The sequence below is a fragment of the Salmo salar genome, chromosome 11, assembly GCF_965601325.2.
Source record: "Salmo salar chromosome 11, fSalSal1, whole genome shotgun sequence".
In the NCBI taxonomy this organism is placed as follows: domain Eukaryota; kingdom Metazoa; phylum Chordata; class Actinopteri; order Salmoniformes; family Salmonidae; genus Salmo; species Salmo salar.
The window spans coordinates 105553850-105625462 of NC_138301.1; the positions used below are offsets into that span (position 1 = coordinate 105553850).

Here is a 71613-nt window from a genome sequence, read left to right on the forward strand (position 1 = left end):
ACACATGAAAAAGTAGCTTTTTGTCTAATCACATTAAACTCTATGATGGTGAATCAAATGTCATTTTCATTCTTCTGATTGGTGAGTCTTTAATTTTGTTCATTAAAAACTACACCCTTGGTATGACTACAGTACATATTTCTAATTTAGAGGACCCTTCACTACACACATTATAGCCGATGACGTGGATGTGGATTAAGGCAGCCTTCCGCACCTCTCTGATTCAGAGGGGTTGGGTTAAATGCGGAAGACACATTTCAATTGAATGCATTCAAAAGTAAAACTGACTAGGTATCCCCCTTTCCATGCCCAGAGCCTTCTATTTATTTGTAAATAGGCTTGTGTTCATTACAATGAAAAGATTCAAGACAAAAATGTTTATTTTGGTCCAATATTTAGAATCTTGGTTCTTGACGTTTCTGTGATGTCATAGCTGGAGAATATGAACATTCTATTACCTTCGGACAGATCCACACTTCATCACAGTAGGTGTGCTGCCAAATTACAAGTTGGGACAATTTTATCCAGTCCAAGAATCTGTATCATTGTGCAAGTGTCGGTCTAGGTCTCTCAAGAGTGGGCCACCAGTAGTCTGTGACATGGCAGAAAGTGGTGACCTCTTCGAGAATGTAAACTATGTTCTGTTTCTCCTTTTACACACAAATCAATGCACACATACATAAATAGTAAATGTCTTACAATCTGCTGGACAAAGACGATGCTTTACAAATCTAATCATATAATGATATTTATCCTAGATCCAGTTACTCATGATCCTTATTTTATATTCAAATACAGAAAATGCTTGTTCTAATCTCATCCATTTTGTGAGCAGGGCAACACCTCTGCTTTGATGGCATGGCTGTTTTCCCTGTCTGTGTCAAAGAGAGGGCTGTACACAACCATGTCGCTGCTCCTCTGCATCTTTCAGCTAGGCCTACTAGTCGCTGATGTCATCCTGCACTTTGTTATCAAGGACAACAGTTTTCCAAGCCAGCACCACACAGAGGCCATACTGGTGGCTACTTCTCACTTGATAATTATCATTGATATATGAAAATAGAGATATTTTGTCTGGGTATTGATATCAGGTTGATATTAAGACAATCCCTGATATTTATTTGTTACTCAGTTCTTTCAGGTGGTGAGTTTCTACTGGTCACTGATGGGCTCAGTGTATTCACTCCAAGCAGGAAATCGCAAGATGGGCTTCATTGCCCTACTGTCAGTCTGTGAGTCAATCAATGTCTGCATGTTCATCACTCCTAATTTTAGAGATACAGAGCTTATTTGTTTTGCATGCCCCAGTTACTGTTTGACATGAGCGCCTTCATTTCTCTCTTTTTTCTAGTTTTTAACTTGGTCGTTTTCATCACTCGCTTCTGTTATGAGTTACTTATGATCCAGTACAGAAGAGAGCAGTTCTGAGATACCAATAAATGAATCACCTCAACCTCAGGACACAGAGACCACTTGCAAGGGTCATCATTATTTATCAGAGGACATGTTGCCATGTGAAAATGATCAGTATGACATGATATAAGGCCTACAAGTGTGTGTTCATAGATAAATGAACTACACTGCTCAAAAAAATAAAGGGAACACTTAAACAACACAATGTAACTCCAAGTCAATCACACTTCTGTGAAATCAAACTGTCCACTTAGGAAGCAACACTGATTGACAATAAATTTCACATGCTGTTGTGCAAATGGAATAGACAACAGGTGGAAATTATAGGCAATTAGCAAGACACCCCCAATAAAGAAGTGGTTCTGCAGGTGGGGACCACAGACCACTTCTCAGTTCCTATGCTTCCTGGCTGATGTTTTGGTCACTTTTGAATGCTGGCGGTGCTTTCACTCTAGTGGTAGCATGAGACGGAGTCTACAACCCACACAAGTGGCTCATGTAGTGCAGCTCATCCAGGATGGCACATCAATGCGAGCTGTGGCAAGAAGGTTTGCTGTGTCTGTCAGCGTAGTGTCCAGAGCATGGAGGCACTACCAGGAGACAGGCCAGTACATCAGGAGACGTGGAGGAGGCCGTAGGAGGGCAACAACCCAGCAGCAGGACCGCTACCTCCGCCTTTGTGCAAGGAGGAGCAGGAGGAGTACTGCCAGAGCCCTGCAAAATGACCTCCAGCAGGCCACAAATGTGCATGTGTCTGCTCAAACGGTCAGAAACAGACTCCATGAGGGTGGTATGAGGGCCCGTCGTCCACAGGTGGGGGTTGTGCTTACAGCCCAACACCGTGCAGGACGTTTGGCATTTGCCAGAGAACACCAAGATTGGCAAATTCGCCACTGGCGCCCTGTGCTCTTCACAGATGAAAGCAGGTTCACACTGAGCACGTGACAGACGTGACAGAGTCTGGAGACGCCGTGGAGAACATTCTGCTGCCTGCAACATCCTCCAGCATGACCGGTTTGGCGGTGGGTCTGTCATGGTGTGGGGTGGCATTTCTTTGGAGGGCCGCACAGCCCTCCAAGTGCTCGCCAGAGGTAGCCTGACTGCCATTAGGTACCGAGATGAGATGCTCAGACCCCTTGTGAGACCATATGCTGGTGCGGTTGGCCCTGGGTTCCTCCTAATGCAAGACAATGCTAGACCTCATGTGGCTGGAGTGTGTCAGCAGTTCCTGCAAGAGGAAGGCAGTGATGCTATGGACTGGCCCGCCCATTCCCCAGACCTGAATCCAATTGAGCACATCTGGGACATCATGTCTCGCTCCATCCACCAACGCCACGTTGCACCACAGACTGTCCAGGAGTTGGCGGATGCTTTAGTCCAGGTCTGGGAGGAGATCCCTTAGGAGACCATCCGCCACCTCATCAGGAGCATGCCCAGGCGTTGTAGGGAGGTCATACAGGCACGTGGAGGCCACACGCACTACTGAGCCTCATTTTGACTTGTTTTAATGACATTACATCAAAATTGGATCAGCCTGTAGTGTGGTTTTCCACTTTAATTTTGAGTGTGCCTCCAAATCCAGACCTCCATGTGTTGATACATTGGATTTCCATTGATTATTTTTGTGTGATTTTGTCAGCACATTCAACTATGTAAAGAAAAAAGTATTTAATAAGATTATTTCTTTCATTCAGATCTAGGATGTGTTGTTTAAGTGTTCCCTTTATTTTTTTGAGCAGTATATTTACATATATTTGAATTGAGAAATATGTGAACAGTATAGAAAAACGTAATGGTTGGGATTCTTTTGTGTATGCTTGCTTTAGCAAAAGCACATATTCCTCAAAAACGACATATTGTTACACTGACAGAATTGTCTTCTGCAGAGAAAGCATCAGCAAGAGAGATGTTTGTTCCTCAACATTTTTTACGTGTTTAATGTCACTTGGAGAAAAGTGCAGAGATATATACTAACAGCAGACTGATATAGGTGGTGTAGAAATTTGATTTCAATACAGAAATGTGACTTCTCAAACATATATACAGTGCATTCGGAAAGTATTCAGACCCCTTGTCTTTTTCCACTTTGTTACATTACAGCCTTATTCTGAAATTGATAAAATAAAAAACAATTCCTCAATCTACACCCAATACCCCATAATGACAAAGCCTAAACCGTTTTTAGATTTTTTTTTCTAATTTATTAAAAATATTAAAAACAAATACCTTATTTACACAAGTATTCAGACCTTTTGCTATGAGACTAGAAATTGAGCTCAGGTGCATCCTGTTTCCATTGATCATCCTTGAGATATTTCTATAACTTGAGTGGAGTCCACCTGTGGTATATTCAATTGATTGGACATGATTTAGAAAGGCACACACCGGTCTATATAAGGTCCCACAGTTGACATTGCACGTCAGAGCAAAAACCAAGCAATGAGGTCGAAGGAATTGTCCGTAAAGCGCCGAGACAGAATTGTGCCGAGGCACAGATCTGGGGAAGGGTACCAAAAAAGTTCTGCAGCATTGAAGGTACACAAGAACACAGTGGCCCCCCTCATTCTTAATTGGAAGAAGTTCGGAACCACCAAGACCCTTACCAGAGCTGGCCGCCCGGCCAAACTGAGCAATCGGGGAAGAAGGACCTTGGTCAGGGAGGTGACCAAGAACCCAATGATCACTCTGACGGAGCTCCAGAGATCCTCTGTGGAGACGGGAGAACATTCCAGAAGGACTACCATCTCTGCAGCACTCCACCAATCAGGCCTTTATGGTAGAGTAGCCAGAAGGAAGCCACTCCTCAGTAAATAAAGGCACATGGCAGCCCGCTTGGAGTTTGTCAAAAAGGAACCTAAAGGATTCTCAGACCATGAGAAATAAGATTCTCTGGTCTGACGAAACCAAGATTGAACTCTTTGGCCTGAATGCCAAGCGTCACATCTGGAGGAAACCTGGCACCATCCCTATGGTGAAGCATGGTGGTGTCAACATCATTTTGAGCAGCAGCGACTAGGAGACTTGTCAGGATCTAGGGAAAGATGAACGGAGCAAAGTACAGAGAGCTCCTTGATGAAACCTGTTCTAAAGCACTCAGAAGATCAGACTGTGGTGACGGTTCACCTTCCAACAGAACAACGACCCAAAGCACACAGCCAAGACAATGCATGACTGGCTTCAAGACAAGTCTCTGAATGTCCTTGAGTGGCCCAGCCACCCCCCAATCCAACCAGGACAGAGCTTGAGAGGACCTGCAGAGATGAATGGAAGAAACTCCCCAAATACAGGTGTGCCAAGCTTGTACCCAATAAGACTCAAGGCTGTAATCACTGCCAAAGGTCCTTCAAACTACAGAGTAAAGGGTCAGAATACATATGTACATTTGATATCAGTTTATTTTTAATACATTTGCAAAAATTTCAAAAAACCTGTTTTGGCTTTGTCATTATGGGGTATTGTGTGTAGATTGGAGAAGAAAAAAAAAAAACAACTTTAATCCTTTTAAAATAAGTCTAACATAAAAAAGGTGGAAAATAAGTTGAGGGGTCTGAATACTGTCTGAATGCACTGTACTTATTTTAGAGGTCCCATCAACACACCCACCCACTAATACCTTTCTAAACACTTCAAACTCAGGAGACAGTAGATGACTCTATCAAAGAGTGTCTGAGCACAGGGCACTTGTGGATTTAAGACTGCATTTGCCATTTTAATGCTAAACCAAGACCAATGTCTAATTAGTTAACCACTACTTGAATATCCTCACAGTATCTGTTGTACATTTTGTTTATCCACAAAATATGAACGTATATTGCATACAGAATTTGAGAATTGGTTAAACATTTATTCCAGTTCAACACAACACACACTACCATCTCATTAAATTTCTATATTTACAGACTCATTTAATCACCATACAATACAGTAAGTGAATATCAGACGTAGCATTCTTCCAATTCAACACAAACCTCACACTCAGTCAATTAACTTGAACTTATTGATGCCCCCTTCAAAAATACCTTTGTTTTAGCAGATATTGCAAAAAGCCATGTGTGTCATAGAATACAGTATTTCTGTTGTGAAAATCTGTTTTCCCCATCACCATTCATTCCAACATTGCAATCTCATTTGATGTGGAGTGGGTCAAAATATATATAAATTAATTGTACATATAGCTCTAAAAGCAATGTAAATAATAAGTTTGAAAGTGTGTATACACACACACACACACACACACACACACACACACACACACACACACACACACACACACACACACACACACACACACACACACACACACACACACACACACACACACACACACACACACACACACACACACACACACACACACACACACACACACACACACACACACACACACACACACACACACACGTCGGTTATATATCCTATTCGTTCTGAGAAGTAGATGCTTAGGAAATCTGCACCTGCCTATCCCAAAGAAGGAAGAAGGGTGTAAGGTTGCCATCATTTCCAGGACAAAATGCACCATCCCATCCTCTTTTCTTTCATGTCTGAGAGAGAGAAGGTATCTCTCTGCCTTTACTGGTCCCACCATTCTTAGATGGACTTATATCGGCCCCATGTTCAACACTCACTAGGACTTGGAGGTGGGTGCTGGTCAGTTGTTGCCCACTCGGATGTTGGGGTTTAGTAGGGGGTCTAAGTTGGGGTCGGAGTCGGCTGAAGCACGGCCCAGTTTAGCCATAATGATGATCAAGGTAAAGAATCCCAGAACTCCAACCAGAAGGAGCATGAAGACCCTCTGCTTCCAGGACAGGCCTGTCCTCTTGGAACCTGCCCGGTTTCTGAGAACACAAATTAAGTTACATTTTCAGAGTTAAAAGAAATTGGAAAAAGGACTCTACCTTTGGAGACAGAGTAATAGATAATCGGATCTATAAAATGTAAGTCAAATACTGTTGTCCGTATGCAAGGAGGTTTGCTAGGAAAGATGTACTTGCTGTGTAATAACAAAATGAAGCAAAACTTTAAATAACTAGTAACACTACTGACTTGAGAATCCGTGCAAACCAGCTGAGTGCTGGTCGTCGCCGGTACTTGTCGTCATCAAAGTCGATCTGTGTCACAGAGCTGTGTCCAGAGTCCCTAGTGTCATAGATCTTCCTTGGGGATGATGCTGGAAGCAATAATTCACATTAAATGAATAAACCAAATATATGAGGATACAGCATACATTATACACCTGCATCTACGTAAGGAATATCAGATGCGTCATCAAAAATGTCAGGAACTAGGATTAGAGTTGAGGCTAAGGTTTGGACTAACATGTATGGCATGACAACACTGTGTGGCTGGTAATGGTTAGGATTAAGATAGCTCCACTAAACCTGGGTACCATTCATAGTCCTTTACCTGTGTGTAGGGTGATGGTGTCACTGGTGGTTGCAGTGATCATGTCGACCAAAGAGTGTTGTTCATGAGCCACCATCTCCCCGTTGTTGTGGAGACTTCCATGATCTTCCTGTACTGTGGTTGGAACTGGAGTAGGGGCGAGGCTAGGGTGTGGTTGGGAGGCGTAGGAGTGGGTGGGGTAAGCTTCAGTAGGCTCCAATGCTGGTGCTAGCAGAGTAGGGGAGAAGGGAAGGAAAATGTTACAGTAAACTCCCAGATTCAAACAAACAATTCCAACATTTAGCTTAGCATATGTCATGACGCCCTGGATAAATAAAAAAACATATCTGATAAAATCGCATATATTATTATGTATTGCAACATTCAGTTGCAAGACATGCTCCCTTACTGTGGACCAATAAGGTAGTATCAACAGCAGAAACAATTACTTACCATCAACCGTGGACCAGTCAGCATAGTCAGTGACATCCTGTGTGCTGTCTTGAATAGCTTTTACAGGTTCTTCAATCTTGCAGTGGAGAAATGATGTACCTGTTAGAGTTGAATTGTCACAGAATACCTATTTCATAATATATGTGTCTTCTCTCTAAAAGAAACACTTGATTTATGGGGTCCTAAAAAGTTAATTCTGTTTAAGCGCTAACATACAATATTTTACACTAATATAATATACAACTGAATGTCAGCCAGCATTTGAACCAGTATCCCCCTTGTCACTATTCAATGTCCCTGACTGCTAGTGTGACTCAGCCCACCCATATTCCTCACCAGAGGTAGGCCTAGTCCAGCTCTGGCCCAGTTGACTAAGGACAACTGTTCCCTCAGCATGTCAGCTATTGGGCTGGCCAGGTTGGAGGGGGGGAACACTGGACCCTGGCAGCTGGGGCACTGGTATCCTGCAGGAGCAGTGTGTAGGGGCAACCGGGCTGCCAGGTGATGAAGACAGGCCCAGTGGAATACATCTTGGATAGAGAGAAAGAGCAATGAACCAGAGGGTTTGAGCAAATCCCATACAGCAGTAATATCAAGCAACAGCAATAAGGATCTATCCTAGATGTTGACATTCTTACCATAGCAGACCAATCTGACAGTATCCTGGGAGATCAGTGGGTTATTACACAGTCGACAGTTAGGGTTGTAATCACTATCCTGAAGCCACTGGAGGTAGGACTGCACTATACACTTGTGATCAGACAGGTAGAGAAAATACTTTCGTTTAGTGGCAAACACAGCTACTATGTGGTCTATATTTAATTTAACATGACACATTGGGTACTTAGAGCTGCCCATCCACTGACCTTGTTGTGGTTGGAGACCAGGCAATGTTCACACACATTCACCCGATGTTCAAAGCAGAACAAGTTGGTCACCTTCCTCTTAGGACACTTGCACAGACCCATGGTCTGTCTGTCGTTCTGTAGACAAGTGATCACCAAAACAAGCTTCAGCAACAACATAACTAGTTAACGTTATAGCTATTAACTAAGCAATAGTCTGATAACCAAGGCAAATCTACTCATGGTTCAAATGTAGTTTGATTATTACATATTGCATAGGTGCAAGACACTACTTGTATGTATTGATAATGTAGATTTATAGTTAGAGCTAACGTTAGCTAAGCTAGTTCACGAGCATCAGATGCGTTTCGGGTGGCTTTAGTTGTAAGCTAACTGAACCTTACCTGTCACACAAGTTTTCTCCTCGATGATTTATCGTTTGAAGGAAAAGGTTGTACAAATAACTAAAGCTAGAAAATGCGAATGTTTTCAGAAGCGGATATTTTGCCACGTCTCTTCCGGCAGTCGCAGAATAATGATGTCATATAAACGCGGAACATCTACGGTAATGTTTAGAAAGGATCCAGCTTTTATTCAAATTAAAAGTCAAAAGTTTGTATTTTTTTGCATTTTAGTTAACCTTTTACCTAATTATCCTAACCTGCTACGTTAATTATCCTAACCTGCTTCGAAAAATCAAATCTGACGTTAATTTGACAAAAGATGGATCCCTTCTAGCCAGGGACCCACATTTTATACCAGCTGGTCCACGTTCAGGTTTTACAGTTTGAACTTAGGTTGTCATGTTACGATTGGTTTGGCGAGAGCTGATCATCAATTAGATTTTATTTTACTTTAGAAAGAAACGTTGGCGCACTTAATGGGCGTGTCAGCCTCACCCACATTAAAGTTCGATTTATTCACTAATTAAAATCAAAATCAAATCAAATGTTATGTCACATGCGCCGAATACAACAAGTGTTGACCCTACAGTGAAATGCTTACTTGCAAGCCCTTATTAACCAACAATGCAGTTTTAATAAAATACCTAAAGAAAGTTACAAAAAAGTAACAAACAATTAAAAAGCAGCAGTAAAATAACAATAAAATAACAATATAAAGGTGTACCATTACAGAGCCAATGTGCGGGGCACCGGTTAGTCGAGTTAATTGAGGTAATATAGATGTTCAGGAGTCTTATGGCTTAGGGGTAGAAGCCTCTGTTTAGAAGCCTCTTGGACCTAGACTTGGCGCTCCGGTACCGCTTGCTGTGCAGTAGCAGAGAGAACAGTCTATGACTAGGGTGGCTGGAGTCTGACAATTTTTAGGGCCTTCCTCTGACTCCGCCTGGTATAGAGGTCCTGGATGGCAGGAAGCTTGGCCCCAGTGATGTACTGGGCCGTACGCACTACCCTCTGTAGTGCCTTGCGGTCGGAGGCCGAGCAGTTGCCATACCAGGCAGTGATGCAACCCATCAGGATGCTCTTGATGTTGCAGCTGTAGAACCTGTTGAGGATCTGAGGACACATGCCAAATCTTTTCAGTCTCCTGAGGGGTAATAGGTTTTGTCGTGCCCTCTTCACGCCAAGGAACTCTCAACCTGCTCCACTGCAGCCCCGTCGATGAGAATGGAGGCGTGCTCGGTCCTTAATGATGGTGTTGGAGTCGTGCCTGGCCATGCAGTCATGAGTGAACCAGGAGTACAGGAGGGGACTGAGCACGCACCTCTGAGGGGCCCCCGTGTTGAGGATCAGCGTGGCGGATGTGTTGTCACCTACCCTTACCACCTGGGGGTGGTCCGTCAGGAAGTCCAGGATCCAGTTGCAGAGGGATGTGTTTAGTCCCAGGGTCCTTAGCTTAGTGATGCCAGGTGAGCTGCAGTCAATGAATAACATTTTCACATGGGTGTTCCTTTTGTCCAGGTGTGAAAGGGCAGTGTGGAGTGCAATAGAGATTGTATCATCTGTGGATCTGTTGGAGCGGTATGCAAATTGGAATGGGTGACCAGCCTTTCAAAGCACTTCATGGCTACAGACGTGAGTGCCATGGGTCGGTAGTCATTTAGGCAGGTTACCTTAGTGTTCTTGGGCACAGGGACTATGGTGGTCTGCTTGAAACATGTTAGTATCACAGACTCAGACAAGGAGAGATTGAAAATGTAATTGAAGACACTTGCTAGTTGGTCACCGCATGCTCGGAGTACATGTCCTGGTAATCCGTCTGGCCTTGCGGCCTTGTGAATGTTGACCTGTTTAAAGGTCTTACTCACATCAGCTGCGGAGAGCATGATCACACAGTCGTCCGGAACAGCTGATGCTCTCCTGCATGTTTCAGTGTTACTTGCCTCGAAGCGAGCATAGACGTTATTTAGCTCATCTGGTAGGCTTGTGTCACTGGGCAGCTCTCGGCTGTGCTTCCCTTTGTAGTCTGTAATAGTTTGCAAGCCCTGGGGCAGCAGCGTAACCTAGTGCTTAGAGCGTTGGACTAGTAACCGAAAGATTGCAAGTTAAAATCCCCCAGCTGACAAGGTACAAATCTGTCGTCCTGCCCCTGAACAAGGCAGTTAACCCATTGTTCCTAGGCTGTCATTGAAAATAAGAATTTGTTCTTAACTGACTTGCCTAGTAAAATAAAATAATTAATCTGTCTAATTCTAATACACTTGTATATTTATTTAGATAGAATCACATATTTATCATTAATTTAGTATCTGTGCAGTGCTGAAGTAAAAGGTTCTGAAGAACACCTCCAAAAGAAAGGCCAGGCTGTATCACAACCGGCCGTTATTGGGAGTCCCATAGAGTGGTGCACAATTGACCCAGCGTCATCCAGGTTTGGCCGGTGTAGGCCCTCATTGTAAATAAGAATTTGTTCTTTAACTGACTTGCCGAGTTAAATATTGGTTAAATAAAAAAATACATGTGATTTGGTAAGAATGCCGCTCTCCCCGTGACTGGCAGAACAGGTGTTGTATGTTGAGCATGAGGGCTTCAGTAAATATCTCAGATAGGGGGAGTGAGGCCTAAGACAGTTTTATAAATAAGCATCAAGCAGTGGGTCTTGCGACGGGTATACAGAGATGACCAGTTACAGAGGAGTATAGAGTGCAGTGATGTGTCCTATAAGGAGCATTGGTGGCAAATCTGATGGCCGAATGGAGAGCACCCTTACCTGCCGATCTATAAATTACGTCTCTGTAATCTAGCATAGGTAAGATAGTCTGAATCAGGGTTAGTTTGGCAGCTGGGGTGAAAGAGGAGAGGAGCGATTATTATAGATGAAATCAAGTCTAGATTTAACTTTAGCCTGCAGGTTTGGTATGTGCTGAGAGAAGGACAGTGTACTGTCTAGCCATACTCCCAAGTACTTGTATGAGGTGACTACCTCAAGCTCTCTTAACCCTACCTCAAGCTCTAGTGTGTTAAAGGTCCCCAAAGCACACACATCCCTGGGTCGCTCCTCTTTTCAGTTCACTGCAGCTAGCGACTGGAACGAGCTGCAACAAACACTCAATCTGGACAGTTTTATCTCAATCTCAATCTCTTCATTCAAGACTCAATCATGGACACTCTTACTGACAGTTGTGTCTGCTGTTGGGTTTTATTTAACTTATTAGATGTGATGCATTACCATTTACAGTAGATGTAGGCCTAAGTATGAACGGACTGTAATGCACTAAGAGGTTTATGTTGTATTAACATAGATTGAGCAACATATAATAGACATGACTAACTGGAGGGTTGCTGGCTAGTAGGAGTGTAGGCTGAGTAGACTCGTGACACACACACACAATGCCTGGTTGTGGGGCCGCTCAAGGACAGGTGTACGGGAGGGGCTGGTAGAATGGAAGATAGCTGTAGCACAAAAGCAGAAACTGTCCTAACTGTAGCATAAAACAGACACTGTCCTTGGGTGTCTGACTCTCGGGTACACACATGAAGATAAGCTAGAAGACAACTATGCTTGGCAACAAAGATGCGTCTAGAGGCTGGGACCAGCCTGCACGCCAACGATAGGATGAGTAAGTTTAAACCACGCTCATCCTCCCTCTGACAGGCCAGCAGTGAGCAGGAACTATCTCTGTCAGAGTATTTAATGAAAAGCAAAGGATGTGTCACTCAGTTCTCTGTTTGCCCTGCGAGGTGTTACAGTGAACCCGTATATATGAAGATTGTATTTACCGTTTATTCTGCTTGACTAATTCTATTAATAAACAGCTGAAAATATATTCAGTAGCCTAGTGTTAAATTCTGTTCTGATACCAGATTGAATTGACGCAGCCCCAACACTGCTTTGCATGATGTATTGTTGTCTGTGCCCAATAATGTTTGTACCATGTTTGTGCTGCTGCCATGTTGTGTTGCTACCATGTTGTTGTCATGTTGTGTTGTGTTGCTACAGTACCATGCTGTGTTGTCATGTGTTGCTGCTATGCTATGTTGTTGTTTTAGGTCTCTCTTTAGATAGCGTTGTGTTTGGAGGATCTAAAATGGCGCTGGAAGAAATGGCAGCAGTTTTACGGGTGCCCAACCAATTGTTCTATTATGTGTTTTTTCACCTTTTTTGCACTATTGGTTAGAGCCTGTAAGTAAGCACTTCACTGTAAGGTCTACACCTGCTGTATTCAGCGCACGTGACAAATAAACTTTGATTTGATTTGATTTGTTGTCTCTCTTGTCGTGATGTGTGTTTTATCCTATATATTTTATTTAAGTTTGTATTTTTAGTCCCGCCTGCAGGAGGTCTTTTGGTGGGCCGTCATTGTAAATAAGAATTTGTTCTTAACTGACTTGCCTAGTTAAATAAAGGTTCAATCAAATTAAAAAGAAAGATAAAATAACGGACAGGAACTGCACTCAATGTCACTTCCGGTACCTCCAGGCGGGCAATTTTGAAAATTTTGAGGACTGACAAGTTAAATCAAAATGAACTACTATCAAGTTATTCAGTCGTAATTTTGCATTAGTTATTTGTTGCCTAGTTAGCTTGTGTGATATATTTATTTGCTGATGAATTAATAATTTGTTTTACTAATTAATCAAGTCAGCTAGCTTGTTGTCGATAGCTACTAGCCAGATAACGTTCATGTGTATTCTTGCTAGCTAATCACCCACCGAATTCATGTATTAACGGTAGTAAATAAGTTGGACAGACGGCAAGGATGAGCAACGAGACACATCAAACCTTTTTGGCTGGTCAGTATGTTTGCTATTTTGTTCTTTATTTCTTAATTTAGAGAAGTGCTTCTGTTTATAGTAGTGCTTGTCTGTAATTAGCAGATGTGTGGTTCACTCCAATGGCGAGATTATTCTAAATCAGTCAAAATGTCAAATGGTGCCTATTGTGCAGACTCAGTTAGACAGCTATCTATATGCACCAATCTCAAATCAATGGCGAAGATGGACATTACAATTATGGAAATAGATGGTAGTCTTCATATTGAGGCATACAGCTGGATCTTCACAACATCTCGACATTACTCCAAGTTTTTAGATAACAAAAAAAACGTCACTTCAACTTTACCAGTCAATTGACTTTATCAGTCAAGGGACCAGTCAAGTCATGTTGCTAACTAAAGATCTCACATCATTGTTAGCTGTATAAAGGGAAGCCAATGAGCCAATATTGTTGATAGTTGGGCCATTCTTTGTCTTATACTAGATTCTACCAGCCAGCCACGAAGGAGGTCAGCGCGGTTGACCTCTCCAAATCAAAATGACCCCAACTCAGTAAGTAGTACCTTTTGTCAACACAACCAGTAACATTTCAATTTACCTTTTGACGTAGTTAAACTGCATCCTGCAAGCATCTTTGTCTAACTATATATAATGTTACCGTAATCCACAGGCTCCTACGGACACTGTGAAACGCAGCATCACTGTGAGGAAGATTGCACCCAAGAAAACACAATTCAATGTGAGTTGAAAGAACACAGCAAATTCATTTACAGAATAAGCTGCATAGTTTTAATATGTTTGGTCCTGTTATTTCATATCAGCCCAGTCATATGTGCACAATTGCTTTTGTTTCAGGTACCCTCAGAGGACAACAAAGAAAATGAACAAAGATTGTCTGAAGGCAGTCTGAAGAAGGCCAAAATTTCAATCCCAGGACCTGCCCAGGTTCCTCCACCAAAAGCCACCATGCTCTTCCCGATCTTGGCCCCCTCACCACCTTGTCCCCAAGCTGCAGCGAACCCTGAGGAGTCAGCATGGTCACAGAAGGTGCGTCGGTCCTACAGCCGCCTAAGCCTAGGGGATTGTTCGTTTGACCTGTCCCCCCCATCTCTGCGTCGGGAGACCCTGTTTGGGTTTGAGAAGCTTCAGACACCCCAGGTTCTTTGCAAGGTGGAGCAGTCCAGGGTGGGCCCTGAGGCCTCCAAGTCATTCTGTGGGGTTAGCTCCTTCACCCTGCTAGAAGGGGACGACAGTGCTGCTGCTTCTCCTGAGCCAGATGTCAACATCCCTGGAGTTGCTGTGGTAAAGGAGAAGAGGAGGAGGAAGAAGGTTCCTCAAATAAAAGTAAGTTAGACCATAACTGTATCGCATTAGTGGATACCCACTGCTCTCAGGGCAGGTCTGATGGATTTGACAAGCAGATGTGACTATGTAGGAGGTTAGGATAACTTATGCAGCAGGTTAGGACAATTATGAATAGGGTTAGCTAAAATGTTCCACAACTTGAACATATCTAGCTATAACCACGCCTGCCTGAGAACAGTCTTGGTTTCTAATAATGTGATTCTGTGAGAAGAGGGCATATGATACTACTGCGGTCACTGTTGACAACCTTGATAAACAACTTAACCATAGTAGACTACAGTGTACGTTCAATCAAATTTATTAATGAAGCCCTTCTTACATCAGCTGATGTCACAAAGTGCTGTACAGAAACCCAGCCTAAAACCCTAAACAGCAAGCAACGCAGGTGTAGAAGCAGGAAAAACTCCCTAGAAAGGCTAGAACCTAGGAAGAAACCTAGAGAGGAACCAGGCTATGAGGGGTGGCCAGTCCTCTTCTGGCTGTGCCGGGTGGAGATTATAACAGAACATGGCCAAGATGTTCAAATGTTCATAGATGACCAGCAGGGTCAAATAATAATAATAATAATAATCGCCACAGTGATTGTCGAGGAGTAAATGTCAGTTGGCTTTTCATAGCCAATCATTCAGTGTCTCAGCCGCTCCTGCAGTCTCTAGAGAGATGAAAATAGCAGGTCTGGGACAGGTAGCACGTCCGGTGAACAGGTCGGGGTTCCATAGCCGCAGGCAGAACAGTTGAAACTGGAGCAGCACCATGACCAGGTGTACTAGGGACAGCAAGGAGACATCAGGCCAGGTAGTCCTGATGCATGGTCCTAGGGCTCAGGTCCTCCGAGAGAGAATTAGAGAGAGCATACTTAAATTCACACAGGACACCGGATAAGACAGGAGAAATACTCCAGATATAAGACTGACACTAGCCCCCGGACACACAAACTATTGCAGCATAAATACTGGAGGCTGACACAGGAGGGGTTGGGAGACACTAAGGCCCTGTCCGACGATACCCCCAGACAGGGCCAAACACCATCAAGATATGAAAAGTAACACTTATTGCTCGCTTGAACTATTTTCAAGATGGAGATGTGTAAGACCCTATAGCATATGTACCTTTGTGTTGATCTACTTTTCCATTTCCTTCCTACCCAGCTGGCGGAGCTGGACGACCTTGCGGCAAAGATGAATGCGGAGTTTGAAGAGGCGGAAGGATTTGATTTGGTGGTGGAATAAACTCATAGGTCATCCTCAAAGTCTTTGACATGTAACTAGAAATCCTTTTTGCCAAGATTGGAGAAAGTAAACTTTTTACACTTCTATGATTGCATGTCAAAGGTGATGAGGTGCGAAAGTAGTTGATATTTGCATAAATATGGCACCTATGGGAACAACAAACAGGATTAATGTACAATACAGAAATGTAAATGTAGGCTTTTTCAAAGTTCTAAATGTGAGATTGGTTTAAAAAGTGACCTAATACGAGTTGTGTAATCTTAGAAACTGGCTTTATCTTCACTGATGTTCCTGTCACTTTGATAGGTTGATTTTTCTTTTTGAGGTGACAACTTCATTAGGTCACAGGGACATTATCCTGTGTTGAGGAGCACCCTTTTATATTTTAAATGATTGTTAAATCATTGTAAATTGGATTACACACATCGGTGTGTTTTAACTTGTAAGATTTATTTTCAAAGCATTTTCTGTGATGTTGAGATTATAGCTGTTTGTTTTTTGCTTTTTACTTTGTTCATTTCTTAAGTGTTAGAATTTGGGACAGAAGATGTCCAAACTAAGAATCTTTATCATGGCAGATTGTCATGTCCTTCTATGATTTCAGAACTTGTGCTTTTGGATTTGATTGAAGCCTGTATGTCATGCATTCCCTTATCACATTTGTTCTCTAGAGGGTGCTCTCACCCTCTCATTGTGGCTTCTTCCATCACAGTTTTTACATATAAAATATTAGTTTAAATGGCATTATTTATTCCTCTCATATAGAGTTGAAGTCAGAAGTTTACATACACCTTAGCCAAATACATTTAAACTCAGTTTTTTTTACAATTCCTGACATTTAATCCTAGTAAAAATGTCATGTCTTAGGTCTGTTAGGATCACCACTTTATTTTAAGAATGTAAAATGTCAGAATAACAGTAGAGAGAATGATTTATTTCAGCTTTTAGAATTTTGTCCCATTCCTCCTGACTTAGCTGGTGTAACTGAGTCAGGGTTGTAGGCCTCCTTGCTCACACACTTTTTCAGTTCTGCCCACAAATTTTCTATTTGATTGAGGTCAGGGCTTTGTGATGGCAACTCCAATACCTTGAATTGGTGTCCTTAAGCCATTTTGCCACAACTTTGGAAGTGTGTTTGGGGTCGTTGTCCATTTGGAAGACCCATTTGCGACCAAGCTTTAACTTCCTGACTGATGTCTTGAGATGTTGCTTCAATATATCCACATAATTTTCCTCCCTCATGATGCCATCTATTTTGTGGAGTGCACCAGTCTCTTCTGTTCAAAGCACCCCCACAACATGATGCTGCCACCCCCGTGCTTCACGGTTGGGATGGTGTTCTTCGGCTGGCAAGCCTCCCCCTTTTTTCCTCCAAACATAACAATGGTCATTATGGCCAAACAGTTCTATTTTTGTTTCATCAGACTTAAAGACACTTCTCCAAAAACTATGATCTTTGTCCCCATGTGCAGTTGCAAACCGTAGTCTGCCTTTTTTATGGCGGTTTTGGAGCAGTGGCTTCTTCCGTGCTGAGCGGCCTTTCTTGTTATGTCAATATAGCACTCGTTTTACTGTGGATAAAGATACTTTTGTACTGGTTTCCTCCAGCATCTTCACAAGGTCCTTTGTTGTTCTGGGATTGATTTGCACTTTTCGCACAAAAGTATGTTCATCTCTACGAGACGTGTCTCCTTCCTGAGCGGTATGATGGCTGCGTGGTCCCATGGTGTTTATACTTGCGTACTATTGTTTGTACAGATGAATGTGGTACCTTCAGGCATTTGGAAATTGCTCCCAAGGATGAACCAGACTTGTGGAGGTCTACAATTTTTTTTCTGAGGTCTTGGCTGATTTCTTTTGATTTTCCCATGATGTCAAGCGAAGAGGCACTGAGTTTGAAGGTAGGCATAGAAATACATCCACAGGTACACCTCCAATTGACTCAAATGATGTCAATTAGCCTATCAGAAGTGTTGTGTCTTTGGGCATCATTAACTTGAAGACATGTTTATCAAATAACTCTAATTATTATTACGCGATTAACTGATTAATCGTGTAACTGTAATTAACTCGGAGGTCGGGGCCCCAAGGAAAATATTCAGATTACACAGTTATAATTTTCCTAATATCACTGTCAGATATTATAACATTATATATATTATAAGATCTGATCTATTATCTTCTTGTTTTAATGTTATTACCTTGCGTCCAGTCTCATTCCAAACGTCGTAAATTGTTATCTGCACGAACCCAGTCTTCACTAAGTCATCCATACATCAATTGTCTTAAAATCATTTATTTACTAAACTAAGTAATTCACAGAAAGCATACAAAACAGTAGGTATCGTTACAAAGCAATGGAAGAGGAATGTACCCTAGTGGGCTAAACCAGCATGGCGGCTTGTTAAACAAAAGCGTAGTGGGGGGTCAGCACAGAAGACCCTACAGAGTTGATAAATATTAACAATTGATATGCTAAGCCTTTGCACATGAACGCTCACTCATTCGGAAACAATTTCAATCAATATATTTACGCTCAGTGTGTCGTCGTGATCTTTGTTGGAGAGTTTCATCCTCGCTCTCTCTCTCTCTCTCGGTTAGAATGGATCTTTCAAAGCGACATTCATTAATGTCGTTATAGAATGGATGTTTCGTCGGTCTTCACGTTCAATGACACCGAATTTCTAGCTGCAGACTAGTAATTAATATCAAAGACTTGTTATTATTCTGTCGGTATCGATAGTCTAAAAGTTTAACCACGTGGTATGGTTAAAGTTCAGTAGAGGAATGCATGGTCAAACCTTGGCGCTCTCTCTTCTCGAGGTAAGCTGGTCTCCAGAAAGAAACCCTGGGTGGGCTTATATACTGAACATAGAAAAGGCTGTCACATGACGCCTTGTCCTGTCTGTGTCCTTGGGGGCGTGCCGATGACTTAGTTAAGCTTTGAACAGACATACAATTCTCTCACATTAACATAAGTACATAGCATCTCAACATATTCCAAATAGCTTTATCCTTATTCATAAATTTTATACAACCATTAGATGTAAGTCTCATTGCTGAGGCTAGTATATAAACCTTAGTATGGTAATTTGGCCATATTGTCACAAAATTGTCCCAAACGGACCAGTTCGTAGCTGGATTCTTCACCGATCTTTTATACCTTCTTCCAATGTCGTTCGGTTCTCCAATCCTGTGAGGTGGAAGAATCCTTTGTTCTCTATACGAAACCCACTCTGTCTCAAAACTGTGGCCTGTGAGGCAGGACATTCCCTTTGGAATTTACGACCGCCTTCACACCACAGCAGCCTGGGGGGGGGGGGGGGGTAGGGGGTAGGTAGGGGGATGGTGCATAGAAAAGGCCTGGTGCAGAGGGGGGGGGGGGGGTTTAATTGTGCTCGCTGTACCCAAAGAGGGCAAAGTCATGACAGAAGCTTCTAAAGCCATGACATTTTCTATAATTTTCCAAGCTGTTTAAAGGCACAGTCACCTTAGTGTATGTAAACTTAAGACCCACTGGGTTGTGATACAGTGAAATAATCTGTAAACAATTGTTGGAAAAATTACTTGTGTCATGCACAAAGTAGATGTCCTAACCGACTTGCCAAAATTATAGTTTGTTAAGAAATTTGTGGAGTGGTTGAAAAACGAGTTTTAATTACTCCAACCTAAGTGTATGTAAACTTCCGACTTCAACTGTATGATGGTTTAGATTTGAGTGATTTAAGACAATCGGATCAGATTTAACACTTCTTATTGGCTGACTTCTCCATGACTGACTCCAGTATATTGTATTTTTGTTGTTGTAAGGACTAGCTTATAGTGGCTGCTTTTTTTTGCAAATTTCTGTTTCACGAATATAATAAATAGTTTGAGCTATATTCTGTCTAATAATGGTTGTACGAAACACTGAGTTGTAGATGTTTTGTCCTTTTGTATGTGTTTGGTATTATAACTGCTGCATGATGCCATCAATAAGGTAATTCATTTTTTTTAAAACATACTTTTTGAAGGAACATTTTACCAGCCCAGTGATACTGAATGTCAATTTGTTTATATTAAGTATCAATGTTCTAGGTCTCTAAAAAAAAGATTGTCCTTAGAACTTAAGGAGTCACTTGATTTCTGAGTTATGTAACCTATATTTGGGTTGGGTCTCACATTAGCCCCACACTGCTTTGTCCTTCCCTTCTCTTTGCTGGAGGGTCTCAATGCAGTACTGCCATTGATTGCGAGTGGAGGGCTGTGCTGTATCACACAATTGGCAATCGATTTGGGGAAAGGGGCTGCGGGCGATGGACAACTACAGACAATAGGATTGTATCGCTATAACCTCAGAGCGAGAAATTAATTAAAATGAATGTCTATATAACTGGTGTCAAACATCCCGAAAGCACTTGTGTCCCTCAGTACTTACCAACTGTCAGGGTCTAGTGATATGGTAATTGAATGTGATCATTAATTGCAAACAATCATGTTTCTTGGTATGTGGTTGCTTAACATGCTATTGCAATTCAATGGTTTTCTCAACGCTTTCCTTAATTGTCGTTGTCATGGTGTCTTTTGCAGTGATACAATAGGGGCAGGCAGGTCAATAGCAAGCTGGACATTAATAACCAGTTAATCTCCTAAACACTGGAATCCAAACAGTTGAATTGTATACATAACTTAAGGGCAACTTTATTTGAGAAAATTCACAGACAACATATTGGTTTCAGTCTAAACTTCATGTAGTGCCTTGACATGAACATAACAATAATGAATTCTTGAATATTGTTATTGAGTAAACTAAGCTTCTTGCACAAATAAGTATTTTATTTTTTTTTATTAACATTGCCCATACCATGTCACTTGAATAGATTATCTGACCAATGTTTAATTTTATTGGGCATGACAAAAATAGAAAAAGAGCACGTGTTTTGTCTATGAAGTAGTTTTCACATGAGATTTGAAAAATCGCTTGAGGCTAGTGGATGGGTGCAAAGGATTTATTGATGTTTCTGTGGTTTCATGCATGCTCCACCGCAATTGGAAAATTGTTACATCAGATGGAGGGTGCAAGCAGAATCCTGGTACAAAACATCAATGAGCATCTCAACCTGTGTCATTCTTATGGGTCCTCTGACAGAGTATGTGCTAGCGCTCACTGCTTATGTGGTTTAGGATATCAGAATTAATGATTAAGATCAAGTTAATTGAGTTTAGTTGACTTATGTTACTTGACTTAGACAGATAAGAATTCTTGAACTACTGGCACATCTAAAACATTTCACACTATTTTAGGTAAGTCTGACTGTGATTTGAGATTGTTGGTATTTGCTGATATATTATGTTTGTGTTGACTTAAAGTATTTCAAGAATAACTTAACAGGTGTTAGTAGTTTTGTAACCGCTGCATTTAGGAAGAAAATAGTTGTAGTTGATGATGTGGTTAATGGCCTGTTTTAAGTTAGCATAACTATTATGCCCTTATAAAAGTGCTCAGTTAAATTAGCTCACAGAAAATGTATTCAGCATGTAGTAATGTTCTAACTTTGCTATAATTCTATGTTATTTTTCCAAGTAGTTGAGCTATGGTCCAGAAAATATATTTGAATCATCAGAAAGTATCAAGGAAATAACACGGGGAGAGGAATAGTTGCGGACCGCACAGCAGGGAAAAGATTGTCCCTGCACCCAGGGACTACCATACGAAAGCAGGACTTGGGTTTGGGGAAGCAGCAGGTGATGGAGAAGTACTTCACTCCTGTGCAGCATAAGCAGGGGACCAGGAGCCACAGGCACAGCAGGCCCCACCTCCATGACCATCACGAGAGGGACCACAAGCATTGCAAGATGGCTGACCAAAAAACTGATCACCACAAACACCATCTCAGCCATCACCACAACCATGAATATCATCACCGTCCTCATCACCAGCACGAGCAAGATTGGTCAGAGGATCACAATTATCATGGGTATGTTTCATTTAAATTAGTTTATTAGTTCACCAATTTCTGAAATCTTGGATGGAATTTCTTGTTTTTATATTCAACATTTTGGAAATTGTACATATTTTGAGAAATATTCAGATGTGACAAAATTTAACCAGCACTGCGTTATTGTAAAACATGCTACTCACAGGAGGTTGGTGGCACCTTCATTGGGGAGGATGGGCTTGTGGTAATGACTGGAGCGGAATAAGTGAAATGGTGTCAAATACATCAAACGCATGGTTTCCATGTTCCATGCATTATTTTGAGCTGTCCTCCCCTCAGCAGCCTCCACTGGTGTAACTGAGCCCTAAGAATATGATCTCTGAACACTGCTGTCATCCTGTTCTCCTCTTGCAGTAGCAACCATTCAACATCAGAGGGCAACATTGTCTGCCACCATCACCATGGCCACAACAATCACCCTCACCACCACATTGAGAAATCACACCACTCTCCCCCCGACCATCACCAACACCAAGCGCATCACCATGCTACAGATGTGACCTCCCACCCTCAGGTTGCAGCAACTTCCTCCAGCTCCTCCTCTGGTTCCTCATCATCATCTTTCTCATCTTCCTTAACATCATCCTCTTCCTCCTCATCATCCTCTGGCTCTTCATCCACCTGGTCCTCTCAGACAACTATAAATGAGTCTGTGAAGGATTACAAACATCCACTGCAGAACCCTAAGTACTCACAGTCCTGCACTGAAATCTCTGAGGGGAGGAAGGCCTATGATGATGAGGAAGATGAGACATCTCCTTTAATAGATGACAAAGGCTATCTCCACAAGTCCCCCAGCCAGGAAAGGAGCCTGAAAGGAAAAAAGAAAGCTGTGTCCTCTCATCTGACCCCTGCCAAGATTACCCTGAAGAAGCAGGAGAGTGCTAAATTGGTAGGAATGGCTGGCAAAGTCCGCAAGGTAAAGTCAATGGAGGCGCTGTCCCATTGTGAGGACAGGGATGGAGAAGCAGATACCATTGTAGATCAGGAGGAGTTGGGGAAAAGCAAGGAGATAGCCAATAAGAACTTAGTGAAGGACAAGCTGAAGTTCTCTGCCTTTCTGAACGAGATCACCAGGCAGGTGCTCAGCCCATACAGACTCACCTCTCTTGGAGTCACAGCTGCTCACAGGCCTAGCAGCCCAGAACAAGCCTCCCTGAGGTTCCCCAAGGTGGAACGCACAGTGGAGCAGAGGCAAAGACAGAAGCGTAGTCGGCCTGGCAGTGCAAGCTCTACGACAGTTAGTGTTCACTCCCATATCAGTAGGCATTCCCATTCCAGGAAGCACTCTAATTACATCAAGCACTCTCGCTCCCATCTCGGCGCAAACCAGCATCACCAACACCATTGCCACCATCAGCCTGCAAGAGACATGCACCACAGTCCTAGCAGCCACACCGATTACAGCAGTAGCCCAGAAAATTGCCCCTCATCAAGACATCACTCCCGTTCTTCAACACCACACCATCATAACCAGCATCTCTCCCATTCTCAATCTCACCACCATCACAGAGGTCTTCAAAGTCCATCTCATCACCATGGAGACCACCAAAGCCCAAAGCATCACCATGGAGACCACCACAGCCCACTTCATCAACATAGAGACCACCACATCCCAAGCCATCCCCATCGCCATGGAGACCACCACAGCCCAACTCATCCCCATCCCCATGGAGACCACCACAGCCAAACTAATGACCATGAAGACCACCACAACCCAACTCATTCCCATCATCATGGAGACCATCACAGCCCAACTCATCCCCATCACCATGGAGACCACCACAACCCAACTCATCCCCATCACCATGGAGACCACCACAGCCCAACTCATCCCCATCCCCATGGAGACCACCACAGCCAAACTAATGACCATGAAGACCACCACAACCCAACTCATTCCCATCATCATGGAGACCATCACAGCCCAACTCATCCCCATCACCATGGAGACCACCACAACCCAACTCATCCCCATCACCATGGAGACCACCACAGCCCCAGTCATCCCCATCACCATGGAGACCACCACAACCCAACTCATCCCCATCACCATGGAGACCACCACACCCCCACTCATCCCCATCACCATGGAGACCACCACAACCCAACTCATCCCCATCACCATGGAGACCACCACAGCCAAAATCATCCCCATGGAGACCACCACAGCCCAAGCCACTCCAGTGACCATGGGGACCTCCACAGCCCCAGTCATCCCCATCACCATGGGGACCTCCACAGATCCAGTCATCTCCATCACCATGGAGACCACCACAGCTTAACCCATCGCCATCCCCATGGAGACCACCACAGCCCAAGCCACTCCAGTGACCATGGGGACCTCCACAGCCCCAGTCATCCCCATCACCATGGGGACCTCCACAGATCCAGTCATCTCCATCACCATGGAGACCACCACAGCTTAACCCATCGCCATCCCCATGGAGATCACCACAGCCAAACTCATCCCCATGGAGACCACCACAGCCCAACTCATCCCCATCACCATGGAGACCTCCACAGCCCCAGTCATTCCCATCATCATGGAGACCTCCACAGCCCCAGTCATCCCCATCACCATGGAGACCTCCACAGCCCCAGTCATCCCCATCACCATGGAGACCACCATAACCCCACTCATCATCATGGAGACCACCACAGCCCAACTCATCCCCATCACCATGGAGTCCACCACAGCCCAACTAATCCCAATCACCATGGAGACCACCACAGCCCAACTCATCCCCATCACCATGGAGACCACCATAACCCCACTCATCACCATGGAAACCACTACAGCCAAATTCATCCCCATGGAGTCCATCACAGCCCCAGTTATCCCCATCACCATGGAGACCACCAAAACCCAACTCACCCCCATCACCATGGAGACCTTCACAGCCAAACGCTTTCCCATCACCATGGAGATCATCACAGCCCAAGTCATCCCCATCACCATGGAGACCACCACAGCCCTACTCATCCCCATCACCATGGAGACCACCACAGCCCCACTCATCCCCATCACCATGGAGACCACTACAGCCCCAGCCATTCTCATCACCATGGGGACCTCCACAGCCCCAGCCATCCCAATCACCATGGAGAACACCACAGCCCAACCCATCACCATCACCATGGAGACCACCACAGCCCAACCCATCACCATTCCCATGGAGACCACCAAAACCCAACTCATCCCCATCACCATAGAGACCATCACAGCCAAACTCATCCCCAACACCATGGAGACCACCAAAACACAACTCATCCCCATCACCATAGAGACCATCACAGCCCAACTCATCCCCATCACCATGGAGACCACCAGAGCCCAACTCATCACCATGGAGACGACCACAGCCCAACTCATCACCATGGACACCACCACAGCTCAACCCATCACCATGGAGACCACCACAGCCCAACTCATCCCCATCACCATAGACACCACCACAGCACAACTCATCCCCATCACCATGGACACCACCACAATCCTCTCCACCCAGATTCACACCATCACCACGGCTCCCATCCAGAATCTCTCCATCACCACGGCTCCCATCCAGAATCTCTCCATCACCGCGGCTCCCATCCAGAATCTCTCCATCACCGCGGCTCCCATCCAGAATCTCTCCATCACAACGGCTCCCATCCAGAATCTCTCCATCACCGCGGCTCCCATCCAGAATCTCTCCATCACCGAGGCTCCCATCCAGAATCTCTCCATCACCGCGGCTCCCATCCAGAATCTCTCCATCACCGAGGCTCCCATCCAGAATCTTTCCATCACCGAGGCTCCCATCCAGAATCTCTCCATCACCGCGGCTCCCATCCAGAATCTCTCCATCACCGCGGCTCCCATCCAGAATCTCTCCAGCACCGAGGCTCCCATCCAGAATCTCTCCATCACCGAGGCTCCCATCCAGAATCTCTCCATCACCGAGGCTCCCATCCAGAATCTCTCCATCACCGAGGCTCCCATCCAGAATCTCTCCATCACCGAGGCTCCCATCCAGAATCTCTCCATCACCGAGGCTCCCATCCAGAATCTCTCCATCACCGAGGCTCCCATCCAGAATCTCTCCATCACCGAGGCTCCCATCCAGAATCTCTCCATCACCGAGGCTCCCATCCAGAATCTCTCCATCACCATGGCTCCCATCCAGAATCTCTCCATCACCATGGCTCCCATCCAGAATCTCTCCATCACCGAGACTCTAATCCAGAATTTAACGATCCCCGTGGCTCCCATCCAGAATTTCACGATCCCCGTGGCTCCCATCCAGAATTTCACGATCCCCGTGGCTCCCATGCAGAATCTCACGATCCCCGTGGCTCCCATCCAGAATCTCACGATCCCCGTGGGTCCCATCCAGAATCTCTCCATCACCGAGACTCCAATCCAGAATCTCTCCATCACCGAGACTCCAATCCAGAATCTCTCCATCACCGAGACTCCAATCCAGAATTTCACGATCCCCGAGACTCCAATCCAGAATCTCACGATCCCCGTGGCTCCCATCCAGAATCTCACGATCCCCGTGGCTCCCATCCAGAATCTCACGATCCCCGTGGCTCCCATCCAGAATCTCACGATCCCCGTGGCTCCCATCCAGAATCTCACGATCCCCGTGGCTCCCATCCAGAATCTCACGATCCCCGTGGCTCCCATCCAGAATCTCACGATCCCCGTGGCTCCCATCCAGAATCTCACGATCCCCGTGGCTCCCATCCAGAATCTCACGATCCCCGTGGCTCCCATCCAGAATCTCACGATCCCCGTGGCTCCCATCCAGAATCTCACGATCCCCGTGGCTCCCATCCAGAATCTCACGATCCCCGTGGCTCCCACCAACACCTCTCTCATTCAGAATCTCACCATTCACACTCCCATTCTGAACCCCATCACATTTCTACCAACCCAGAATCTCATCATCACCACCATCCTTCCAATTCTGAATCTCACCAACATCCCTCACCTGCAGACACACAGCACCACTATCAGCACCATGTCAGTCACCACAGCCCATCAAGCCAGTCTAAGGAGCACTTTCCTGTCAGTGCATCGGCCACAGAGCTGGAGTCATTGTCCCATTCCAGCAAGTCTGGTTCTTCCAGGAATACCAGCAGCCCCACAAGTCAGGACGAGCGGCAGACGGGCTGCAGCGGCTCAACTACCTCTCTACATAAAGTATGACATTGCTCTGGGGGTTTGGTTTATCACTATTGCTAGTTATGTCAAGCATTATCTACAGTATACTGTATATTTATTGACCATTTTGTACCGTTGCACGTGTTTTACATTCTTAATTATGTAAGAATGTTCCACTCATTTGTTTTCCATCGATTGTGGAATTTAACATGCAGGCTCCTTCCTAACTACGTAATCATGGATGACACATGGAAAAAGTGATCACATGCAAACTCATGCACATCAAATTATCACACAACGTGCCCCTATTGGTTATCAATGTCTATTAACTAGAAGCTGCAGAATCAATTTCTATTTCTGAAATGCACATTGTGGACGACTGTAAATACTTTTTTTGTTTTGTCCTTCCCATACAGGAAGCATCCAAGGTTAATCGAATAATGTGAGTTTTATTTTGTTTAATTTGATCTTTGTCTTATTGTTTATTGGGGGAATCATTTTAATTGAGAAAATAACGTTTTTTTAAAATCCTCTCCTCCATATGTTTGTTGTTTAACAATAAATACATTTTTCTTGAAGATACACATTATTATCTAACTGAGCACTAAACCCCTCCTCTCTCCTACTTCATTCAGGATGCTTCAGGAGCAAAATGAGGATCTACACCACAGTTTGTGCCAGACTGCCGTGCGAATGGAGTGCATGGGCACAGAGTTTAAGAGCAGTCACCAGCTACTTGAGTCAGAACTACAGAACACTTGTGTTGAGCTGAGCAACCTCCTGGACAAATTCAAAAGGTCAGGGCTGTGATGAGACGGGACGGATACCTCTAGAATTATGAGGGGGTTCAGAGAGGAGTGGCAGTTCCAATCCATTTTATTTGCCTTTTACAGGAACTCAGTCAAAAGTTTAGAAAAATTCAAATCAGCATTCATTTTGAGTTAATATGCATGACATTGTCAAGCTTAGATAGTGCTATACTGTACCTCTCACAGTCCTTATGTATCTCTCTCCCATTTCAGACTTACAGATAACAACTCCTACACTCAACAAACCAAAAATCTCATGGAGCAGAAGCTTCGTTCAGTGGTGAGGCACCAGAAGATCAAAAGCTCATTTTACATACAAGTATACATTAGATAAGTCAATAGAAGGGATTTCGTTCACATATCTGGAAAATTGTATCACCATTTTTATCATGTTTATGTTTGTTCTGTCTTATGTGTGTGGTCTGTCAGCCTCAGAGTATGGAAGGGGAGCATGAGCATCTGAACCAGCGGATCACATCCCTGACAGATCAGCTGCCCTCAGCCAAGAACACCATCCACAGCATGGAGACTATTAACGTGAGAACTCCTCCTGATGAACAGATCTAGCCGAGACAAAAAGACAACCTAAAACGTGCGCAAAACCAGACCAGAGTGGCCAAGTACAGGAAAATACTACTAGTACAGGCCCTGAAACAAATTCGCCTGACCTCTATGATCCCCTGACCCTCAAGCCCCAACCTAGGAATGCATTGCAATAAGAATCAGCTATAGTGCATGGTATGCACTTACACAATGTAGCAAATTGTAACTGTTTCTCTTTGTATAGTATAAAATGTCTCCTACCTTTCACCATCCAAATCTCCCTTTAGTTTGACCTTCTGTTTATTCATCATGCCCATTTTAGTTGAGAGTAAAACCACCAATAGAAACCATTGTTTTTGCTTCGAGCTGCATGTAGTTAATAAATGTTGTTTTACATAACCCATTGTTTCTAAAAAAAAAAAACATTGTTATGAAGCTATTAGTCTTGATTTTTTTTCTCTTTTTTTCTTGATGTATAATTGTGCATTGTTCTTTGTCAACAACATGTCTGTATTCTGTTCTGTGTTTTTAACTGTTGACCATGATTGACGAATCGATTGATTACTCCTTCACCCCTTAGGTAACATCATTGCTGCAGGAAGCCCTCGACCAACATTTCCACCGAGATGATTCTGTCAATCAATTAAATCTCCCTGTTGCGCCACCACCGGTCCAATTCATGGATAGTCATCATTATGGAAAGGTCACCGCCACAGGGGAGGACCTATCGCTGGGAACATTGCCAGAAGAGGAGGAATCTGATTGGTCGGAAATGGGGGATGAGGCTCCAAAATGTGTTCTGAGGTCAGGGGGAGATCATCATGGTGGTACAGCGTTTCAACCGTGGAGACAGGAGCGTTTTCGCTGGGCAGGAGAGGGAGAGACAGAGAGTGAGTCAGGGAGTGAGGAGATTGTCAGACAACACCCTGCCCGCTCCCAGCAGGTCCCCCATCTCCATGTTACCATTCACTCTGAGACCTTACCAGCCCCCATAGATGGTGTCACCCTCACCACCATTTTCAAGAGCTCAGCTGATGGCCCAACAGAGGATGTGTACAGGGCCACTGCGAGCCGCAAACTAGGCTCTCCCATCCGCATCCTGTCAGCCAGTCTGGATGAGATCCCCTCCTGTAGGGGGAAGAATCAAAGACAGGAGGAGCAGCATGGCCAGCTGAAGGGCACAGAGGCCATGATGGACCTCCACCAACCAGAGGACGGTACCATGGATGACTCAGAAGATGAGATCATCCGTAACTGGAGGACAAGGAGCGGGAACATGGGTGATGATGGCGGTGTGGATACCACGGAGGCAGATCCTGGCAGCAGTCTGGAAAACTTGCAGTCGGCCCAAAATATGCTCAACCACTTCATCTGCCAGCTGCAGCGCAGCGAGGGGGAGGACAAGGGATACCGGACAAAGTGCTGAATGGGGAAAGAACACAGCTGTGACACCTGATCTCTTCACAGAGACACAGATGTTGACTGGGTTGGTGCATGGTTGTTGAAGTAATTAAACTTAGAGTGATCTTTATTACATTTGATATTCATAATTCATCTATGAGTATGTTGTATTTTAAACATAAAGCAACAGAATTGGTCTTTATAACCAATTTAATAATAATCATTTAAATTATAATTCAATTATTTATATCTGATTTGAAAGTTTCCAGGCCTAAATATTATTCATCATTAAAACAACTGCCAGCAACAAGTAAGAAAGAAACTTTCAAACATTATTTTTGTTCTGCACCTGAAGCTATTAAGGCAAGCGGCCCAAGTTGGAGATCGAGGATCCCCAGCTCCACGTTTTGATATTTATGATATTTTTCTCTATTCATAGTCAAAAACATGTCCTGGTGTGTTTTTTTGTTGTTACACTATGCAGGGAATGGCTTTGATGTCCTCCAGAGGTAACATCAAACAAAAAGCACGTCTCTTTGATATCTCCTGTTCCCGGTTGCGATCTCTCCAAGAAACACTGTCCAGGCCTCCCTCCCGTCTCATCATAGCAGAGCACCGAGAACTTCACAGCCCAAAGCTTTTCCATCACCATGGAGACCACGGCCGAATCTCGCCCTTTCCACTGATTTATAGAAAATAGATCCTTTCAGAACCTCTTGTGCATAATTCATTATACTGGTTGGTGTGTGTCTTTCTCTCGGTGCGTGCATGTTAGATAAGACGACAAGTGTTTCACAGAATGTAGGTCTTTAGGTAAGATGGAAGACATGTAGATAGATATACTTTGTTTGTCCTCATAAATTAATTCACCTGCAGACAGATATAATGCAAGGTCTAATTTGGACAATGTATACCATCAAATATTTACTACAAATAGTATCCGTTGGACATTCATGGTGGATTGGAAACAAGCTTTTTTAAGACCGGTTTTAGTTAATGGTGATAAAATGAAAACACAATTTGGGGATGATCGTGTGGTCTGGTGTGTATGGTTCCAACTGCTAGAATGTATAAAGGTTTCCTCCCTAAAGTAATAGTTAAGAATCCATGGGGAAAACAAAGAAACATATTTATTCTTCTTGCATGCAAACTATGTCTTATCTTATAATATTGATGTTTATGTCTCCATGTTGATATGATGGAAAAAGCAACATGACGTAATGTAAAACTTAATCACCATTGTCATTGTGGTCACCAGAGGCATGCAACAGTCCAGTGAGATACACTACCGTTCAAAAGTTTGGGGTCACTTAGAAATGTCTTTGTTTTTCAAAGAACCACGTTTTTTGTCCATTAAAATAACAAAATTGAGAGTGCCTAGTTTGAGAAACAGACACCTCACAAGTCCTCAACTGGCAGCTTCATTAAATAGTATCCGCAAAACACCAGTCTCAACGTCAACAGTGAAGAGGTGACTCCATAGATGTTGGCCTTCTAGGCAGAGTTGCAAAGAAAAAGCCATATCTCAGCCTGGCCAATAAAAAGAAAAGATTAAGATGGGCAAAAGAACACAGACACTGGACAGAGGAACTCTGCCTAGAAGGTCAGCATCCCAGAGTCGCCTCTTCATTTTTGATGTTGAGACTGGTGTTTTGCGGGCACTATTTAATGAAGCTGCCAGTTGAGGACTAGTGAGGCGCCTGTTTCTCAAACTAGACACTTTAATGTACTTGTCCTCTTGCTCAGTTGTGCACTGGGGCCTCCCACTCTTCCTATTCTGGTTAGCCAGTTTGTGCTGTTCTGTGAAGGGAGTAGTACACAGTGTTGTACGAGATCTTCAGTTTCTTGGCAATTTCTTGCATGGAATAGCTTTAATTTCTCAGAACAAAAATAGATAAATTGTTTCTAGCCATTTTGAGCCTGTAATCGAACCCACAAATGCTGATGCTCCAGATACTCAACTAGTCTGAAGAAGGACAGTTTTATTGCTTCTTTAATTAGAACAACAGTTTTCAGCTGTGCTAACATAATTGCAAAAGGGTTTTCTAATGATCAATTAGTCTTTTAAAATGATAAACTTGGATTAGCTAACACAACGTGCCATTGGAACACAGGAGTGATGGTTGCTGATAATGGGCCTATGTAGATATTCCATAAAAAATCTGCCGTTTCCAGCTACAATAGTCATTTACAACATTAACAATGTCCACACTGTATTTCTAATCAATTTGATGTTATTTTCATGGACAAAATGACATTTCTAAGTGACCCCAAACTTTTCAATGGTAGTGTATGTATGATACAGTATAAGCAATGTTATTATGCCACATGACATTTCTGTTTTGTCCTGTATGGGATTTCCCGCTGGTGACCATAGTAAATATATTTGAATGGATTGGAAGAAGCATATAGGCAAGGTCGAATAAATACTATAAGCAACATTTATTTATCTTCAACCTAGCATATAGAGACATGTTGGGAACATATATCTCTATTTTCAACCAAAATCATAGTCACTGTGTCAAAATGTGAGGAAAGCACAGTGTGTTGTGATGTCTATGCTGCCATGCTCTCTGCTGCCTCGCCCTCCAATCCATACCTCTGTCCTCCATGGTGTATTACAGGACCAGTGATAGATAGATTTCCACTATTTACGGTATAGGTTACATATTTATTATTTAGAAATGGCGGTTGCTGTCACCATATTTCACCTAGGTTGATCTTAATTGAAATGAACCATGTGTGATATGGTTTAGCACTGTAGAGCTGCTACTGTCTGTTTTTATCCTTGTGTTGTGTCCTATAAATGTGTCTGAATGTTCTCAATAAATATAGTCATCTATAATTTACAAATTTATTAACATCAAATAATTACATAAAACATGTAGCATATTTGATTCAGTTGAATATGTTAGAAGGTGACAGCGTTAGATTGAGGGGGAGGAGAGTCAGTCAGTCAGTTATCACCAAGAGGAGCCACTCTTTGCTTTATGGTTTCTCTGCATGCAGCAGATTTACTGAGATATGAGTAATATATGAGTAAATGTATTTTCTACCCATTTCTCAGGCCACCTGTTAACTTAGGGACACTCTAGGTGGTGGTTGGCAATGAAGCGGATGTTTCCCGGTTTCCAGGGTATTTTCAACCTAACTTCCGTTTCCCCTGAAAAACGGATGTGGGGACTCCACTCAAGCATTTTTTTACACCTGCTATCTTAACTTAGGGGTTGGCTTGTCCCAAGGTTTTATTAACACTGATGTACTTTCATAAGTTCATGTCAGTCCACCTTCTTTGTTGTCGTTACTAGTTGCCACAAAGTGAAAATTGGCTATATCGTTAAAAATCATGAAAACAAACATTCGCTTTTTGGTATTAATTTAAGGTTAGGGTTAGGTTTCAAATCAAAATTGTAGAAATAGGCAGGTTTTAGCCATTATTGTGGCTGTGATAACTAGTGGCAACCCATTGAGTGTGTCACATGTATATTTGTTCTGAATTGTCAAGAGCAAGCGACATCATGGCAGTTTAAAATGGGTGTTACTGTCACAAAACCAGCCAGTAAACAGAGAAGTCCATGTCCTCTATCTATCTTAGGTTTTTAGGCTGGAAATGGTTTTCCATGTTAGTTTAAACTCACCCTGCTGAGGCTGTTACAGGAGCTTTAGACAGGATTATCCTCACTTTCCCCCTCTCTCCCTGTCTCTCTCACGCTCTCTCTTTCTTCCCCCCTCTCTCCCTGTCTCTCTCACGCTCTCTCTTTCTTTCCCCCTCTCTCCCTGTCTCTCTCACGCTCTCTCTTTCTTTCCCCCTCTCAATTCCATTAAGGAAGAGTAACTTGGTATAGTATATCCTTGGTGAGTTTATTACCAATATGCTTGTAGATCATTTTCAATAGTGCTTACCTGCATCATTTTCAGACTTTACAGTATATGCCTGATAACCAGATATGTTAGTAAGAAATATTGATTTGGGTTCTTGAGATATATATTTGACTATATCAATCTAATCAAAATTGATATCAATCACCAATAATTGTTGACCACAGTGCTTGAGAGCAAGGCCATACACATAGTTAAAAAAATATATAATAATTATTAGCTTCATGCTAACATTTCAGAGAGGTTACAGGTTATAGAGTGGCAAATGTATCAGTGCCCATGCTTATACAGTATCGTTCACCCTGTCATCTTCAATTTGGTTAGTCAGAGCTCATCTATGTCCCCACCCCTGGTTCAAGGGAGGCTAGCTTTGCTGACCAGACAGTGGCCTGGATTCCAATTGGAAAGGTATGTTTAATAGGACAGGTGAGAGATTAGGGCTAAGACTCTCCCGATGTCCAACATTGTCCAAATCCATTGTGTCTCACCTACCTAAGCATGGGCACACAGGTGCTAGAACAGGACTGAAGGGTCACCTGGACTTTCTTGAATAACTTTTTTGGGGGGATCAAGCAGGTGAACTTTGACACACCGCCACTAACAAATCCAGGAGATACCAATTAAGATACAACGTTCAGTATTTTGTGGCTTTTATTTCTCCCAACAGATTTTGTTCACTAAACCATTTTGATGTGATTATTCCTTATTTGATTTTGGATTACAAACCCATCTTTCTCCTACAAGAATCCTCTTACCATCTCTGCTTTGAAAAACACTCATCGAATCAGTCAACTCCATTTAAAATTCTGAATTCTACCTGTTGCACTTCAAGTTTTTCCAGACTTACTCTTCTTCACCTTTGACCTTACCCACCCTTTCCAGGTTGCCTCTCAGATCATTCCAGCAGTCAGTCACTGCACTCTCCTCCTTCCCCTCAGATCCAACTCATCATCCCTTCATCACCACATTCCTAATTTATTTCTGCCAGTAACCCTCGGAGCCTCCGTAGGCTCCCACCACCACCATGGTGCTGATGAAGATGAAGTTCCCTTTTGAGAAGAGGGTGAAGCTGGCCCAGGGGCTGTGGCTGCTCTCCTGGATGGCCACACTGGCTGGAGCGTTCACCTTTACCCTGGGCTGCTTCCTCAAGACCGAGCTCCGCAGGAGGGCAGAGGTAGGCTACTGCAATGCTCTACAGCTTTACACTGTACACTCTTAGAAAATGTTTTGCTATCTAGAAACTAAAAGGGTTATTCGGCTGTCCCCATAGGAAACCCCTTTGAAAACCATTTTTGGTTCCAGGTAGAAGCTTATTGGGTTCGATGTAGAAGCCTTTCCCCAGAGGGTTCCACATGAAACCCAAAATAGTTCTACCTGGAACCAGAAATGGTTTTACCTGGTACCAAAAAGTTTTTTTCTATGGGGACAGCCAAATAACCCTTTTGGAACCCTTTTTTCTAAGAGCATACAACGCCACTAGGGTTCTTCCAATACAATACATATGACTTATCCAGAAGCTTCACTTTCTCAGGGTGTATTCAGTAAAATTATACAGTATGCCTGAATCAAAGAGTGATACTAGTAAACTTCTGGTCATAAACTGCACGAAAAGCATGAGGGTGAAAGGGGGGGAAATTCATTACACCTTATTTGAGTATATTGGAGCTTAAATTAAGAGTACATTTTTTTAGTGTTTCTAGATGACAATGAAATGCATTGGAGTGTTGAAGATAACATCTCATGTAGAATTCAGGAGCCTTTGATAATGCTCTCATGAGTGGGATTGGGAAGAGGTATCTATAGAGCTATTGGATTGGTGATTAGATGTGAACGTTATGAACAAGGGGAAACTGTCTCTGGTCTGAACATACCGATGATAAGCTCATAATAGGGATAAGATGAGCTGACCAACAGAATGTGGAGTGACTGTGTGATTGACAGTTTTATTATGATCCTATTCATCATCTATCTCTTGAGATTACAGTATTTGGAATAATATACTATCAGTTATTGCACTTGTTGAACACATCAACAGAAACAAAATTCCTCTCAATGCAGCCTTTTTGCAGCAAATATTTATGTTCAATTTCAGTAAAATAAAAACAACCTAATTGATTTCCTCCAATATACAATATAGCCTTTAGTTATGTTCCCCACTGTAAACCATGAGATTATTCATTGACCTCTACATGTTCACTTTTCCTTAAATATGGGATCAATGGTTTGACAGCCTAACATATCACTTTATACTGTATAGTTTGCTGCATCACTGATGCATGAGGTTCTTCTGCCTACAGGTAATGGACAACACAGAGATCCATGCTGTGCCCAACACCCTGATGATAGTGGGTCTGGCCTCTCTGGGTATCAACTACTTCGCAGGCCGTATGTGCCAGGATGCGCTGGACGCCGGACGCTTTCCCCGCTGGAAAACCTTCATGCAACCCTACTGGGGTGTTTCCCTCCTCTTCACCCTGCTCATGTTGATGGCTGTGATCATGAGCTATGCCATGAAGGGGAACCTGGAGTCCTCCCTGAAGATCGGCCTGAAGAACGGCATTCGCTTCTACAAGGACACAGATACCCCCGGCCGCTGCTTCCAGAAGCAGACCATTGACCGCCTGCAGATGGAGTTCCGTTGCTGCGGAAACACCGACTTCAAGGACTGGTTCGAGGTCCAGTGGATCAGCAACCGCTACCTAGACTTTAGCTCTAAGGAAGTGAAGGAGTGAGTATTAGAGGACTGGGAGCAGTCTGACAGTCTTTGGTAAAGGAAGAATCCCATGTCAGGTTATCATTGAAATAAATCATTAAGGTTATAGGAAATTAGATGGTTGAGGTAATACAAAGGCATGATGTAGACCGTTTATTCTCTATTTACTTCCCTTCCCTCCTCTCTTCTTCTTTAGTCGTGTTAAGAGCAACGTGGATGGGCGTTACCTGTTTGATGGGGTCCCTTTCAGCTGCTGCAACCCCAGTTCCCCAAGACCCTGCATCCAGGACCGCCTCACCAACAACTCAGCCCACTACAGCTATGAGCACCAGACCGAGGAGCTCAACATCTACATCCGCGGCTGCAGGGAAGCTCTAGTCAACTACTACATGGGCCTGATGAACACTATTGGTGCTGGGGTCCTGTCTGTCTTCCTGCTGCAGGTACTGTGCAGATATACAGTATATATCAACCTATACACCTATACACCTAAAATTGAGCTAATGTCCTGTGTGGCAATCAGAAGGCTCCCGGACTCCTGTGAGTGGCCACAATTATACTTGTAGCTCACTGTTGAGTAGTAATACAGTATATCCAACATCCTCCTGTATAACCTTTCTCCCTTCTCTTCCCTCTCCTATCCTTCCCCTCCAGTCATCTGTGCTGGTAAGTCTGCGGTACCTGCAGACAACCATGGAAGCGTTGGCAGGGCAGGAGAACACTGAGATTGAGACTGAGGGCTACCTGCTGGAGAAAGGGGTGAAGGAGACGATCATGGAGTATGTGACTCCTGTGCTGGTTTTCCTTCAGCTGAACCAGGTGGGCAGTGAAGACACTGAAGCTTAGGCAACCGCCGCCAGATAAAGTGGAGAAATCAAAATGTTTCAGACAGGGTGGTGTAGGGGACAAACGTGGCATTTTATTGGGTGATAAATAATCTAACTAGACACTGATCAATTAATCTGGTATTTCTTTGACATCACAATCCATTTTAATGCTGATATATTTCTGTGTTTAATGTTTTACCCCTAAATGCAGTGTTTCCCAAACTCGGTCCTGGGGACTCCAAGGGGTGCACGTTTTGGTTTTTGCCCTAGCACTACACAGCTGATTCAAATAATTAACTCATCATCAAGCTTTAATTATTTGAATCAGCTGTGGAGCGCTAGGGCAAAGAGTTTGAGAAATTCTGCCTAAACGAGTGACATGAATGTTGTAATCTATTTCAGTCACTTGAGGGCTAATGTATTTTTGTATCAGTTGTCCGGGGACAATGCACCCCAGTCTTAGGTATCCATGGCTGCGCTACACACACAAAATAACACAATTAATAATAATACAGGCTCACATTAACCTCACCCCAAGCCCTCCACAATTCTCCATGATTAAATAAGCTTTTCAATGTTTAATAAATTACATATACTCCCCAAAGGAGAAATAAAAAAACACATTATTATTGTAATTTTATAGTTTATAACTCGGGGTTGCTATGCATGGTTATTTCCACCTCACCATTGCAGTGTTCTCTCAGTTTATACCACAACAATATTATGGTTGACACTTAAAAATGCAAAGATATCTCCAATTACTAAGGGATAGAATTATATGAACATTTTACATTTTGGGGAATATTTTAAAAAGCACACGTTACATTTTGCGTAACAGCAATGTGAAGCTGACTGTAGAAAGATTCAATGCTCTGCTATGTAACCTTCAGCAATATGACATACACAGCACTTTATTACAGAGCTATTATGACAGACAATTATTAAAGGTTCAAGTTTTTAATTGATTTGTGGAGTTCTGTCATTTTGTCTATGTGTCTTTGTTTTGACCAGCTTTCCTTTCCCTACCATTTCCACCATTTTACCCACCCACACTTTGCTCACACACTTCATTTTTCTCATATTCTCTCATTCGACCTGTAACCCTCTCTCTAAGGGTGCGTTCGTAAATTAATCAGTTATTCTGCGTTCTGTAAGTGTCAGTCAGTGGGAGGAATAGGATTATGAAGATGATGATTGATGTCATTAATGCAATGAAAGCTGTGAGTAGGGCTATGTCTGTGACCTATGTCCTGACACCTTTCACAACTCTGCTAATCCCTGGGATAATACTCCAACTGCAGCCCCAGCAGTTGCTGCTGCCCCAGCAGGCCACGCAGCGGAGAAGAGATACATACAGACGTGGTTTATTATGCAAAACAGCAATAAAACCAAGGAACATTATATGGAATAATATTAAACAACTGGTGGTTTGTTATGCAAACCAGAAATACAAGGAGCATTATATGGAATAAGATTAAACAACTGGTGGTTTATTATGCACGCCAGAAATACAAGGAGTATTATATGGAATAAGATTAAACAATTGGGAATAATTATGTGTAGGCCTACTATATAATATTACTGAATGATTATGATAGCTGATAATTAATATCATAACAATAATCATCAGCATAGTCATCATCCCCATTACTGTCATCCCCATCATCATTACCACAGTCAAATAATTTAGCTAGCTATTATCAGCACAATTTCGGGTAGTTAGTAGACCTAAAAGTATTACCTGTAGGCTGTAGCAGCCCATTTCTTAGCGGTCTAACCAACAGGTCTCGCTCCAAAAAGTTCCTAAAACTGTGACATTGCAGCTTCCGTACTATGGACTACTCCAGCCACAACATCAACTAGCTAGCTAACCTACTTTTACAATCATTGTTGTCAAATAACTTCAAAAGTGGTATATCTTCAGCGTGTGTTACATCCTATCCGGACGAAATAGAATAAAATAGGTATTCGCAACATGCTATCTATAAACAGTACGCTTGCTATGAAATTAAAATTAACCGACAGTCAGCAAGCTAGCTAACGTTAGCTAGCTCTGACAGGGACAGCTAGCTTTCTAGTTAGCTAACGACGTTAACAGTTTGGTTGTGAAGTTGCCGAGGTTTTACATAGTTTCGACGTATTACTGAAGTTAGTTAGTTAACTAGCTGTAATTGTCTATAACCGGTTAGCGTAGCTACAAATGAGTAGCTAGCTAGTTGCTAATTTCAGTTTCACAAAAATATTGTTGCAAAAGGTAGCTAGCTAGCAAGAGATAGGCCACTCGCTACTATGTAGCCAGTTTAATGCTGTCTGGTCAGTTCGGCGCTATATTGTAACCAAATCAGTGCTAGAGAGATCAGCAGCAGTTAACGTTAGTCTGTTGTAGTAGGCAATAATATCCCAGTGGACACAGTTATCTAGCTAGCTACAGACGTACGATTCTGGCTTATTATTAGTACAGTGTTAGCTAGTATTTTCGTTTTAGTAGTAGATTAGGCGGACAGCGGGATGTCTAGGGGATTAAGTCTAGCAATGATATAGTTTTGTTGTTATATTTTCTAAACAATGTTTATAATGCATGCAACGGCTCCCAAATGAATTCTTACATAAGGCTACATTTGTTATTTTCTTTGACTACATAAAATCTGATGCGTCTGAGGTTATTATACAAAACACTTAAGATAAATCGGTTTATTTATTTTGAAGAGTAGCCACATAAACATTTGAAATGTCTGGAGACGGCTCGGATAGTAGTAGTAGCGAGGACTCCGATACTGGGATCCGGAGGAAAGCCTGCACTGTCAAACATGAGATCACTAATGGTAAGTAACCATCAAAGTAAACTACTGTTTCATAATGTATTATTTGAACCTGTCAAAGGATTTGAATATGCTATACACTTTGGGTAAATGTTGCCCATCAGTATTTCAGTGAATGAATAGAACAGGCTTCCCCAATTCAAGTCGATGGTGCACTGGTGGAGATTGAGGGTGTACCCAGTTGGAGAAAAGCAGGAAGTAAAAGCAGGAAGTGTACCCATCAATATGTGCTTTGATTTGTTTGATTTAGTTCTACTGACCTTACAAAAAATACATTCCATTGCATGAGCCACATCTGTTAACATCATTTGAATGAACATTATGCTTTACCATGGAAATTATTGTATCACAATACCAGGCAGCCATTGTGAGTGTACCCATGAGTTTAACAGTCAAATTGCCACGGTTATAGGTTCCCTGCCCGTTCTATTCATTCTAGTTCTATGACCCGACACCTGGGACCACAGCAATGGATGAATGCAAGCACACCATCAATCATGTTTGTTGTGGTGTCACAAAATATTCACAGTTTACTGTGCTTAGCTGTGTTTCCTCAGTGTGTGTGTGCACGAGTGTGTGTTGTGTGTGCGCAAGCACTGATACTGTACTCTCTCCCGCATGCCAGCGAACCTCACGGGCCATACTGAGAGAGTGGGCATGGAGAACTTTGAGCTGCTCAAAGTCTTGGGCACAGGAGGTGAGTCTCACTGTGCCGATCTGGGGTTCATAGCATAGGGTCATGGTGTTATTGGAGACCTGGATAACTTCATTTTACTGTCTATTTTTTGTAGAACATTTAGAATAAATCATATCAAATGTAGTGGAGGCTCCTGGGTGGGTGGTAGGGGCTACAATCAAATGTGATGCAGAGTTTTCCATTCTGTGCTGTGTGTCTCTGTCTAGCCTATGGGAAAGTGTTTCTGGTCAGAAAGAACAGTGGTCATGATGAAGGGAAGCTGTATGCCATGAAGGTGAGTCTCTGTGACATTGGTCCAAAGACAACCCAAGCATTGACATTGTCTGATGTAGGGAGAATTTATGGGCGGTTGACTGACTGTTGATGATTATGTCTCAGGTGCTGAAGAAAGCAGCCATCGTTCAGAAGGCAAAGACTGCAGAGCACACGCGTACAGAGAGACAGGTGCTGGAGCACATCCGCCAGTCCCCGTTCCTGGTCACACTGCACTATGCCTTCCAGACCCAGACTAAGCTCCATCTCATCTTGGGTGAGCGTTGGGTCAAAAAGACCCATACATGGAACTCTCCGGCTATGATCTTGAAGTGCTAAAAGTGTATCTTTCTGTGTGTTTACTGTATGTTTCTGTCTATATGCCTGTGTATGTGTGTGGTTTGTGTTTATCTATTCAAGTGTTATATGTATCTGTGCACGTGTGTATAGACTATGTGAGTGGAGGGGAGATGTTCACACACTTGTACCAGCGGGATCACTTCTCAGAGGAAGAGGTGCGGATTTACATCGGGGAGATTATCCTGGCCCTGGAGCACCTCCACAAGGTATGTTATCGAGCATTTCTGTCCTTTACATTACTTGGCAGATATTCCATTCTATTTACTTCCTACATGTTAATCTTACATAATTACGTGAAGGCTAGATTCTATCTTCTCTCTGTTAATTGTATGTTATCTTGTGTATGTAACTTCCTGTTCGGTATGATTCGTACAGCTGGGCATCGTGTACCGGGACATCAAGTTAGAGAACATCCTCTTGGACAGCGAGGGACATTTAGTGCTGACAGATTTTGGGCTCAGCAAAGAGTTCCTGGAGGAGGAGGTACGTAAAAAAAAAAAGGAAACCCTTGCTTCTATTTGTGTGGATGCAATCTGTGCATGTATGTATCCATGCATATATTTTTGTCACTACAGACTAGTCTTATCTGGTTTTCAGGGATACAGCTAATTCAATCTAGCTTCCTTTTCCGCTGAAAACTGCATGTGGGAACTCAGACGTTTTCTTTTACGCCTGCTACGTTAGGTTACTACAGACTGAGAGGTGTGTTTATTTTCCCCACTACAGAAGGAAAGGACGTATTCGTTCTGTGGCACCATAGAGTACATGGCTCCAGAGATCATCAGGGGGAAGTCTGGTCATGGAAAGGTAAGAGTTAACCCATCACACAGGGAGAAAACTTTGGACATGCGCTGTGAGCTACAGCATTTTATTACACATCAATTACTGTAGAACACAAAGAGTCATCTTTCGTTTATTTTATCATCCTTCCTTTCTCCAGTCGGTAGATTGGTGGAGTCTGGGGATCCTGATGTTTGAGTTACTGACGGGGGCATCGCCATTCACCCTGGAGGGGGAGAGGAACTCCCAGAGTGAGGTGTCCAAGTGAGTGCTGTGTGTCATCCACCCCTCCTCACAAACACTGGTTCCGTCCCACTCTTTCATCATTGTCTATGGCCCTCGGCAACTTATCAAAATAATGACATCTATTGTAAAGGTGGCTCCTTTCACCCTCTCTTTTAGCTTGCTGTCTGAATACAATAACAAAGAAATTAGTTGTGCTGAGTCCTTTGTGTAACAAAGCCTGCAGCTTAATTAGATATTCTGTTAATGTGTTGCTTTGCAATCGTGTTCTTTATGGCCATAATGGTTGGCTTATAATTAGGGCTGGGTTTACACAGTGTATACAGTGATTGTTCTTCCCTCTTTCTCTTTTTCGTCCCTCCCCCCTTCCTGCCCTTCTCTCAGGCGCATCTTACATTGTGAGCCGCCGTTCCCCTCTATGATCGGCGCCGTAGCTCAGGACCTGTTGAGGAAGCTGTTGGTCAAAGACCCCCACAAGAGACTGGGCTCTGGGCCCCGAAGGGCCGAAGACATCAAGACTCATGCCTTCTTCAAGGTGCTCGTCTTCACTCCTGCTCTGTCTCTAGGCCCATCTCACTCCCTCTCTCTATCTCCCAACTGCCACACACACACACACTCTCACCATTCTCTTCCCATTGCTCTATATTCATAGGGTCTCAGTTGGTCAGACCTGGCTGAGAAGAAGGTAGTCAGCCCATTCAAACCAGAGATCAGGAGTGAGCTGGATACAGGGAACTTTGCTGAGGAGTTCACTGGCATGAATCCTCTCTACTCTCCAGCCAGCACCCCACCAAGCACTGATCGACTGTTCCAGGTACCCCTTACACCCTACCCTCTGCAATATGCAAAATACATACTCTGTGCCTACACTGTCACAGAAAGACACCTTTTAATAGTCCCTCCACAAATAAGACTCTTCTCATTATGGTAGGAGACTATAACACAGTGTTAAGTACCTCAATGGACCGTAAAGGAAATCACTCTACAAACTATCATCACCGTGCCCTTAAGGAAATCACAAATATTATGGACACATTAGAAATAGTAGATATTTGGAGACTAAAAAACCCTGACCTAGTGAGATATACATGGAGGAGACTTAATCAAGCTAGTCGTCTTGACTACTTTCTTGTCTCGTTGTCTCTTGCATCAAAGGTTAAAAAAGTTTTAAAAGGAGACAGAATGCGATCGGATCATCATCTAATTGGCCTTCACATAACTCATAGAATTTCCATGTGTACGGGGATATTGGACATTTTAAGTTTACTGGAGGACAACTTATTTTTAACTAAGACAAAATAATTTATAACATAATTTTCCCAGTATAATATAGGAACAGCAAATCCACTTATTGTTTGGCATACCTTTAAATGTACCATCGGAGGTCATTCAATTCAATATTCATCAATAATAAAAAAGCTGTTTCTGGCTAAAGAGACAAGACTAACAAGGGAAATACATGAACTAATAGTACAGGTAGATAGCAATAAAAATGATACTACAGAGCAGGGGTTCTTAAACTTTTTCAGCCTGGGACCCAAATGAGAAATTCTGTGTTTTCCTGGGACCCAAGCTTACAAAAACAAGCAACTATACATAAATATCGATACATTTCATTGCCCTTATGACCATTAACAAATGCAACATAGACAAAGAACAATTAAATGAATTACCCATATAAAATAGCTATTCATGTTTATTTTTCCCCATTAAAACACTCTTACATATGTGTCTAGGTTGGACCTGTTGCTGTTAAAATACAATAATTGACTGGAATAATCTGATTGATCACATCACACAGATGTAGACCATAAAACACACACACACAGTCCTAATGGTAGGTGTGTGACTGGTTGAAGTTTTCAACAAGCAGGTCTATTCTGGGCTCAGTTTTTGACAGTTGAGAACCCTGACTCGCACAGGTATGTGGTGCCAAACTGGATCAGAACATCTACTGCTTTCTCAATCAGTTTCTCAGCCTCAAAAGGCATCTTGCGTCTATCAGTGTATTCCAGTACAGAATAAAAATGATTGCTTGTATTTTAACAGCAACAGTTTTATTTCCATCTGTACTGTTACTAGGGTTTCACTACCAGTAGCTAGATAGCTTGCTTTGGCTAATGTTAGCTATTAGCTGTGTACAAGGCCAGGGGATTGTTTGAACGAGAAACTCACATCGACTACTATGAGAGTAGTACTCCCTTATTTCTGCTTATCATCACCTGTTATACAATTACAACAATGCCTTGCCAGCTGACTTACTTTTCCACTGTCAAAGCACTGCTTCCTTAAGTATTCTGCCCTGTTCTGAAAGAACTCCCTGGGTTTACCGTCATGCTGTGGATGTTTGTTCAGGACCTGTTGTTTTAATTTGTTCGTTTTGAGAGACTCATTACTAAGCACTTCCCTGCACAAAACACATTGTGGGTGCTCCTCGTTATTTCTTAAAGTTTGTATGAAACCAAGAGAGTGAAACTCATCGCTGTATTTGCGTTTAATGACAATAGAACTTGTGGCTAGCTTGAGTCCATTCGATGACAGCGGTGAGTGATGGCGAGTGGGAATTACATGCCAGTGGCTGACAGCGCATCATCTGCTGCTGAACAACAGCACTGCAGCGTGTGGGTCGCGGAGTGATCTTCAAGAAAACTGCTGAAAAAAATATCTGTTAAACCGCGAAGCACACGGGCATCTCCCTCTCACGCAGCTGCCAAACTGAGCAGAGACACCACTGCTAAGCAGCAGACACCACTGCTGAACAAATCAAATCAAATTTTATTTGTCATGCACACATGGTTAGCAGATGTTAATGCGATTGTAGCGAAATTCTTGTGCTTCTAGTTCCGACCATGCAGTAATATCTAACAAGTAATCTAACCTAACAAGCAGGTCTATTCTGGGCTCAGTTTTTGACAGTTGAGAACCCTGACTCTGCACAGGTATGTGGTGCCAAACTGGATCAGAACATCTACTGCTTTCTCAATCAGTTTCTCAGCCTCAAAAGGATCTTGCGTCTATCAGTGTATTCCAGTTCAGAATAAAAATGATTGCTTGTATTTTAACAGCAACAGAGACACCGCTGCTAAGCAGAGAGCGCACTGAACAGAGAGTAGAGACACTGCTGCTAAGCAGAGAGCGCACTGAACAGAGAGTAGAGACACCGCTGCTAAGCAGAGAGCGCACTGAACAGAGAGTAGAGACACTGCTGCTAAGCAGAGAGTGCACTGAACAGAGAGTAGAGACACCGCTGCTAAGCAGAGAGCGCACTGAACAGAGAGTAGAGACACCGCTGCTAAGCAGAGAGCGCACTGAACAGAGAGTGCAGTTGCACTTGGCCAAAATCAATTCCAGTAATTAATGAAATTATTATAAATGTACTCTGACACCTCGCGACCCACCATTAACAGGTCTGCGACCCACTTTGGGTCGCGACCGATACTTTAAGAAAGGCTGCTACAGAGATACAAAATAAATTAAAGGAAAAACAAAAATACCTTGAGGAACTTATCAAGAACAATCTAATGTAATCTATTACAAAAATAAAGCAAACTGGATGGAATATGGAGAAAAATGCACAAAATACTTTCTGAATCTCCAACACAGGAACACTAATAAAGATAATTAGCAGAAACTCTTTACTGAAGACGGAGTCATCTATGATTCTCCAAATTATATTTTAAAAGAGGAAGCTAAACATTTTAAGCAGATGTTCTCTTTTCCATCTCATCCTCTCCCACTGATTGAAGATTACGGTAAAGAATTCTTTCCAAATAATACAAAAAATGGAAAATTAACAAATGTACAGAAAGATCAGTGCGAAGGCCAAATTACAGAGGAATAACTTTTTGATGCTATTAAATCCTTTCAGTCTGGAAAACCCCAGGGCTTGATGGCATACTGGTAGAGGTATATCAAGCCTTTTTTGATATACTAAAAGCTCCGTTGTTAGATTGTTTTATCTACTCCTATAGAATTTGTGTCTGTCAGGTACTCAGCAGGAAGGTCTGTTTTCACTATTATTAAAACAAGACCCAGATGGCAAATATAAAGATCCAGTCTATCTAAAAAACTGGAGGCCCCTTACACTTCAAAAATACTAGCGAAATGCATAGCACTCAGAATTAAAAGGGTTTTACCAGGTATTGTTCATCCTGATCAGACAGGTTTTTTCTACATGGACGATACATTGGAGATAATATATGACAACTACTATAAATAATATAACATCATGAAACATCTAAGAAGCCAGGCCTGGTATTTATAGCGGATTTTGAAAAGGCATTTGATAAAGTAAGACTGGCTTTTATTTATAAATGCCAGAATTTTTTTCAATTTCGGTGATTCTCTTATAAAATGGGTAAAAGTAATATATAGCAACCCCAGGGGTAAAATAGTAAATAACGCCTACTTCTCAGAGAGTTTTGAATGGGATGTAATAAATGTATAATTAGTCACTTTAAACAATGCCACTTTATATAATGTTTACATACCCTACATTACTCATCTCATATGTATATACTGCACTCTATGCCATCTACTGCATCCTGCCTATGCCGTTCGGCCATCGCTCATCCGTATATTTAAAGGTACATATTCTTATTCATTCCTTTACACTTGTTTGTATAAGGTAGTTATTGTTAGATTACTTGTTAGATGTTACTGGATGGTCGGAACTAGAATCACAAGCATTTCGCTACACTCGCATTAACATCTGCGAACCATGTGTATGTGACCAATAAAATTTGATTTGATTTTGAATTGTTAAGTGGAGTTAAACAAGGGTGTCCGCTGTCACCATATCTATTCGTTATGGCCATCGAAATGCTAGCTATTAAAATCAGATCCAATAACAACATTAGAGGATTAGAAATCAAAGGCTTAATAACAAAGGTGTCCATGTGTGCAGATGACTCAAGTTTTATATTAAGTCTGCAAGCTAGATCCCTGCAATGTCTCATTGAAGATCTAGATAACTTTTATGGACTCTCTGGACTAAAAACCTAATTATGATAACTGTACAATATTACGTATTGGATCTTTAAAAAGCCAAACTTTTACATTACCCAGCAGTTTACCTATAAAATGGTCTGCTGGTGAAGTAGCCATACTTGGTATTCATATCTCAAAATATATAAATAAGCTCTCCACAATGGATTTCAATCGAAAACTTGTAAAAATAGACAAGATCGTGCAACCATGAAGAGGTAAATACCTGTCTATTTATGGAAAAATTGCCCTGATTTAACTCCTTAGTCATATCTCAGTTTACTCACTTACGTATGGCGCTGCCTACTCCTGATGCTTTGTTTTTCAAATCATATGAGCAAAAACTATTTTGCTTTATCTGGGATGCTAAACCAGACAAAATAAAGCGTGCTTATCTATATAATGAATATGAATTGGGTGGGTTGAGATTATTAAATATAAAAGCACTAAACCTCTCTCTAAAAGCTTCACTTATTCCAAAGTTTTACTTGAACCCTAAATGGTTCTCAAGTAGATTACTAAAAAAAGCTCATCCATTGTTTAAAAATGGCCTTTGTGCAGATTGCCATGTCTCATTTTCGGTTAATTGAAAATGATACTTTTTTCAAAGTATCTCTCTTAAACAAGCATTGCAGAGCTGGCTATAATTTCAATTTCATCCCCCTGAAAAGATAGAACAAATATTATGGCTGAACTCAAATGTGCTGGTTGATAAAATACCTGTATTTATGGAAAGATGTTTGAAAAGGGTATTTTGTTCTTAAATTATATTGTAAATTGGAATGGTAGAGTTATGTCTTTCATGGAGTTATCAGAATTGTACGGGAAGGTCTGCTCAATCCAAGAGTATAACCAATTGATTACAGCATTACCCCAAAAATGGCGGAGGCTGGTGGCAGCGGGAGGAGGTAGGGAACTGGTCTGTCTGCCCACTATAAAGGATCAAAACTTGCGGAGGAATAAAACTTATCATAAATAGGAAAGTATACCAGTTTCATTTGAGGACCAGTATGTTGATAACTGCCATACAGATTGCAAAATAGTTGGGAAGAGATTTTTGATGTACAGATTCCGTGGTACAGGGTGTATTAGTTGATATATAAAACAACGCAAGATTCAAGACTTCGTGCTTTTCAGCTAAAATTATTATATAGAATTCTTGCCACCAACAAAATGTTGAATATTTGGGGCATAAAATCATCCAAGCTCTGCAGATTTTGTTGTGAGGATACAGAATCAATAGACCATTTATTTTGGTATTGCCCACAGGTAGCCTGTTTCTGGTCTCAGGTTCAGGAATGGCTGAAAATGCATGCTGTAGCATTGATCTAAAATTCACCCTAGCAATAGTACTGTTAGGAGATCTGGAGAGACCGGGTCAGTCAATTACTAATACTCTTAGTAAAAGTATTTATCTTCACCTCGCAATCTGTGGATTCTATTCGATTAGATAGATTGAAATTGTACGTTAAACATCACAGCATAGTTGAAAGATATATATGTTGCGTAGAAATCTGAAGAGGGTGGCCAGCAGAGATATGTGGGATGGGCTGAGGGAAGCTGAAGGTTGGGGTGTGGAATTGGAGACAAGTGGGAGTGGAGGGGAGTTGCTGGGCAGGAGATAGAATGATGGTAAAAAAATAAAGTCTAAATAAAACATAATAAAACCTAAGTTTGAATGACACTGATGGGCAGTGTTTTTACAGGTAATGCTGGTTTGCCTGAGGCTGATGCTGATGTTTGTGCACATGCATATACACACACACTCATTCAAATACACACATACACAGACACACACATATGTAGATAGTGCCAGACATGCACTCAAACATATACAGTTGGCCTTGCCGTTTTGATTTTAGTTGTCCTTGATGTCCTTTGTTTTTTTTTTTCATTGTTTTCTGTTTACTTTTGTCTTTCTTTTTTCTCATGAGCTCATTTTCTTGGTTGTTGGTGCATAGGGGGTGTTCTTGGGGATGGTGAATGGAATTCATTTTATTTTCTATTTTATTTTTCTTGGGGGTGACTGTGGGAGGGGTCTCGGATGGTTGAGGGACAGCTATGGTGAACTGTGGGGGAATCTTGGAGGGTTTGGGTCCCTGTTTTTTTGGCCTTGTGGGAGATCTGTTGATGTGCCCGTGAGCAGGGCATTGACCCTGGATGGCTCTGTGTGTCGCTCTGCATGGGAGTCTGTTGGATGACTGGTGTGATGTAGTTGTTGAGCGGCTTCACTGCAAGTATATTATATGTTTTGGATGTTCAATAAAATAAAAAGACTCTTCTCTTCCATTTCAGGGCTACTCTTTCGTTGCACCCTCCATTCTGTTCAACAAGAATGTGGTGATGGGGGACTTCATGGAGGGCCAGATGGGAGCAGAGCGGCCAGGCTCATCCACTGTCCGTCGCAGTGCTATGTTAGCGGTATGGATCTAGTCCTCACATGGCTGTAGGAAAGCCAGTGCTATGTTAGCGGTATGGATCTAGTCCTCACATGGCTGTAGGAAAGCCAGTGCTATGTTAGCGGTATGGATCTAGTCCTCACATGGCTGTAGGAAAGCCAGTGCTATGTTAGCGGTATGGAACTAGTCCTCACATGGCTGTAGGAAAGCCAGTGCTATGTTAGCGGTATGGAACTAGTCCTTACATCGCTGTAGGAAAGCCAGTGCTATGTTAGCGGTATGGATCTAGTCCTCACATGGCTGTAGGAAAGCCAGTGCTATGTTAGCGGTATGGAACTAGTCCTCACATGGCTGTAGGAAAGCCAGTGCTATGTTAGTGGTATGGAACTAGTCCTCACATGGCTGTAGGAAAGCCAGTGCTATGTTAGCGGTATGGAACTAGTCCTCACATGGCTGTAGGAAAGCCAGTGCTATGTTAGCGGTATGGAACTAGTCCTCACATGGCTGTAGGAAAGCCAGTGCTATGTTAGTGGTATGGAACTAGTCCTCACATGGCTGTAGGAAAGCCAGTGCTATGTTAGCGGTATGGAACTAGTCCTTACATCGCTGTAGGAAAGCCAGTGCTATGTTAGCGGTATGGATCTAGTCCTCACATGGCTGTAGGAAAGCCAGTGCTATGTTAGCGGTATGGATCTAGTCCTCACATGGCTGTAGGAAAGCCAGTGCTATGTTAGAGGTATGGATCTAGTCCTGACCTGGCTGTAGGAAAGCCAGTGCTGTTAGCGGTATGGAACTAGTCTTGACCTGGCTGTATGAATGTTGTTAGGTGAATGTATTACGTCAGGTCTTGCTGGTTGGCCTGTCCAGACAGCAATTTAAAGATTTAACAAGGGTAAGATTTGGACACGTTCTGCAGTTTCCTGTGCAGTTGTATTTGACTTCCCTCTCTTGTCCTCTGCAGGACTCTATGTTCTTCCAGCTGTATGAGCTGTGCCTGCAGGGGGCGCCCCTGGGCGAGGGCAGCTTCTCTGTATGCAGGAAGTGTCGACACCATCAGAGTGGCCATGAGTACGCCGTTAAGATCATCAGCCGCAGGTGAGTCAGCCGGGGTGTGGCGCTGGCTGAGACTCTCTCACGCGCTAATGCAATGTGTCATTGTTACACCAGCATGATGAATTACATACTTCACGCTGCTGTGTTTTAATGCCTATTCCATGGCATTTTGTTATTTATTTATTTTATTTTAAGGGGGTAGGGCGCTTGGCATTACCAACCACAGTATTTTTCAGACCAGTTAGTACATACTAGCAACACGCATAACCACCAAACCAGACAGGCAAATTCAGGGAAGCTAAGACAACCCAAGCCAAGGACAAATCGTCTTAAATCTACAGTTTTATATAGAGCCATAGTTGAGTGGAACTCTTTACCAATCCATATTTCTCAGGCAAAAAGTAAATCCACCTTCAAGAAAAAAATGTGATAGACCATATGACTGGACAGGAAATAGAAAGCATCAACTGAATGTTAAATGTGTTTCCTGTCAGGTATTTTAATTGTTTGTATTGTCTACTTGTTGAATATTTGTGAAGTCTTGATTTGTGTTTGTAATGTCTTGTTAATTGGTGTTGGACCCCAGGAAGATTAGCTAGTGTTACGGTGTTAGCTAATGGTGATCCTAATAAAATAAAATAAAATAAAAAATGACCACAGCCGTTTCATAAGCTGTTTGGCGCACTGGGGTGCTTTGTGTTGTTGACCTTTATTGTGTGAATGCCTTGGAACCCTCTCTCTCTCTCCTGCTTGTTAGAATGGAAGTGAACACTCAGAGGGAGATTGCTGCTCTCAGGCAGTGTGAGGCTCACCCCAACATTGTCAAACTGCATGAGGTCTACACTGATCAGGTACAGAAGGATGATATTATGCACATGCACCCACCTTCAAGCACTAACAACTACAGGCACCCACCTTCAAGCACTAACAACTACAGGCACCCACCTTCAAGCACTAACAACTACAGGCACCCACCTTCAAGCACTAACAACTACAGGTACCCACCTTCAAGCACTAACAACTACATGCACCCACCTTCAAGCACTAACAACTACAGGCACCCACCTTCAAGCACTAACAACTACAGGTACCCACCTTCAAGCACTAACAACTACAGGCACCCACCTTCAAGCACTAACAACTACAGGCACCCACCTTCAAGCACTAACAACTACAGGCACCCACCTTCAAGCACTAACAACTACAGGCACCCACCTTCAAGCACTAACAACTACATGCACCCACCTTCAAGCACTAACAACTACAGGCACCCACCTTCAAGCACTAACAACTACAGGCACCCACCTTCAAGCACTAACAACTACAGGCACCCACCTTCAAGCACTAACAACTACATGCACCCACCTTCAAGCACTAACAACTACATGCACCCACCTTCAAGCACTAACAACTACAGGCACCCACCTTCAAGCACTAACAACTACAGGCACCCACCTTCAAGCACTAACAACTACAGGCACCCACCTTCAAGCACTAACAACTACAGGCACCCACCTTCAAGCACTAACAACTACAGGCACCCACCTTCAAGCACTAACAACTACAGGCACCCACCTTCAAGCACTAACAACTACAGGCACCCACCTTCAAGCACTAACAACTACAGGCACCCACCTTCAAGCACTAACAACTACAGGCACCCACCTTCAAGCACTAACAACTACAGGCACCCACCTTCAAGCACTAACAACTACAGGCACCCACCTTCAAGCACTAACAACTACAGGCACCCACCTTCAAGCACTAACAACTACAGGCACCCACCTTCAAGCACTAACAACTACAGGCACCCACCTTCAAGCACTAACAACTACAGGCACCCACCTTCAAGCACTAACAACTACAGGCACCCACCTTCAAGCACTAACAACTACAGGCACCCACCTTCAAGCACTAACAACTACAGGCACCCACCTTCAAGCACTAACAACTACAGGCACCCACCTTCAAGCACTAACAACTACAGGCACCCACCTTCAAGCACTAACAACTACAGGCACCCACCTTCAAGCACTAACAACTACAGGCACCCACCTTCAAGCACTAACAACTACAGGCACCCACCTTCAAGCACTAACAACTACAGGCACCCACCTTCAAGCACTAACAACTACAGGCACCCACCTTCAAGCACTAACAACTACAGGCACCCACCTTCAAGCACTAACAACTACAGGCACCCACCTTCAAGCACTAACAACTACAGGCACCCACCTTCAAGCACTAACAACTACAGGCACCCACCTTCAAGCACTAACAACTACAGGCACCCACCTTCAAGCACTAACAACTACATGCACCCACCTTCAAGCACTAACAACTACAGGCACCCACCTTCAAGCACTAACAACTACAGGCACCCACCTTCAAGCACTAACAACTACAGGCACCCACCTTCAAGCACTAACAACTACAGGCACCCACCTTCAAGCACTAACAACTACAGGCACCCACCTTCAAGCACTAACAACTACAGGCACCCACCTTCAAGCACTAACAACTACAGGCACCCACCTTCAAGCACTAACAACTACAGGCACCCACCTTCAAGCACTAACAACTACAGGCACCCACCTTCAAGCACTAACAACTACAGGCACCCACCTTCAAGCACTAACAACTACAGGCACCCACCTTCAAGCACTAACAACTACAGGCACCCACCTTCAAGCACTAACAACTACAGGCACCCACCTTCAAGCACTAACAACTACAGGCACCCACCTTCAAGCACTAACAACTACAGGCACCCACCTTCAAGCACTAACAACTACAGGCACCCACCTTCAAGCACTAACAACTACAGGCACCCACCTTCAAGCACTAACAACTACAGGCACCCACCTTCAAGCACTAACAACTACAGGCATCCACCTTCAAGCACTAACAACTACAGGCACCCACCTTCAAGCACTAACAACTACAGGCACCCACCTTCAAGCACTAACAACTACAGGCACCCACCTTCAAGCACTAACAACTACAGGCACCCACCTTCAAGCACTAACAACTACAGGCACCCACCTTCAAGCACTAACAACTACAGGTACCCACCTTCAAGCACTAACAACCACAGGCACCCACCTTCAAGCACTAACAACTACAGGCACCCACCTTCAAGCACTAACAACCACAGGCACCCACCTTCAAGCACTAACAACTACAGGCACCCACCTTCAAGCACTAACAACTACAGGCACCCACCTTCAAGCACTAACAACTACAGGCACCCACCTTCAAGCACTAACAACTACAGGCACCCACCTTCAAGCACTAACAACTACAGGCACCCACCTTCAAGCACTAACAACTACAGGTACCCACCTTCAAGCACTAACAACCACAGGCACCCACCTTCAAGCACTAACAACTACAGGCACCCACCTTCAAGCACTAACAACTACATGCACCCACCTTCAAGCACTAACAACTACAGGCACCCACCTTCAAGCACTAACAACTACAGGCATCCACCTTCAAGCACTAACAACTACAGGCACCCACCTTCAAGCACTAACAACTACAGGCACCCACCTTCAAGCACTAACAACTACAGGCACCCACCTTCAAGCACTAACAACTACATGCACCCACCTTCAAGCACTAACAACTACAGGCACCCACCTTCAAGCACTAACAACTACAGGCATCCACCTTCAAGCACTAACAACTACAGGCACCCACCTTCAAGCACTAACAACTACAGGCACCCACCTTCAAGCACTAACAACTACAGGCACCCACCTTCAAGCACTAACAACTACAGGCACCCACCTTCAAGCACTAACAACTACAGGCACCCACCTTCAAGCACTAACAACTACAGGCACCCACCTTCAAGCACTAACAACTACAGGCACCCACCTTCAAGCACTAACAACTACAGGCACCCACCTTCAAGCACTAACAACTACAGGCACCCACCTTCAAGCACTAACAACCACAGGCATTTTCTTTCTCTTCTCCTTGGCTGTGTTTACTTACAAGGTTTCAGGTCTTGAATCACAATATTTGACATTTGGGGTATTTATTGGGGGACTTAATCAATCATGCAGCAAGAAACTATTTTCTCATCATACAACCTTATTATTTTCTCTCTCCCCACCCCCTCTTTTCCATCCCCCCCACCTCCCTCTCTTTCCCCACCCTCCCTCCTTCTCTCTCCCTCCTCTCTCTCAGTTCCATACATACCTGGTGATGGAGCTGCTGCGTGGGGGGGAGCTGCTGGAGAGGATCAAGAAGAAGAAGCTGTTTGGGGAATCAGAGGCCAGTCAGCTGCTCAGGAGCCTGGTGTCAGCTGTCGGGTTCATGCACGAGGCTGGAGTGGTGCATAGAGACCTCAAACCAGAGGTAGGCCAACAGACAGACACAGACAGCGAGAGAGAGGGAGTCTAAATATATTCTATAGAAATGTATGGCCCGAAAGAAGTCATTGAGTTTGCAGCAAAAGTACTCTGTACCAACCAAAGCCTGTAGCCAGTGAGTATGATGAGATCAAAGTCTTTAGCAATGCTGTAAAAACCACCAAGCATGGCCTATCAGGTTTATGATTTTATTTTGTTGGTTCAGGCTAAAATAAATTGACATTTGTTGCTCCATTACATCAGCCAATGACTGTAACCTTCTGTTGACTGTGTTGTTCCTGCACGGCCCACTCACTTCCCTGCTCGCTCGCTCTCTCTCTCTTTCCTTTTCTCATTTCCAGAATGTGCTGTTTGCAGACGAGGGGGAGGACTCGGTGCTGAAGGTGATAGATTTTGGTTTTGCCCGGCTGTGCCCTGCGGGCAGCGCCCCCCTGCAGACTCCCTGCTTCACACTGCAGTACGCTGCTCCTGAGCTCTTCCACAGCACCGGTTACGACCAGGCCTGCGACCTCTGGAGCCTTGGGGTTATCCTGGTACTTACTCTCCTAACTGACTCTGTAATGTGTCATTAGTAAAACTAATTATCGTTATGTTATTAATGACTGTGTGTGTCCGTCCGTCCGGCAGTACACCATGCTGTCAGGACAGGTGCCCTTCCAGAGTAAGCAGCAGCAGCGAGCGGGGATGACCTCATCTTATGCTGCTGACATCATGCATAAAATTAAAGAGGGAGACTTCTCGTTGGCTGGAGAAGCCTGGAAGGGTGTGTCAGGGGAGGCTAAAGAGCTTGTGAAAGGTATGTTCTGCATCCCTTACATGATCCTTATTCACTCATTGACATGATCCAAATCACATTTTATTTGTCACGTGCCGAATACAACAGAATACAACCTTACAGTGAAATGCTTACTTACAAGCCCTTAACCAACAATGCTTTAAGAAGTTTTTTCGAAAAAGAAGTGTTAAATAAAAAGTAACAAATAATTAAACAGCAGCAGTAAAATAACAATAGCAAGGCTATATACAGGGGGTACCGGTACAGAGTCAATGTGCGGGGGCACCGGTTAGTTGAGTTAATTGAGGTAATATGTACATGAAAGTAGAGTTAAAGTAAATATGCAAAGATAATAAACAGAGAGTAGCAGCAGCATAAAAGAGGGGTCTGGGTAGCCCTTTGATTAGCTGTTCAGGAGTCTTATGACTTTGGGGTAGAACCTGTTAAGAAGCCTTTTGGACCTAGACTTGGCGCTCTGGTACCACTTGCTGTGCAGTAGCAGAGATAACAGACTAGGGTGGCTGGAGTCTTTGAAAATTTTTATGGCTTTCCTATGACACCACCTGGTATAGAGGTCCTGGATGGCAGGAAGCTTGTCCCCAGTGATGTACTGGGCCGTACGCACTACCCTCTGTAGTGGGCCTTGCGGTCGGAGGCCAAGAAGTTGCCATGCCAGGCAGTGATGCAACCAGTCAGGATGCTCTCGATGGTGCAGCTGTAGAACGTTTTGAGGATCTGAGGACCCATGCCAAATCTTTTCAGTCTCCTGAGGAGGAATAGGTTTTGTCGTGCCCTCTTCACAACTGTCTTAGTGTGCTTGGACCATGTTAGTTTGTTGGTGATGTGGACACCAAGGAACTTGAAGCTCTCCAACCTGCTCCACTGCAGCCCCGTCAATGAGAATGGGGGCGTGCTCGGTCCTCCTTTTCCTGTAGTCGACAATCATCAATCAATCACGATGCAATTATTCCTTCTCCATTCACTCAATCTTTTAAACATATACCCCGCCATTATCTGTCCCTGCCCTCGCTCACTTTCCTCTTTTCTGTCATGCTTTCTCTGCCCCTCCCTGCTCCTTCCTTTCTTGTCTCTCTCCCTCTTCTAAACTAACCCCCCCTCCCTGCCCAACCTTTCATATTTTTCATTTTTGCTTGCCCTCCCTACTTCCCTCCCTCCCTAACTCTTCTAAACCTCCTTCCTTCCTGTTTGTGTTCAGGGCTTCTGACGGTGGATCCAGAGAGGCGTCTCAAGCTGTCTGCTCTGAGAGAGAACAGCTGGCTGCAGGGCGGGGCCATCCTATCCTCCACCCCCCTCTGCACCCCAGATGTGCTAGAGTCCAGCGGCCCCATCGTCCGCTCCTATGTCAACGCCACCTACAAGGTAATGGAATTCCAGTGGGAAGAAAGTATACATTTCTATAACTAGTAGATTACATTCCTTGTGTTCTTTTATTTATATATATTTTTTGTATTTTTCTACTCTCCCAATCAAATCAAAGTTTATTTGCCATATGCAGAGTATAGCGTATTGTACGCATTACAATTAAATTCTTACTCACTCGCAAGCTCTCCTCTCCAACAGTGCAACATCTATAAAAAAGTATTCAATCCAAAATTAAATTAAATGTAGTAGTAAAACAGAGAACGCAATATAAAAAAACACTATAGGAATATAATAAAGGGTATGCGCAATATAATGACAATAGAGAAATAACCACAATAGAGAAATATAATGGAGGTGTATGTGCATTGTAATAAAATAGGTAGGTTATATTTAAGCAGTAAGGCCAGAGGTGTGGCATATGGCCATTATACCACAGCTAACGGCTGTTCTTCAGCACGGCGGAGTGCCTGGACACAGCGCTGAGCCGTGGTATATTGGCCATATACCACAAATCCCAGAGGTGCCTTATTGCTATTATAAACTGGTTACCAACATAATTAGAGCAGTAAAAATAAATGTTTTGTTGTACCCATGGTAAACGGTCTGATATACCACGGCTGTCAGCCAATCAGCATTCAGAGCTCAATTCACCCAGTTTATAATATTGTATGAACTATTGTATGTACATCCTCTCTCCATTAGGCGTTCAACAAGGGGAAGAGGGAGGGCTTCTTTCTGAAGAGTGTTGACAACGCCCCCCTTGCGAAGCGACGCAAGCTCAAGATGACAAGTACAGGTGTGGAGACTCGACGGAGCTCCTCTTGCTCATCCTCTTCCTCCTCTTCCTCAGCTGCCTCTGCCGCTGCAACAAACTCAAAAACACAGCCACAACACCAAACTCTGCCCCCGAAGCTAGAAAAGCACTAGAAGGGGAAGAGGGGGAAGAGTGGGAGGAATAAAGTTAGGAGAAGGAAGCACATTCATTCAGATATGACAGATTGGGATACTGTCTCTGAAAGACCAGAGATGACTTGATTTGAATTCCAAAGTCATCTAGAATCTCCAAATTCTAAGTCTAAGAGCTAATTTATGAACCAACTAAGAGACTAGTTAAATATTTAAGGATTCACCTCCCTGTTTTCTAGAAAGACGATGCTTTTTGCATTATCGTAATGATGCAATGACTTTATCTATATGTGTTTATACCATTTGCAGTAAACTGCAGTAGCTTGTACCATCTCATTTAATTTTCTCAAGAAATGAACTAACATGTAATTTCTTGAATGGAAATAAGCTTTAGACCAGTGTTTTCATAACTCCGGTCTAAAGGATATATATCAGTATGGTAGGTTATGGAAGACTGTTGGCTTTAAGGTCATAGTAATGAAGGTTTCAGTCACCTTGCCAGGGTGACGATGATGAGCATGCAGTTATCCTGATGTTAACGTGTTCTCAGTACCGGAGGGAGGGAGGGAGGGAGGGAGGGAGGGAGGGAGGGAGGGGTAAAGGGGTAAAGGGAAATGAGGAGCCATAATGAGCACAAGCCATATATACATAGGGAGGTCATGACCTCTACACCGGAGCACTTGTAGATACATACACAGCACTCATCGCATGACAAACCGAGGCAGTGGTTAGGAGTCTGTTGGAAGTCTCTCACTGTATCTAATGGTGTGGTTGAGATTGAGAAATAATGGTGCTACTTTACTATATAAAAGAAAATCTATTATTATTACTGCGGACAGCTGTTCAAGTGAACTTTGACCCTGCGTGATGATCCCAGTCCATGGGACACAGTCTTTGTGACCCAAATGTCCCATACTGCCAATTTACAGGAACCTTAGTATCATTCCCTTTGGCTTGAGATTTCAGCGTTCTATTGACATTGGTCTTGCTGTGTATACTTAACTGGTTCACTGAAGTTCACCTGCGAATCAAATAATGGCATCCATTGTCCTGTGTGTGTGTATATGTGTGCTTCATTAATTAACAACCATCATGATTCTGACTAAATAAGATAAGACGGGGAAATAAAACACTGGGTTATGATAAACATTCTGATTTGATATTATATTCTCATACACAGATGACAGTGCCCTACAGTTCATGGTGTTGAGTTCTTATGAGCAGAGCAACTTTTCGCTATATTTCTCAAAGGGACAAATCAAAATATGAATTATTTTTTACTGTGAGTAAGAATTGTCACCCTGATTTAAAGAATTTAGTGTTTTTTTAAGACATTTCGGTATTTTATCATTGAATGTCAGTTACACTGATCATTTACCAATCACTTTTTTACCCAAATATATTAACTGTTGGTTAGATTTGTACCTGGATATCGCACAAATGTAGTCATTTAATCAGTGATACACATTTCAGCTTTAAAAACAGTGCTTATTTGAGTATTTATTTTTTATTTTTATGGGTTATGATGTTTTTTTCTGATGCTGTGGTAATGGTTTTCAGACTGATTTACCTTTGGTGGGTTTGAGTGTATGTACTGTATGCATGTTGATTGGTTTGCGTGTGCGCAGTTTGACTGGTTCTGGGTATTATATATGCTCTTTTCCTTAGTCTCCACATAAACCATTATTGCAAGTTAATGTAGTAAATATACTTTTTTTTTGTTATTTCTTATAAACATTATTTTGTGTCGGGAACTGTGCTTTTGTTCTATGCTATTGTTTGTATTTTCATTTGGCTGTTGATGTTGTATGTTGTCTTTTTAATGTTATGAATTTGAGATACTATTTTTAATGAGCTACTGCCCATGCCATGTATTGTTGTACTTTTTGGCAAAAAATATCAAATGTTCTCCAAAGCATATCATGATATTGAGATGCACTATGTCACAATAACTTGTAATGCTTTGTTTTGTGTCGAACACTTAAATGTGGAGAAAAATAAATGATTTTACTCAATATTTATTCATGTTCTTAGTCTCTTACATAAATTTGACGTGAGTCTTTTTGCTTAGGAGATAATGACTGATGTATATTTTTAATTCAACTTTGTCTTGAATTTTATGTATCCAGGAAATATTTGTTACATGAGGTACAGTATCGGTTGTGACAGTTGACAGAAATTGACTTTAGTGTTAATGTAACCAGCAGGGGACAGTAGGGTGCTTACCAGTAGCAGGCCAACAGGCACAATGAGCCATTGAAAACCAATAGACAACATGGCTATAATGTGATTATCATTTTGCCATTAATCAAAACTAAACTTGAGTGGATCATTTGAGTGGGAAATTGTGATATATTGAACGTGACACAGATGGATATGGAAGAAACTGTAAATCAAAACCATTCCAATAATTACAGTACAATCTGCAGTCTTGGAAATGACCCAAGGCATGAGCCTGCCTTTGGTAAGAGAGCACGCGAACACACACACACACACACACACTGGGATGGATTAAATGTATACGTGAGCAGATACAGCCAGCCCTTTAACACAGATCCACGCAAACTGCTTTGGCACACCCCAGAGCCCTGCAAACATCACACATAGACTTTGTCTTACATTCCTCCATCAAGCTTTTAAATAATTAAAACAGAAGAGAAGCTCTACTCGTGTCAATGCATCAAGGTTGATTTCATGGCAGACCTACCACTCTATTATCTGCCATCAAAATTGTATTATTTATTTCTAAAAACTCCTTTCATTATTAAGTACCGGTACCTAAACATGACTCCTGTGCACCATATAACCCGAGGAGGAAACATTCCAGCATGTTCTATACTCAACCCAAACAGTTCCAGTGCTATCAGGTAGAAAAGGCAAAACCAGCAATCATGTGACTGGAGGCCAAGAGGGTGTCCGCATGCAAGGTCACTGGTGGGGAGTGCTCATTTGTAAGCCCAAGCACTAGAGTCACATTGACGGATGTGTTGCTGGCGCAGGGAAAACATGGAAGGAATATACGTAAACAAGGCTAACATACAGTGCCTATCGAAAGTCTACACCCCTCTTGGATTTCTTCACATTTTATTGTTACAAATTGGGATTGAAGTGTCATTTTTTTATCAACGATCTCCACAAATTCTAATTTTGTTTAAAGATTCATGAAATATAAAACAATAATATACCTTGATTAGATAAGTATTCACCCCCCTGAGTCAATACATGTTAGAAACACCTTTTGCAGTGATTACAGCTGTGAGTCTTCAGGAAAAATCCTAGAGGAAAACCTACTTCAGTTTACACCGGTAACCAGGAGAGGAATTTACCTTTCAGCAGGACAATAACCTACAACACAAAGTCAAATCTACACTGGAGTTGCTTACCAAGACGACAGTAAATGTTCCTGAGTGGGCAAGTTACAGTTTTGACTTAAATCTTCTTGAAAATCTGTGGCAAGACTTGAAATTGGCTGTTCAGCAATGATCAACAACCAACTTGACAGAGCTTGAAAAGAATAATGGGCAAATATTGCACAATCTAAAGCTCTTAGAGATTTCCCCAGAACCACTCACAGCTATAATTTCTGCCAAACATGTATTGACTCGGGTGTGAATGCTTATGTAATTGAGATATTTCTGTATTTAATTTTCAATAAATGTGCTAAAATTCCTAAAAACATGTTTTCACTTTGTCATTATGGGGTATTGTGTTTAGATGGGTGGGAAAAATATATTTATTCAATTTTGAATTCAGGCTGTAACAAAATGTGGAATAAGTCAAGGGCTATGAATACTGAATACATATGCATGTTTTGGAATATTTTTATTGTGTATATTTGTATTCTTCTTTTCACTCTGTAATTTAGGTCATTATTGTAGAGTCACTACAATGTTGTTGATCCATCCTCAGTTTTTTTCCATCACAGCCATTGAACTCTGTAGCTGTTTTAAAATCACTAATGGCCTCATGGTGACATCTCTAAGCATGTTCCTTCCTGTCCTGCAGCTCAGTTCAGAAGGACAACTGCATCTATGTTGTGTCTGGGTGGTTTAATACATAATTTATAGCATAATTATTAACTTCGCCATGCTTAAAGATATATTCAGTGTCTGATTTGTTATTGTTACCCATCTACCAATCACTGCCCGTCTTTGAGAGGCTCCCTGGTCTTGTAGTTGAATATGTGTTTGAAATTCAGTAATTGACTGAGGGACCTTACAAATGTTGTATGGGGACAGAGGAAGAAGTAGTCATTAAAAAATAATGTCAACCCCTATTATTTCACACAGAGTGAGTTCGTATAAATTCTTATGTGATTTGTTAAGATACATTTTACATCTGAACTAATTTAGGCTTGTCTAAACAAAGGGGGAGAATACTTTTGCAACAACGATATTTTAGTTATTCTAAAAATGTTATTTTCACTTTAATATTATGGAGTATTTTGTGTAGATCAATGACAAAACATTACAATGAAGTCTATTTCAATCCCACTTTGTAACGCAACAAAATGTGAAAAAAATTCAAGGGGGTGTAGAATTTCTATAGGCACTGTATAAGCTAAATCTACATTTAGGCTATTTATCCATTGTGTGTGTGTGTGTGTGTGTGTGTGTGTGTGTGTGTGTGTGTGTGTGTGTGTGTGTGTGTGTGTGTGTGTGTGTGATTCCCCATACAGCATGTGTGGGTGGCAGTGTTAGTGTCCTTATGCTTTGGGAGATGTCTTGCTGAATACTGCATTAGCCATCTGTCATAAGGAGAAGAGGAGGTAAGAGTGATCCTCAGTGTCTGTCCTGTCCCCTTTTACCTCTCCCTGCCTCTCACTCAATGACATTTACACAAGACACTTTAATATTGCAACAGTCAACATCTGTAAGTAGGTCTGGGACATCTGACTTAGAGAGTGTGTGAACAGTACACACACACCCAATCACAGTACACTCTCTCTCCTTTTCCTGTCATTGTGGTGAGTGTCCACTTTACCACTGGCAGTTAAATAGCTTGAAAAATAACAAAACTATCTTTCATTGTTTTATGCCAAGACTTTTTAAACATTAATACACATTTCATTTGAATAGCTCGGCTGTTGAGAGCCTTGGGTTATCATGATCATTGATCAATATTGAATTGGATTATATTTAGGAACAGATTTAAATTTAGGGGAGGATTGTCAGAATTGAATTGGATTATATTTAAGGACCATAAGGACCGATTTCAATTTAGGGAGGGTTGTCAGAATTGAATTGGATTATATTTAAGGACCATAAGGACCGATTTCAATTTAGGGAGGGTTGTCAGAATTGAATTGGATTATATTTAAGGACCATAAGGACCGATTTCAATTTAGGGAGGGTTGTCAGAATTGAATTGGATTATATTTAAGGACCATAAGGACCGATTTAAATTTAGGGAGGGTTGTCAAACTGTTTGTTTTGCTTTGGGGAGGGTTGTGTTGTTTTTTATTGGGCACAGGGGAGGGAAGTGCGGTTTTTCCCTGGTTTACATTCGCTCTTTGCGAATATTTCTTCCATCCTAGCCACATTTCTTCATCTGCTTGCGGGCGCCTTCCTTATACCAAGGTGTTTTGGTATTTCTCTTATGCGCTACGTTTTTCCGCGCGCTAACTTTTACTATACCACAGGTCAATATAGTCTACCAGTGTAACTGTATATCCTGCCCTGTTTCCACCATTCATAGTGTCAATAGTGGTAGGTGGATCGTTTGTCTGGATCTGCAATAGGCCAACTAGCAATCATACCACACATAAAAGTATTTAAAGCTGCATACATTTTCAATATGAATCCACAAGAACAAATAGGAATAGCTGATAGGCAGCAGACCGGAGAGGCCAGGTGCATTATTGCGCATGAAAGAACAATGAAGACATGAAGCATGCAGCTCAAAAAGCCCCCCTATTGATCGGGACAATACAAGTATCCTACCCAACAACTTACAACAACACCACAATGCAAGATATAATTGCATTATTCTTTTCAAGAGTGCAAAATTCTGCAGTGAAGATGTCATTTGAATAGCGGTGCAAAAGACCTGTGATTTGAATGTTTCATTCCATTTGGATCAGTTGTGGGCCTAATCTCGACAATTTATAAGGTCTAGAAAAGCACAGTAGCATTCTGGCTGTATTTTTACTTCTGATACTGAATGCGCTGTCTGTTGCAGATCATGATTCTCCCAAGTCATCCTATAATAATATGGCCACATAGCTCCTGGCAGGCCCAGTTTTTCAGGAAAGCTTAATAAATTCTCTGCATCCTCCAATCCGAGCGGCTATTATGTGATAACCATCTTATGGGTTGATATAAATACTTTCCCCAAAACCTTCTCAATTAAATGTTAACTGCAAAGTAGGCTTACCTGGCAGAAGTATATCATGAGTAAGTATATAAATTGTATCTACTATTTGTTATTTTCAAACTTTCCCATGAAATGTGCAGCAGCAGTACAGAACCATCACTAGCCCTTATATTAGATGCACATTCCTCACTTGCTAGATGTGCAATTAAAGGGCAAGATGCGCAATTAAAGGGGAATTACACTCAAAAATCCAAATGTCTTTGTTTTCTTCCAGACCTAAAATAAATGTGTCTTATGTGATTTAAGCATTGACATGGACTCAGAGCTGGTACCTATATATGCAGGGAGTCAGGAAGCAGGTGCAGAAGGTGAGTTTATTAATAAGAAACATGAAGATAAACAAAACAGGAGTAGCGTACTGAACGTAAACAAAACCAATACTGCCTGAAGACTGAGGCTACTGAGGGCTAAATAAAGGGGAATTAATCAAGGTAATGATGAAGTCCAGGTGTGCATAACGATGGGGAGCAGGTGTGCGTAATGATGGTTGCCAGATGTGCATAATATGGGTTGCCAGGACTGGTGGTTAGTAGACCTGCGACATCGAGCGAGAGAGGTAACAGGAGTAGGCGTGACAGTACCCTCCCCTCCCATCTCCGATGCTCGGCTCCAGACACAGGACGGCCCCAAGGGCGAGGAGCGGGCCGGTCCGGACGGCGGAGATGGAAATCGCAGACAATGTTGGGGTTCAGGATATCGGCCTCCGGAACCCAACAGCGCTCCTCTGGGACATACCGTTCCCAGTCCACCAGGTACTGAAGCCTACCCCCACAACGTTGGGAGTCCAGTAGGGACCTGATGGCATAGGCAGCAGGGACCACAAACCACCGGCCTGGGGAGGGAAACATGAAAAGAGGGTGAGATCCGGTAGTTGGTGGGTAGTTGTAAATGGTAAGTTACCTCATTAACCCTCCGGAGGACATTGAAGGGCCCCAGAAACCGGGGGCTCAGCTTCCGGCAGGGCAGGCAGAGCGAGAGGTTCCTGGTGGTGAGCCATATGCGATCACAAGGATGGAACACGGGAGCCTCACTGCGGTGGTGCTCCACCTGATCCTTCTGACGGCGGACAGCGCGCTCGAGCCTCACGTGGGCATCGCTCCACACTTTCTCTGCACGTTGGAACCACTCTGTCCACTGCAGGGGCCTCGGTCTGGCTCGGAGTCCAGAGCCAGGGTCGGCTGATATCCGAGGACGCACTGGAAGGGAGTCAGCACGGTGGAGTAGTGACGAAGTGAGTTCTGGGCGTATTCTGCCCAGGTAAGGAACCTGGCCCACTCCCCCTGCCGGTCCTGGCAGTGACTCCTTAGGAACCTTCCCAGCTCCTGGTTGGTCCTCTCCACCTGGCCAGTATCTGGATGTGAGGCTGACCGTGGCCCCCAGCTTCTCCATAAAGGCTTTCCAGACCCGCGACGTGAATTGAGGACCACGGTCAGAAACGATGTCCTCCGGAAGGCCATAGTGCCTGAAGACCTGCTGGGAATAGTGCCTCAGAGACCTAGAAAGCGATAGGTAGACCGGAGAGAGGGATAAAACGGCAGGATTTAGAGAATCTGTCAACAACGACCATAATAGTGGTTAAACGATCAGAAAGGGCGAGATCAGTTACAAAGTCTTTGGACAGATGTGACCAAGGCCCCTGAAAAAGTGACGGCCTACACCGGGCCAGTTGTACGCCGCCCTGTGGGACTCCCAATCACGGCCGGTTGTGATACAGCCTGGAATCAAACCAGGGTGTCTGTAGTGACGCCTCAAGCACTGAGATTCAGTGCCTTAGACCGCTGCGCCACTTGGGTAATGATGAAGTCCAGGTGTGCATAACTATGGGGAGCAGTTGTGTTTAATGATGGTTGCCAGATGTGCATAATGTGGGTTGCCAGGACTGGTGGTTAGTAGACCTGCGACGTCGAGTCCCGGAGAGAGGGAACGGGAGTAGGCGTGACAAGAGCATCCAATTTTGTTGTTTCACGAAGAACAATTGTAAAAAAATACAAAAAAAATAAAAACATATTTTGGGAAAACATAAAACAGAATTTGGGAGAAAAAAGTCACTGATTTTATAGGGCCCCCCTTAGAGTTGTTTATTAACCATTATTTTACCAGGTATATTGACAGAAAACAGTGCACTACTTTCTTTTGTACACTAAGGACCCCGGGAAGAGTCGCAGGGGAGAGGAGAAGAGAATGGGCCTATTTGAAAGCTAGAAAAACTTTTTGAAGCTTGTGACTTGTTTCATTAGCTCTCATGCTAGAAATGTTTGGAGACCCCTGACATAGACTGACCTGGTGAATCCAGGTGAAAGCTAGGGTATGATCTGTTATTGATGTCACCTGCTAAATTCACTTCAACTTTTTAAGCCTTGAGACAATTGAGACATGGATTGTGTATGTGTGCCATTCAGAGGGTGAACGGGCAAGACAAAAGATTTTATATGTAATTGTATATGTATTTAATTGTGTAGTGTATGTAATTGTATATGTATTTAATTGTATAGTGTATGTAATTGTATATGTATTTATGTAAAAAAGAGGGACCAGAATGGTAATAAGTTCCCGACTTTATTGTGCAATCCTTGAAAAAATATTTGTACTGTGTGTGTATATGTATTTCTTAAACTGACAAATAAAATCAATCAATCCAAACTGTGCAGTGGCCATTTGATGAATGGAAAGAAACATCTGTTACAAAACATCAAAAAGTTTAATAACATTCTGAGATTGTCAAGCCAAGCCTTCAATACTGGGTAGGCCTACAAGGTAGGTGTCAAGTCCTGCCCAGTATAAGGGGTTATTTGTTATTGTAGTTTGGTCAGGACGTGGCAGGGGTGTGTTTGTTTAGAGTGTTTCGGGATTTGTTGGATTATGTTCTTGTTAGTCTATTTCTATGTTAGTTCTAGTATGTCTATTTCTATGTGGTGTTTGTTGGGTTGACCTTCAATTGGAAGCAGCTGCTCCTAGTTGCTTCTAATTGAAGGTCCTATTTAAGAGGGGTGTTTTTCTGTGGGATTTTGTGGGTAGTTGTTCCTTGTTTAGTGTTTGTTGCACCTGACAGGACTGTTTCGTTTTGTTCTTTTTTTGTATACGTATTTAGTTGTTTCTCCTTCTTCAAATAAAAAAGAAGATGAGTATACATATTCCCGCTGCATTTTGGTCCAATCCTTACGACATCCATGACAGTAGGGAGGGATGTATTTTCTGTTTGTCGAGATTGACATAGTATTTTTATTGTGGTGTTGAAAACGCAAACCATGATACTCAAGTGCCCGAAGTCGGTGTGATTTTTTTATTGGTTGTGTGGTTCATTGGGACCAGTGGAAATTTTTGCATTTCAATCTTGGTGGTGCAAAAACAATTTATGTGGGATGCATGCCAGAAAGCCAATACACAACACAACACTAAACAATAAATTAATTGCACTATAACGGTGACAAACGGTGCCCGCAAACTGTTAGGGCCTGCATAAAGCTGTCCCAACACCTTACCAGTACTACACCTGGCTTTCAGTGGAGCCTTGTCTGGCCGCAAAACAGTTAATTCAGCCTCATTTACTGCCTTTTTAAAAAACATAGCTGATATGGCTGACTTGCTTAAACAAATGTGGTTTCTACTGACAATTGAGAAGTAGAAACTATGGCATAAGGGGATGATAAGCGTATAAGAGGCAATCCATAATTTCAATTAAGACATTAATGAGCAAGCTAGGACGGACGTAGTCAATATAACTATTTGTTCAGAACTTTTGAAATGTACAGTGACAGAATTCCGAACATGGGCCGTTCTTAAAGTGTTCTCCTAGTACACCAAATCAGAACCATAGGATAAATAAAGGGGGCATATAAGCAGACAATGAAAGCTCTTATAACATTTGATGATTAAGGGTTGCCTTCGAGAGAGACATTAGAGATTGTAACATTTTCTGTTTCACGGAAACATGGCTCACTCGGGATACGTTATCAGAGTCGGTACAGCCACCTGGTTTCTTCACGCATCGCGCCGACAGAAACAAACACCTCTCTGGTAAGAAGAAGGGCGGGGGTGTATGCCTTATGATTAACGAGTCATGGTGTGATCATAACAACATACAGGAACTCAAGTCCTTTTGTTCACCTGACCTAGAATTCCTTACAATCAAATGCCGACCGCATTATCTACCAAGAGAATTCTCTTCGATTATAATCACAGTCATGTATATCCCCCCCAAGCAGACACCTCGACGGCCCTGAAAGAACTTCATTGGACTCTATGTAAACTGGAAACCACATATCCTGAGGCTGCATTTATTGTAGCTGGGGATTTTAACAAGGCTAATCTGAAAACAAGGCTCCCTAAATTTTATCAGCATATTGAATGCGTGACCCGGGCTGGCAAAATTCTGGATCATTGTTACTCTGTTCCAGATCGCGTCAAACAACAACATTGATGTATATGCTGATTCGTTGAGCGAGTTTATTAGCAAGTGCATCGGTGATGTTGTACCCACCTATTAAAACCTTCTCCAACCAGAAACTGTGGATTGATGGCAGCGTTTGCGCAAAACTGAAAGCGTGAACCACTGCTTTTAATCAGGGCAAGGCGACCGGAAACATGACCGAATACAAACAGTGTAGCTATTCCCTCCGCAAGGCAATCAAACAAGCTAAGCGTCAGTATAGAGACAAAGTAGAGTCGCAATTCAACGGCTAAGACACGAGAGGTTTGTGACAGGGTCTACAGTCAATCATGGACTACAAAAAGAAAACAAGCCCCGTTACGGACCCCGATGTCTTGCTCCCAGACAAACTAAACAACTTATTTTCTCACTTTGAGGACAATACAGTGCCACCGACACGGCCCACTACCAAAACCTGCGGGCTCTCCTTCACCGCAGCCAAAGTGAGTAAAACATTTAAATGTGTTAACCCTCGCAAGGCTGCCGGCCCAGACGACATCCCTAGCCGCGTCCTCAGAGCATGCGCAGACCAGTGTTTACGGACATATTTACGGACATATTCAATCAATCCCTATCCCAGTCTGCTGTTCCCACATGCTTCAAGAGGGCCACCATTGTTCCTGTTCCCAAGAAAGCTAAGGTAACTGAGCCAAACGACTATCGCCCCATAGCACTCACTTCCGTCATCATGAAGTGCTTTGAGAGACTAGTCAAGGATCATATCACCTCCACCCTACCTGACAACCTAGACCCACTCCAATTTGCTTACAGCCCCAATAGGTCCACAGACGATGCAATCGCCATCACACTGCCCTATCCCATCTGGACAAGAGGAATTCCTATGTAAGAATGCTGTTCATCGACTACAGCTCAGCATTTAACACCATAGTACCCTCCAAACTCGTCATTAAGCTCGAGACCCTGGGTCTCGACCCCGCCCTGTGCAACTGGGTCCTGAACTTTCTGATGGGACGCCCCCAGGTGGTGAGGGTAGGAAACAACATCTCCACTCCGCTGATCCTCAACACTGGGGCCCCACAAGAGTGCGTTCTCAGCCCTCTCCTGTACTCCCTGTTCACCCATGACTGCGTGGCCATGCACGCCTCCAACTCAATCATCAAGTTTGCAGACGACTCTACAGTGGTAGGCTTGATTACCAAAAATGACGAGACAGCCTACAGGGCGGAAGTGAGGACCCTCGGAGTGTGGTGTCAGAAAAATAACCGCACACTCAACATCAACAAAACAAAGGAGATGATTGTGGACTTCAGGAAACAGCAGAGGGAGGTTGTTGTGAAATTGTTAGATTACGTGTTAGATATTATTGCATGGTCGGAACTAGAAGCACAAGCATTTCGCTACACTCGCATTAACATCTGCTAACCATGTTTATGTGGCCAATAAAAATGTATATGATTTGATTTGGTTACATTTCCCTAAAACAGGTTATAGGCTACATGTGTACCACCAAGTCAGAACAGTAGGCGAAATGAAGAGGGGAAAATAGACCAAATTATTAGGGTGAGGCACATGGGCTACTAACAGCTTACTACACAACATACACTTATAATTACTTTCTTAGCTATAGTATAAATATCTCCCTGGCATATTGCATAATTTATGCAGCAGCATACAAGACATTTTTGGACACACCTTGTTGTGCTGTGTTCACTTGAACAGGAAGGTGGCATGGTGGTCCTTTGTGAGCAAATCATCAAACTTTGTCATCGAAGTCTGGCATTCTCTGGATTTATGGTGCTTTCAAGACAACTGGGAACTCTGAAAAAAACAAGGTTGAATCATGATCCAATCAAAGCTACTGTAGATATAACGTGATTTGATGTCATTTTATCTGTGACCAATGATCTTGAGCCTTCTTGGATGGGCACTTCTAATGTAACTCTATGGCAGCACCCAAGGGGCTTGAATTTTCAAGCTCTACCCTTAGACTTGGCGGTGACGTAGTGTCCCATGAGTGACAGAACACTGAGCCAATCACGGCGCAACTAGAGAACATTACCAACACCTATGCTCTGTATCTTCCGCTGGCTACCCCACCATCACAGAAAGCACTGAGCTAGGCTGAAACACCTGTATTTTGGAGCTGCCTTACCCAAGAAAACAAAAAAGGGACCATGTTTGTATGCCGCTTTATTAACTCAATGAACTGATTTATGACACGTATTAATGCCAAAATAACATGCAAAATAGGCAAGCCACATTTGTAATTTTTTAATTTTTTTTTACATTTTATTTTGAGCTAAAAATGTGTGGCTCTGCCCCACCTGCCCTGAATGACGGGTCACCACTGATTGGCACAGAAACCTGTTGGTGGGAAATTTGTAGCATATATTTTATATAATTATAAATATAGCATCAAAATGTAAAAAATCTGATATCCCCTAGCTGATCATTGTCTGCAGCCGATTCTGATCGTAGTGTAATGAGACAGGCAAGGAGAGTGAACTCGTCTGTCACGCCCTGACCTGAGAGAGCCTTTTCTATGTCTCTATTTAGGTTGGTCAGGGTGTGATTTGGGTGGGCATTCTATGTCCTTTTTTCTATACTTTGTATTTCTTTGTTTTGGCCTGGTATGGCTCTC

The 71613-nt window shown here is 43.0% G+C and overlaps 6 protein-coding genes across 6 annotated transcripts in view; 5 read left to right on the forward strand and 1 right to left on the reverse strand.

The window, feature by feature from the left end:
- The window catches only part of LOC106563468 (phospholipase A and acyltransferase 4), a gene marked incomplete at its 5' end in the record, with an annotated part of 2400 nt that extends 2348 nt beyond the window's left edge, over positions 1-52 (forward strand). The window contains one exon of the mRNA XM_014129081.3: positions 1-52. This exon is cut by the window's left edge and continues 1988 nt beyond it.
- Positions 53-4790: 4738 nt separating this feature from the next.
- On the reverse strand, positions 4791-8830 carry LOC106563464 (zinc finger protein-like 1). The gene is made up of 8 exons (XM_014129071.3): positions 8498-8830; positions 8115-8231; positions 7887-7998; positions 7585-7778; positions 7249-7324; positions 6817-7023; positions 6457-6580; positions 4791-6248 (listed from the first exon to the last, which is right to left on the reverse strand). Exons 2-8 carry the CDS (start codon positions 8214-8216, stop codon positions 6062-6064), a joined length of 1002 nt encoding a protein of 333 aa, XP_013984546.1. The 5' UTR covers positions 8217-8231; positions 8498-8830; the 3' UTR covers positions 4791-6061.
- A 4143-nt stretch (positions 8831-12973) lies between these two features.
- On the forward strand, positions 12974-16441 carry LOC106563463 (sororin-B). Its single transcript, XM_014129070.3, has 5 exons — positions 12974-13288; positions 13755-13822; positions 13941-14009; positions 14126-14614; positions 15784-16441. The coding sequence occupies exons 1-5, from the start codon at positions 13255-13257 to the stop codon at positions 15862-15864; spliced, it is 741 nt and encodes a 246-aa protein (XP_013984545.1). The 5' UTR covers positions 12974-13254; the 3' UTR covers positions 15865-16441.
- Positions 16442-24168: 7727 nt separating this feature from the next.
- On the forward strand, positions 24169-27742 carry LOC106563462 (uncharacterized). Its single transcript, XM_014129068.3, has 3 exons — positions 24169-27039; positions 27417-27442; positions 27636-27742. The coding sequence occupies exons 1-2, from the start codon at positions 24287-24289 to the stop codon at positions 27439-27441; spliced, it is 2778 nt and encodes a 925-aa protein (XP_013984543.3). The 5' UTR covers positions 24169-24286; the 3' UTR covers position 27442; positions 27636-27742.
- Positions 27743-34028: 6286 nt separating this feature from the next.
- LOC106563556 (RDS/peripherin-like protein xRDS35) lies at positions 34029-37400 on the forward strand. The gene is made up of 4 exons (XM_014129234.3): positions 34029-34806; positions 35930-36360; positions 36542-36788; positions 37000-37400. The coding sequence occupies exons 1-4, from the start codon at positions 34657-34659 to the stop codon at positions 37189-37191; spliced, it is 1020 nt and encodes a 339-aa protein (XP_013984709.1). The 5' UTR covers positions 34029-34656; the 3' UTR covers positions 37192-37400.
- A 1574-nt stretch (positions 37401-38974) lies between these two features.
- rps6ka4 (ribosomal protein S6 kinase A4) lies at positions 38975-58772 on the forward strand. Its single transcript, XM_014129067.3, has 19 exons — positions 38975-39136; positions 39879-39994; positions 40617-40688; positions 40895-40962; positions 41067-41217; positions 41391-41506; positions 41676-41783; positions 42027-42107; positions 42241-42344; positions 42708-42858; positions 42976-43137; positions 49605-49730; positions 50670-50803; positions 51519-51612; positions 54962-55132; positions 55488-55679; positions 55774-55942; positions 57138-57301; positions 58007-58772. The coding sequence occupies exons 2-19, from the start codon at positions 39901-39903 to the stop codon at positions 58229-58231; spliced, it is 2382 nt and encodes a 793-aa protein (XP_013984542.1). The 5' UTR covers positions 38975-39136; positions 39879-39900; the 3' UTR covers positions 58232-58772.
- Positions 58773-71613: the final 12841 nt, after the last annotated feature.

Excerpts from the sequence above, each read along its gene's own strand:
- LOC106563464 (XM_014129071.3), bottom strand. The coding sequence starts at position 8,216 with ATGGGTCTGTGCAAGTGTCCTAAGAGGAAGGTGACCAACTTGTTCTGC. Across the intron at positions 7,325-7,584 it reads CTGGACTAGGCCTACCTCTG|ATTGAAGAACCTGTAAAAGC; the intron begins GTGAGGAATATG and ends CTCCACTGCAAG. Across the intron at positions 6,581-6,816 it reads CACCATCACCCTACACACAG|CATCATCCCCAAGGAAGATC; the intron begins GTAAAGGACTAT and ends TATTGCTTCCAG.
- rps6ka4 (XM_014129067.3), top strand. The coding sequence starts at position 39,901 with ATGTCTGGAGACGGCTCGGATAGTAGTAGTAGCGAGGACTCCGATACT. Across the intron at positions 40,963-41,066 it reads GGAAGCTGTATGCCATGAAG|GTGCTGAAGAAAGCAGCCAT; the intron begins GTGAGTCTCTGT and ends ATTATGTCTCAG. Across the intron at positions 49,731-50,669 it reads GTCGCAGTGCTATGTTAGCG|GACTCTATGTTCTTCCAGCT; the intron begins GTATGGATCTAG and ends TGTCCTCTGCAG.
- LOC106563462 (XM_014129068.3), top strand. The coding sequence starts at position 24,287 with ATGGAGATCACCACAGCCAAACTCATCCCCATGGAGACCACCACAGCC. Across the intron at positions 27,040-27,416 it reads CAACTACCTCTCTACATAAA|GAAGCATCCAAGGTTAATCG; the intron begins GTATGACATTGC and ends CTTCCCATACAG.
- LOC106563556 (XM_014129234.3), top strand. The coding sequence starts at position 34,657 with ATGGTGCTGATGAAGATGAAGTTCCCTTTTGAGAAGAGGGTGAAGCTG. Across the intron at positions 36,361-36,541 it reads AGCTCTAAGGAAGTGAAGGA|TCGTGTTAAGAGCAACGTGG; the intron begins GTGAGTATTAGA and ends CTTCTTCTTTAG. Across the intron at positions 36,789-36,999 it reads TGTCTGTCTTCCTGCTGCAG|TCATCTGTGCTGGTAAGTCT; the intron begins GTACTGTGCAGA and ends CTTCCCCTCCAG.
- LOC106563463 (XM_014129070.3), top strand. The coding sequence starts at position 13,255 with ATGAGCAACGAGACACATCAAACCTTTTTGGCTG. Across the intron at positions 13,289-13,754 it reads ACATCAAACCTTTTTGGCTG|ATTCTACCAGCCAGCCACGA; the intron begins GTCAGTATGTTT and ends GTCTTATACTAG. Across the intron at positions 14,615-15,783 it reads AGAAGGTTCCTCAAATAAAA|CTGGCGGAGCTGGACGACCT; the intron begins GTAAGTTAGACC and ends CTTCCTACCCAG.